This window comes from Rhinolophus hipposideros (genome assembly GCF_964194185.1).
Source record: "Rhinolophus hipposideros genome assembly, chromosome: 7".
In the NCBI taxonomy this organism is placed as follows: Eukaryota; Metazoa; Chordata; class Mammalia; order Chiroptera; family Rhinolophidae; genus Rhinolophus; species Rhinolophus hipposideros.
Window position 1 is genome coordinate 5,171,959 of NC_138053.1, and position 72,089 is coordinate 5,244,047.

Consider the following 72,089-nt stretch of genomic DNA (forward strand, 5'->3'; position numbering starts at 1 on the left):
CCTCCAAGATCTCATAAAGTGGAGGTCTTGCAGAGCCGAGATGAGGAAATTATTGTCCTATTGGGGAAAAGAGTTCTTCAGAGTGAGAAGGAGGAGGGCAGATACCTGTTCACTGACCAACGACACGACAGGATTTTATGGCTGCAACTGCAGGAGAGGGATTTGGTGCCTTCTCACTTGAAACCTTACAGATGACAGTCATCAATGCAGATCGGTCACAAATGCCTGGGTTAAGGAATCCCCAAGCATCCATCACGCTTTTCCATAGCAATACCTGATGTTGAAGACTTTGTCACTTTCTGTTTTTAGCATTTTCATCCTGTGCTGATTTCATCCATGTTGGTTTCAAAGCAAAAAGAATTTTGCTTTGAACTTTTTAGTGTATGTGGTACCCTGAGACCAATAGCCAAAGGTCAATGTCAGCTGTCTTACTATGAAGCTCTGGATGCAAGAATGCACCCGGGATTCTTCATTTGGGATAATGGCTGCTAATTCTCTACATAGCTACATAACTGCTCTGTGTGTGTGTCTTAGTCAAATGTGGTAGGATAGATTTGATTGGCTTCCACTAAGAAAAAAAAAAACAGATTGCAAAAGGATGCTGAATGGTAGAGGCAGGAGTGTGCCTGCTCTTCTGAGTCCTTGGGAAGCATTCACTATGAATGGATGAGCACATAATTGTTTATCCACACTGTGGTACTTCTGCAAGTGAAGGAGGCATTACTAATAATTAAGCTGAGATTCTAGGCATAAATCTGGACCATCTCAATTTACTGTCTATCTGTGGGGAACTTGTACTTCCACATGGCCGGTCTTGGGCAAAAGTGTGAAGTAGGTTTGCTTCCATGATTCTCTTGTCTCTTGCTCTTTTCCCTCTACCACGTACTCTGAAAGCCATCATTCTGAAGCTTCATGAGAACACTTTCTCACAGCTTATTTTATAATTGAGAAAGCTAAGCATTCCATAAATGGTGACTTTTGGTTACACATGGACACAGGATTACAACTTGTTTCCTCTTTCCAGAAGAGAATGCAGGCACTTTCCACAGTCATGACCTGACTGCTCACTGAGCCCTGCTCTGTTCAGCGATGCCTCTTTGCTTATCTGCCTTCCAACACTTGGTGCTCAGTGAGGTGACTGGTGGACATCAAATGAATTAGCAAACATCAGATGGTATGATATATGATAACATCACATTTTGGGGAATGACTCACATTTTCATAAAGGGTTTCATTAGACAGTCTCCACACACACAAAAAAATAGGTCTCAAATGTTGACATTTCATCTACTGGTAGCAGTTATCAAGACAAACTTTAGGTGTAGAAGACCGCCTTGGGGCATACATATGGGTAATTTCTGTTACTTTTGTGCAGAAAGGGAGAGCAAGAGAGACAGCCTAAGAGTGTATCTATGGTGGAGGGAAGGGAGAAAGAGAAGGTTACAGGAATAAAGAAAAATGAAGGGAAAGGAAGTGAGAAAAGAGGGGAAAGGAAGAAAATAAGAGAAGGGAATGGGGAGGGGCAAATGAGAGGAAAGGAGAAGAGAGGAGAGGAGAGGAAGGGAAGGGAGGGGAGAGAAAGGCAGCATCTTGGCATACCCAGTAGCCCTACACTTTTGATTCCCACTTGGTTCCACATTCTTTCCCTTGGGTTTACCTCATTATTCCTGGTTCAACTTATTTTGGTTTCTATCCGACATTCTTAGTACAGATCAGTCGAAGCAGACATGTTAGGGTTCGCTACAGTAGTTCATGATGTGGTTGATATGCTCTGGAGAAATAGGGTTGTTTGGAAGGGAGTACCCACTAAGACAACATGACAGTGCTCCAATTCCAGTTCTGCGTACCTGTTTGCTGTCAGCTCTGGAAGCTACCTGGCAGCTTCTGAATCTAATTACCTTGTTAACAGAGACCTGAGGTAGGTAGTTAATGACTTGCCATGTGCCCAGGCAAGGTCTCCTGACTCCCAGCCTAGCACTTTTCCACCTTACTTCACTGTCTCTTTAGTTAGAACCAGAATGTGGAAAAGGAACAAAGCAGACACTTTCTGCACCAGTACAAATTATCATGCACATTAAGTCCCATCATCAGAAAACAAAACTAAAGAAATCAAAAACCAAAACAGAACCCTTTGCAACCCAAGAGAAGGAAAAATAACAAGGTTTTCCTTGAGGACTTTCTATGTATTTGAGGTCCTCAACAAAACGAGCTTATGTCTGACTTTTACAATTCTGATATCTAAGGTACACCATGACATTTGCAGATACAATTATAATGTCAGGAAACCATTTTCTACCATGAATGGACTAACTGTTAAAATTGGTAATTTTGTGGGATTCTACTTTAAATAATTATTATGTTTCTTATTTAATAAGCCAGAAGTCCTTTGCAAATTAACTTCTTAATGCTTGTCTCTGATTTGTCCTTCCAAAGTAAGAATCCATAAAATTTAATTTCATGACCCAAATAGAAGAAGATATATTTCCTGTGATTTTTCTTTAATCCTGTCCCAAAGATAAATGATACAGAAGGTCAAAAAGCCTTAGAGTCATTGCTGGCTCTTCCCTCACTTTTGCCTTTACAAACTATTTGTCATTCAACTTTATTGTTCTCCCACCCCACCCCCACATCACCCTTACTTTAATGTTTTCCTTGCCCTCTCTCTGTTCCATGTCTTTTTATAATCCTCCCATTTCTCAGTGAGTAATGAAGTTCATTCTAGTTCTCCCTTTTGATGACTCCAAGTAGTCTTTCCTGCAATCTTCTGCCAAAATAACATTCCTACACCATTATTCACATTCTTTCATCACTTCTATTCTCAAAAATTATTGCATCTAGGAAGCAGTCCAAACTTATCGCTCTGGTATGCCACATCTTCATGATCCAACCTATGTTCCTTAAATTCTGAAAGGATGGTCCTTCCCACAAGGGCCATCTTCACAAAGAAATTGTGAAGCCCCTGGAAATCACCTTCAGCCTCTTCCTCTCCTTTTAGTGTCCTCTGACCACAGGTATTCCTGATTGCTCTTGTTTCTCCCATTACTCCTCTTCGACCGGTGCTACTCAAAGTATGGTCCAGGGTTTAGCAGCATCTTCATCACCTGGGGGGAGCTGGGTAGAGATGAAACGCCCGGCTCCTGTTCCTGACACACTAAATCGGAATGTCCAGGCCTAGGGAGCTGAACTTTAAGAAGCTTTCCAGGTAATTCTTATACATACTAATATTTGAAATACACTGTCCAAGATGATAACATCTCCCAACATTCTTTGGCAGTATTACATCTGCTGGAGTTAAATTATTAATGAATTAGTCAATCATTGTGTGGCAGAGCTGGGTCTAGAACCCAGTGTTCCTAACTGCCCTTACTTTGCTTAATCACCTTGACTATCTCATTGCCCTGCAAGTGCTGAGTTGGGAGAAGTGAAGCATGTGGTCTGTTCCTCATTTGAACCCTCAGAAATGATCACTATCCTACCAGCCACCGTGTGGTTCTGCCCAGTGGGCACTGACCTGGTGGCTCCATGACCCTCGCTCCACCATACTGTTTACCACCCATGGATCTACGACACTTTACTGCTGCCAAAAGACGCACGACGTGCCTTTGAGATGCAAGGGCAGAGACACCTGAGTGTGGAACCAGGGCCACACTGGCAAATTCAGACAACTCTGTGCAGACCTTGGTGCATGGACAAGTCGACACGTGGACATGTGTATATTACATGCTCCTTTTATATCCTGATTTCTACTCACTTCTAGCATTACACTGCCTACTCTGGATGCACTGTTGATTCCTACTTGGTTCCAGATTCTTTGCCTCGGATTTACGTCATTATTCCTGGTTCAACTTACTTTGGTTTCTGTCCAATATTCTTAGTACAGATCAGTCAAAGCCGACCTATCAGGGTTCCCTACACTATCCGGTAAATTCCTAGGACTCCATTTGTCTGGCTCTCATCCCTTATCTTCCACTAGCTCTAGTACATGGACAAGACAGTGACAGGCCTCAGTGTTATAACTAAGATGCAAGAAGAGTTCCATTTGTAGAGGACAACTCCCACCATGGCAACCGGCACCACATTTCACAGTCATTTCTCCCTTATCCCTATTTTGATGGCAGGGTCCTCCAATCCATTGACTCGGCCACGTTTCCATTCTACCTCATGTGTTTACTCCCTTTCTAGTCCAGCTTACATTCCACGCTCCATCCTTATCATCCTTCCCCTGCACATATCCTTATCTACTCCAACTCCTCCCTACCACCATCCTAACTGCCTCCAGCTCAGCTTTCAACCTCTCTCCTTTGCCCAGCCGACGAACATGGCTGGATAAAACCATACAAGAGCATTGACAGCGCTCCCTTTAAATTCATGAGTACAATTCTCAAGGTGAACCTCAGCACTGCCCAGGTGTCCTGTTATATTTGCAAAGTTTATTCTGTCACATCCTCTAACCTCTCATAACCCCTCATATCTTCCTCAGACTGGTCCAACATCATATTTCACGGAGAAAACAGAAGCCGTGGGAGAAGAACCCAAGCTTGCCACCATGTAATCTACTTGTCTAGCTCCATTTTACACACGTTCTCTGCCTCCCCTCTTTTCAGAGCCACTATTAGCAGTTTCTGAAGAAGCTGTAACAAGTCATATCTTTTAAAACATGCTCTCCCTAGCTCCTAGCTCCTTCATTGTCGTTCAGCCACCATCCCACATCTCTGCTCCCTTTTACAGCTACACTCAACAACAATGTCTGTATGTGCCATCTCACTTTGACTCACAGTCTCTCTTCAACTCACAACAATTAGGTTTTGTCTTTATCACCCATGGAAACTGCTCTTGCCAAAGTCAGCATCAGTTTTCACTCTGCCAGGTCCAGTCACCACTTCTCTTGGTTCATTTGACTCAAGGGTTTCAGCAACATGTAGCACAATTACTCACACCCTCTGTCTGAAATGACCTCTTCACTGGGGGCGGGGTCACTGTGCTCTCATGATTGTTCTCTAACCTCAACATGGCTTCTTGGTCCTTTAAGTTTCTGCTTTGCTACCATCCTCCCCACAAAGGCTTTGGTTTCCTGGAAGCTGTCCCGAGCCTCATGGGAATAACACCCCCATATCACCCGTTGGCTTCATTGCTTTTATTAAGTATCTTAATTAAGATATAATTGACATTATAACATTATCCTAGTTTTAGATGTAAAACATAAGGATTCAATATTTGTATATATTGTGATGGGATTACCAGAATAAGTCTAAGTAACATCCATCCCCATACATGGTTACAATTTTTTTTCTTGTGATGAGAACTTTTAAGATCTTTTAAGATGTACTCTCTTAGCAACTTTCAAATATAAAATACAGTATTATTTACTATAGTCACATTATTAATTAATTTACCAATGGCTGTACATTATATCTCCATGACTTATTTATTTTAGAATTGATATTTGTACCTTTCGATCTCCTTCACCCATTTCCCCAACCCTCCATCCCCGATTTTTGGCAACCACCAATCTGTGGCAACTTAGTCTGAATCTATGAGTTTGGGTCTTATTTCACCTAGCATAATGCCTCAGGGTTCACCCATGTTGCCTCAAATGGCAAGAGCAGGACAGGAAGGATGCTGGGTAAGAGCACAGCTGCCAAAGCCGTACTGCCTTTACTCTGCCTCTTACCTTGAGTTTTTAGGGTCTTTCTGAGTTGGGTATCGTTGCATGGCTCTCAGATCTTATGGCTCACTCACTCACTTGACTACGGTCTCTGCTCAAAGGTTATCTTCTCAGTAACCTTGCCTGGTCACCTTAACGAGGTCAGCACCCTTACTTCTCCATGCCTCTCTCAGTCTATTTCATTATTGTCTTCATAGCACCTCTACTATCTTCTCATGTACAGCTGGCTCACCTCTCCCTGAGAATGGAAGCTCTCTGAGGGCAGGGACACTGGTTTGTTCCCAGGTGTATCTCTGGTGCCCATAATGGTGCCTGGCTTATAATGCTTTCTCAAAGAATAAATTAATGAATGACCAAATATGTGTGGCGGTTGTAGCTGTGGCAGCATTCAGGTGTGGATATTTGTATGGTCCCATCTGCCTTCACGTCGAGGTATACAGAATTCAGAATGCCTTCCCTATGTCTCTCCTCTCCTTCCACAGCCCCAAGGCCTGGCACAAAGGAACAGACTGGGAGCTCAATCAATATTAATTGTATGAGTAACGAATGCATGGATTTCAGAGAGTCCATTGGCAGTGACTCCCTGTTGCTTTTATGCATGATATCAAGATTTGACAAGTGCCATATCAACATAGATGTTCTGATCAATAAAAAAATATTTTCACAGGGAAAATAAGGCAAGCTACTTGACATCAGAATGGCCTCACACACGGAGGAGGCAGGACTGTAATTTTGTTTTATTTTATTTTATTTCATTTTATTTTTAAATTCAAGTTTATTGGGGTGACAATTGTTAGTAATTTTAAAGATGATCTTTTCTGTTGTGACCTTCCCCCACACCAGCTTGCCCGGCTGTAGATTTGCAGATCCTGCCTCAATTTGATTAGCGACAGATGCTATTATCTGAGGAAATCTAAATTGCCTCTTCCTGTGCTAATGAACTACTGTACCAAGTGCGTGGGGATTTGAGAACAAGATAGATTTATTAATGAGTGCCTAATTAAAGGGACAGTTACAGAGTTCTGGGGGGTTGGTGGCAGTGAGGGGAATGTTTCTATTTCTTATAAAGATTGACACTTTTTATGACAAAATGAAAATGTTTTACATCTAGTTTAAAATTTTTAATGTCACAATTTAGAAAATGAATGTAGAGTTAAGTTTAATTAATTGCAATAGAACGTGACACACTCCTTCTTGTTGCGGGGGGTCTGTGGGCCTTTCTGTCACAACTCTCCTCCAGGCTCCCCCACAACCAGTGCTGTTGCTGTGTTGTTGTTGTTCTTTTCTTTCTTTGTTTCCTCCCCCCAACCCCCAACACTGCCCTGAGCACCCAATTCTGAAATAAATGACTTCCATACTAAAAGGGAAATCTGCATCTGAAGCTTGGGAAAGCACTTGGCCCGCGGTGGACACAACGCTGCGTTAATGACTCCCTGCCCTGCCCCTCTGTACACAGTGCCGACTACCCATCCGGAAGTACAGTGAAAAGGGATTCCGTGATTGATCCTTAATCCCTCCCTGCCGCCATTATGCTCCTTAGTGAGAATGCAGAGCAGGCTGGAAATAGCTGTGTTTAGACTTTGAAAGACAGCAGGGCTTGTTGCTGACGTTCGGAAATGGGTCAGTAGCTTGGCTTGCTCTTCCAAGCCAGTCTAATCATTAAATATCTTGACAGAATGATTGATTTCACTGGATGCAGAGGTCCTTATTGAGCAGCAGGCAGGAATATGGAAGCCTCCATGCAACAGAAAGGAAGAGGGAAGGATGGGTGCTCTGGAAATGGGTTGGTGTAAGTAGCAGAGTCAGTACTGAACTCAGCACAGGTTCCATACTGCCAGCTCTCTTGACACCATATCTTGATTTTCTAGCAACTCTGGGAGTCTCTCTTCCTGTTACTGACAGACAGTGTCCCTGAGGGGCGCACCAAGGTGACCATTGTCGGCCCATGACGACAAAGTGGAAGGAGAGCTGCTTTTCTAACCATGTGAGAGAGAAACTGAAGCCAGGAGAGTCTTGATTCCACTGAGGTCAAGAAGTTGCTACAGTGACACAAAGAAGGTGTATAATAGAAAAGTTTATTAGTGTGGAGCTGTGGGCTACAACAGAGAAACAACTGAAGTGAGGCTGGGAAAGAAGAAAAAGAGATTTCTTCATGAAGACTATTTACTTTTAAAAGTTATTTTGAAAATTATCTTTGGTATCACAGTTACCTTCTATTGTAAATAAAGGGGGTTTTGCATTCTCTTTGCACCTCCTACATCCATGTGAAGGATGAAGAGACTGGATCAGGGAAGACTCTATTTCTTTATTTTTGTTAACCAAGGATACTGTTTAAAATGATTGGTTCACTTGCAGAGGCCCTGCAGTTCAATGTCCCTAGAAACATTTCCTTATTCTTTGAAGGCTCACATAAGGATTTCTCAGAGAATGTTGTGACTTGGATTACAATTTTTGTAACAGACCCAGAGAACAGAAGAGACATGTTTTCTAGCCATATGGATGAGAATAATTGTATCCATTTATATAATGAATAGTAGTCTATTCCATGAGATTTCCCCAGTCAGTCCACTAAGTGTCCTTTTATTAAACAAATAGATGTATGCAGGGAAATCATCAGCTCCTTCATGTAGAACCTGGTAGAAGTTAAAATTGGTCTCCCCTTGGTAAGAAATCATGGCTGCCTTCTGGTGCTGCTATACTAGAGAAGGTACACAGCCTAGAAATTCCATCAGCTGGGCTTGCCAGTAGCAAATACATCAGAATTCTGGGTTTGAAGAGGAGGGAGAAACACACAGGTCTGGCTCATCCTAGTGGGGAACTGCTGCAAAACTCTACTGCTGGTTGCAACAACTGTGTATAATGTCAGGTGGGGGCACTATACTAGACTAACAGGGGCGATCACTGAACAAATTATATAAATGTTTAAGTACTGCTCTGTACACTTGAAATTAATATAAAGTAATACTGAATGTCAACTGTAACTGAAAAAAATATATGTGTGTATATATATATTTAAAGAACGTGTTCATGCATACACACACACACACACACACACACACACACACACAAAACTCTACTACTGGAAAGAAGGAGTCAGACTGGAGGCTAGCTTCTTGATGAACTAGGGTAGGGACCCAAGTCTGGGTAGGTGAGAGCACCTGGCTTGCAGGTTCCAAAGTGGGGTCAAGGGAGAGTTAAAAAGTAGTATCTGAAGGTGAACCTGAAATTGAGATGCAATCAGACTAAATCAACCAATGAGCTGGTTAGGGAGGAAAAGCATTATATGGAAGGCACTGACAAAGCCATCAGAAGATACGAAGAGAGGCCATGAAAGCCCTGTTTGATGGAGAGGAAGTAGAAATTGAAAACAGTCCTGCAAGTGCCTGCACTAAGAAGTAATTGTTATGTGTTCTCCAAACCTTTGCTTATCCAACTTGTACATATTTGTGTGTGTAGTGGTGGGAGTTGTGTGTTTATTTCCATTTAGCCGGGTTGCAGGCTCTTCCAAGGTATAATGTATCAAGTGTTATGTCATAGTGATTTTTTTTTTTTTAAAGACCAGTGTGGTGTGCTTTCTCACAAATGGTAATCTTGTATTTAAATATGGCATTTTGTTCTAATTAAAAAAAAAAAAAACCTCACTTGTGAAAAAAAAAAAAGAAGTAATTGTTATTACCCCTTTCATGTTAAGTACCTACGATGTGCACCCCTTAAGAACCATTTCTGATGCTTATAACAACTGTGCCAGAAAGTTATCATCCCAGTCTCTCATAGTGAGGAATTGAGACTGAGAAATATCTAGGTAACTTGCCCAGGACCTTAGAGCTCAGAATATTGTAGCTGGAATTTGAACCAAATCTATTTAATTCCAAAACTCAGTCGTTGTTCTTTGTCACACTTTCTCTCCTTCACATTGAAGTCTGTGGCTTTTCCCACAGTTAAGAGTTTTGAAAAAGCAGAGTAATCATCCACAGAGGAAACTGGCGTGTAAGAATGCGGTGAGCACACACAAGGCCTCCTGCAGCTTGGGGTCTCCCCTGGGCTTCTAGACTCTATCCAGCTGTTCTCAGCCAGGTTCTTATGGGCTCATGGGCAAGGTGTGCCATCCTAGTGGTTTTCAAATCTTTGATACGAGTTTGGGTGGTGCTGGGGCAGCCAGAGACTGATGGTTCTCACTCCTAGCTCCAGAGGCAGAAGCCCCATGGGTCTTGATATGCCATCATATTGTGGATTCGAGGAGTCTGGTTCCCACTGTGGAGTGACATGCTGAGTGATGAGAAATTGAGCTCATCTGGAGGACAATTCCCTGCCACAGTGGGCAACAGAGTCTGTGCTGTGCTTTGAGTCAGACCCTTTGCTTGAGGGTGATGAGGTGTGATGGTGACAGTGACAATAGGATTTCTTCCCACAGATTTGTAAATTTCAATGTGGCCATTGTGGAGCCCTATTGTCAGAGGAGATGGAATCCATCAGACATCCCTTTGAGAACAACTGATGCGGGGCTGCTGTCTGTGTGGAAGAGGTCAGGGCACAACCAAAAGTGCTTTGGGGACTTGAGATGGTTTTGGATGGCTTCTTCAGAAACTGGATTTCCAGAAATCCTTCACGCCTACAAATCCCTACATGGCAGGTGGGGACATATGGCATCTGGAGGACAATTCCCTGCCACACTGGGCAACAGAGTCTGTGCTGTGCTTTGAGTCAGACCCTTTGCTTGAGGGTGATGAGGTGTGATGGTGACAGTGACAATAGGATTTCTTCTCACAGATTTGTAAATTTCAATGTGGCCATGGTGTTTTCACTAAGCTGCTGAATATGGTTAAGAAATGTAAATCTCTCACCATATACTTGAGGTCCTGGTGAGAAGTCAAATCTTAGAAGCAAAGTCTACTAGGACGAGAGACCTCTATCTCCTATTTTTGCCAAAGGGAAGCCCAGACAAGTAAAGGACATTCCTAAGAGGACATAGCAATGAATGGAGGACCTGGGTTGGAATTCAATTTCTGAACTCCCTGAATATCAGTGATTTTTTTTCTTCTGCAGAAGAGATAAGCTTCCCTATATCATACCACATCCCGTCAAGAGCTCTGTAAATTCACCAAGTGAGGAAAGTGAAACACAGGTATGGGGCCCCATGTTTGGGTCTCACAATCAGTCACTTTTATCCAGGATCCTAGATTCTACTTTCTTTGTTTCAGATGGCATGGTTGCTTCTCAAGTTAGGTATCCCAAAAAAGGAGGTTTTTCTCATTTTACTTTTTAATGTAAGCTAAGCATAGGGCCCTCTTAAATGTCAGGCCACGTTTGGGGTTCCCATGCCTGAAGAGGGGACTCACATGGATTGACCCTGCCTCCTCTTGACCAGTTTTCACTTTCTGAACAGATGCCTTCCTTGCCATTAAAGGATGCATTGCCAGGATAATAAGAAACAAAAAGTAACATTACTCGTTTACAACTGCCCTCTCTGGTCAGACTGCACCTGAATCAGCTAAGTACGAGGATGTGAAAGAATAAATTCTAACTGAAATTCAAAGGGGAAGGGAATTAAACAACTTCCCACCAACCCCTCTGGCACACATGATACTATTTAAATCACAGACTGAAAGATAGAAAATCCTAAAAAGAGAAAATGGGCAGAAATGGGTACATATGTTTCTTCTGCCCTGGCACGGAGAAGAGGTACACCTTAATAACTAATTTGAAATGCCTTTGTCATGGAGGAAGAAGAGAGAAGTGCAGCCAGGACCCCCAAACCTCACCTCACTGGACAGCTACCCCCACTGTTTCTTCTTAAGGTTGTCTATTTCAGGGAGAAGATGTGATCAGCAGTTGTTCAGGAACTGTGTCCCTCACGTACAGAATTGTGAGTCACTTCTGACTCAGGTCACTTCTGCTCCGACAGAGTGTCCCCGTATGGACTGGACTCTACCCAGCCCATTGCTGAGAGACAAGAATATAGATGAGCAGGAGATAAGGCAGAACAGACGGGCTGGTGAAGAGGATAGTCTCTTCCTGATCCAAAGTTCTGGGTTTTTCTTTCGTAAAGCCAGATTGGCTGAAATTTTAGTGGTTTGGGTGGAGGGAAATTGTAATGGTTGTAGAAGTAAGTTGATGGCTTGACTCGGATCATTAAAAAGAAATCTTGTTGCAGATCTTCAGCCTAACCATTTTGACAGAATTGATTAGGCATTTAGACAGCATCTATTTATTGAACCATTGAGCTGACTAGAGATATGGCTGGTCCTTACACTCGTAGAGATTTATAGCCTCGCTGGGAGACAGATAAGAGACAAATATTACACTTAAAACTCGACACATTATGATGAGTGCTACAATAGAAAAATGCTATGGTTCTGTAAGAGCAAACACACCTGAAGCCTACCTCCACTGGGCAGGACCTGTGCGGGGCTTTCTGCCTCATGTTTTTTCACTATTCCCCAAATGACTTGGTTGGTTATTCAACCCAAGTTTTGAGTCCTAAAAGGATTTTGGTTTCTCAGAGTGTACACCCCTGAGATGAGATCATTCTAAGCCTATATTAGAGTCATAACTGAAGGGCTGGAAATTTGCCTAGCTAAGGTAAGGGCCTTAGCGTTGTAGGGCCTAAATTCTTCCCAGAGCAGAAGACTGTAGTCAAGTTTACTGACATTAAATTGAGACACCTGTATTAGTTCTTCAGAGAAACAGAACCAGTATGATGTATGTGAATATATAATTATATATGTAATATAAAATCAATACTATATTAATATAATAATAAAGTATCTACAATAGCAATAATATAATATTGATGAATAATAGAGTATATATACAGAGGGTGCTACCAAACGCAGACACATTTTAAGAAGGGGAAACTGTATTAAAATTGTAATACTCAATATATACTGATAACAAAAGATGAATGCAAGTCATATTTGACTTCTGCAATTCTAAGAAGTGCTCACCGTGGTTACCATCAGCGTCCAGACGCTTCTGATAACAGCAAACTACTGCTTAAGCAACATTGACCAAAGTGTCCCCTTCTATACTTTTTTTGGCACCCCTGTATATATAAAGGGGGGGGGGGTTGTAGATTGATTGGTTGATTTTAAGGAATTGACCTACTATTATGGAGTCTGGTAAGTCCCAAATCTGCAAATGGGCTGGCAGGCTGCAGACACAGGGAGCAGCTGATGTTGCAGCTCATGTCCAAAGGCAATCTGCTTCAGAATTTCCTCTTCTTTGGGGGAGGTCAGTCTTTGTCCTATTAAGGACTTCAAGTGATTGGAAGAGGCCCACCCACGTTAGGGAGGGCAATCTGCTTTTCAAAGTCCACTGAGTTCAATGTCAATCTCATCCAATAACACCCTCACAGAAACATAGAGAATAATGTTTGACCACATATCTGGGCACCATAGACCAGCCAAGTTGACAGATAAAGTTAACAATCACAACATCCTTTAAATAAGCTTACATGTTGTGTGAAGAGGGAGAAGTCAAGGGGCTCTGTCATATTTGGAGTAGACTTGTTAGAGGAGACAGGAGTGGAGCAGAACCTGAGTAGGAGAGGAAGAGCTGAGAGGGAAATAATGAATGCAGAATGTCGAGAAGGAGACAGCTCCACAAACTTGTTTTCCAGTATTTCCTAAATCAAGAACACTTAGCATTGTGACTAATAGGTGACGATCATTGCTCTGACTCACCATGAGCCATAACCCTGGGGCAAGCATGGGAATGGGGGTGTGTGTCCTTGGAATGCTCCTTACTGGATAACTCCAGTCTCAGAAACCTTTCAAAGCTCTTTGTGGGTAGAATAATAAATAGTGAGAAGCACTATTCATGGCTCAGCACTTTTATACCTACCAGTACTTTGTGGAATATCATAGCCCTGCTCAGAATATATTTTAATTTTCTGTTTGCCTACCTCATAACACACATCAATGGGTTAATCCCTCAAGGGCAAGAACCTCACCTTTTGTATCCCTGTGTCTTTGAAGACCAGCACGATGTTCTATGTTTGTTATGTGATGGCACTGGCATGTTCCCTAAAGAAGAAAAGAGAGACCAAAAGGCAGGTGATAACCCATCATACCCCACACTAAGTCCTATGTGAAAACTGGATGATTCCCCATTTCTTCAAGTTCAGTGCTGAAAGCCTCCCTCATGTTCCTCCCCTCCTCAGCCCAGCACCCACCAGCTACAATAGTCCTGCATATGCATAGATTAATACAGAATTTACAACCACTCTGTGGATCCCTTTCTTTTCCTAGCCCTGTGGCAGCAGGGGAATTCTCCTTTATTCGATGCTATAAAACACAGTAACCTTGTGTTTCAGCTTTGTCAACTGAAGGGACTCTTGCAAATGGGTATAATTCCACAGACCTACACAATAGTCCTAATTGCACAGGTTTGCAGTGTAAGCAGGGGTCGTTTGATTACTAGCTGTTTTGTACCATGAAAGTGCACATTAATTATTTAAGAGATGGACTTATAATTATCGTAAGCCTTAAGTAATTACCTATAATTTTGGCAAGGGTTAGAAAAACTGATAGTGTAGCAAATTCAGGTTTTAGTCATTAGTAAGATCATAATTACATTTAAATTGCAAAATGAAAATTATGCAATTTATCTCCCCAATAATGCATAAACATTACACTGATTGTAGATGTTAATGGACTATAAAAACCCGAGCAGCAATGGGCAGTCAGGGGCAATTTCAGTCCCTTGCTATTATTTTATATTTTAACTGCTTCTTCCATACTATTGCTCTGGCCACTTCTCCTTGGGTTAGCAGTGGGACTGTAGTTTTTCTTGCAACATCAAAGCAATGAGTTCTTTGAAGGAGAGGAATAAAGTGAGACCAGAGCAATAGAGCATGATAAATCCTCGATAACAGTAGAGTATTTGCACCAGAGCAAATGAAAGAAGGAACCTACATAGGGACTATAATATAGTCTCAAAATACTTTCCTACTTGAAATTTCATTTGAATGAGATAATCATACCTATTTCACAGATGAGGAAACTAAGGCACAGAAAGGGGATGAGACTTTCTTGCAGTTGTAATGCTGGGACTAGAACCCAGCATCCTGTCTGATGCCTTGTAGGAGTCTGTCTTCACTTCACCATGCTGTAAGCAGGGTTGAGACCCACTCAAGGAGTATGTACGGCATCATATGGGGTGGTTTTGCCAGGCAAACACAGCCATGCTGTATTTAGGTATGAAATGATGACATTTTCACAGGAGACCAGCAGTCTAAAGCATTTTCTCCTCTGGGTGGCCAATGTACTTGCAAAATGCACTCAAATGGCCTCTCCTCTGTGAAGCCCTTCCTGGGGCAGAATTCCTCACCCCTTTTATGTTCCCATATTGGCCTGGTAAATGTGTCCATTGTGATTCACATTCATAAACAACAAACTGTAATATATTGCAACGTCTCCCTAGTGGACTGAGAACCCTTGTGTTCTTGTACATATATCTGTGGCAGTCAGTGAAAGCTGAGGAAATGTTTATTAACTGAGTCAATCAATTGGTCAATCATTTATTACTTGTCCACTCTCCTTATCTTATGTTAGATGCAGAGAAGATTAAAAAAAATGGTAATAATATCTATCTGCTCAAGACACTGTAATCCAGCACAGCAAAACAAACAGCAGATGAAAGACAAAATGATAATACAAACGAATTTATCATCACTGAGCAAACTACACTGGTGCTCCAAGTGTTTACTGAGGTAAGTCACGGATATTTGCTCCACTGGAACGTGGCAGCAGTTGCCCAGACACCTATCTGACTTACTTAATCAGGTTCAGTTTTACCTAGATGCAAGAAGATAAATATTTCCTATTGTCGTCATCTAATTACAGGTGATGCCAGCAGTAAATATTGATTGAGCACCTAATCCGTGCCAGGCTCCATGCTGAGAAATAGGCCACTGAAAAGGACAAACTCCAGCCTGTGCATTAGTGGGGAAGACAGACTTGGGCAGTGCAAATAGAAAGCAAAGCCGAATACACGCTCTTAATCGATAAGAGCTACCGGAGGGAAGGAAGGGAGGACTGAGGTGGGGCAGAAGAGGGTGAAAGTGCCCCCAGTGGTTGGGTCAGAGGGAACACTGAGGAGAGACTGGGGTTTTGAGGAATATCCTGAAAGATAAGAAAGATTTCAATACTCAGGGAAGAGGGGTTGGAATAGGCCATTCCAAGCATAGCTAACAACATGAGTGAAAGCATGGGGTATGTTTAATTTGCACTATTCTTCTTTCCGGCTATGGAATCTTGAGATCTCTTAGGGGAGCAGCTTCTACAGATTGATGGTTTTTGTGAGTTTTCCTGTCCTAGGTTGATCCTATCTCATGATTGTGGCCCCAAATTCAGTGAGGAATACTATTAGGATGGCCCCCCAGTGACGTTATCTCGTGAGCTCTTAGTGGCTCACAATGAAATGTTGCAGAAATGGTGTGCTCGCATACTTATTTCGAGCAGAAACTGAGAAGAGGGGCTGTCTGTGTACCACAGCCTTGCTGTGGGTAAAGTCCTCTTCCAGGGGCTTGGAACTTGTGCTTAGAACAGTGTTGTTAGATAGACTTTGCTTGATTAGGAAACTTAACTATTTCCAGAACTCTGCTCCCTTTGTATGGAGGAATCTGATGGACATACAACTCAAGAAAAAGCTAAATGAGTATTGCTTCTCATGTGCCACTCCAGTGCTGGGTATTATGGGAAACAGCAAACCAATGATCGCATGATCTCTGCCCTTAGGACGCTTTACCATTAATGAAGGACAAGAGGTAAGGTCAGGTGAGCACATATAAAGCTTTATTATAGGGGAAATATAACTGCCATAAAGAAGTAGTGAGTGCAGCAGAGCAGAAGACAGTGTGATCACTTCCTCTGTGAATATTGGCTACCATTTTAAATTAAGGCTTTGGCATTTAAGCTTGATCTTGAAAGAAAGGTAGGATTTTGTGAGTTTGAGATGAGGGAATCAATTCTCAGAGAAAACAGCACCTACAGAGGCAGGCAAATAGGTTGGAAAAGCACATATCATATGTGTTAAATTAAAATTACTTTGGTTGCCTGTGACTGATAAATCAACATGCCATACCTTTGGTAAAAATAGAAATGAACAGTTAAGCTCAGAAAATTGTATAACAGACAAAGGTATAACCAGTTGTAATGATGAATGGGCCAAGTGGCTTGAAAATCATCAGAACTCATTGTTACCAGGCATCTGATTCTCTCAGCTTGTCACTTTCATTCTCCTAGACTGTCTTTGCCTTCCTGCTGGGAAGCATGATACCAGCTCTCCTGTTAGCATACCTCCCTGATGCTGGTTCAAGTTCTGAAATCCTGAAATCCACAAGTGCCCAGTTCAGGTTGAGTATCAACTACCAACTACTGTGAGCAGAAGTGGGAGGAATCGTATAAGAACATAGATCTTCTAAGAATATGAATGTCACTTCTAGAACCACATTTTGGACTTTGGAAGGAGAATTTGTGAGGCAAAAAAATGGTGATGGGGATAAAATAGGAAGCATAAAATAAGAGGGGTGGGGACCAATAAAATAATGGAGGCCTCAAAGCACAAGTCATGGAAGCCGTGGTCTTCCATATGGGGTCAGATTGTGGAGCAAGTTGAATGCTCGCCTGTGAAGTATGATCTTTGTGCTTGAGACAATATTTAGCACTCATCAGTTTGAGTAGATATTTTTCATCATATTATTTTACATAGCTTTTCACCAGCTCTCCACTAACTTAAGCCACTATGGATTAGATTAAAGGAGACCTATTAGATAGAAATAAAGGTTGAGATTTTATCACAAAGACCAAGCAGATAAACTGGGTAGATAGAGATAATAATATAAAGTATTCACTTTAAAAGCATTTTACTTACCAGATAGTGTCTGGTTTTAATTGTGAGTGCACGTGTGTGGAAGCTGAGCTGGTAGGTGTTAGTGTTTAATGGCTCTGCTCCCCTGAAATATATCCTGCTGGTCTCCTGACTCCACCAGGCTGGCTCATCAGACCCATCTTGGTGGATTGCATCTTCCAAGCCTGTATATTAACTCAGCTGACAGCCAAGTTCTAGTTCTCTTTTAATAAAATACACCTGCTGTGGAAAGTGTGAAAAATGTCGACTCCACAGAGACTTTAATTGTCGTCTTCCTTCAGAGAATGAACACAAGTTCTTCTCCTTCCCAAGGACATTATACTTCCTCTAGCATCAGAGCTGGAGAAGACTGTGTGGAATTTCCTGACATGTTGCCATCTAAGCTGCCTTATGTAAAAAAGCAGCATTATGTGAACCATCTCCCAGTGACTAAGGGTTTCTACGCTTTGTCCTGTTCTCCTTCTGTGAGCTGGACGTGTTTACTAGGGGACAAAAAAACCCTGGTTCTTAAACTGAGGAGTAGAGTAGCTTCACTTCTTGTGTGGAATGGAGTTTCCCACATAGCGGGGAACAGGTAGCAAGCCCAGCCCTGAAAAGCTGACTTGTCAAGAAATGATGACAGGTGGGTCAAGTCACAGTTTGATAGCAACACATGAGCTAGAAAGAGTGTCCATTATCTTTGCCAAAGGCCTCAAACAACTGTTGGCTTTTGATGTCCTGGCTGGAGATGGAACAGTTCCCCTTCCAGTCGCAACGGAGGCTGTGTGTTATTCTTGGGCAGAGATCAGGTGTGGAATTGTTGGTAACGAGCCCTACAGGAGATCTTTGAGTGATTGCTGCCTATGTGTATATCCATGGGACATGAGATACACTGAATGCCGGCATCTGGGGTCACAACTGTACAGCTGCTGACCAGGTAGGATTAGATTTTGTCTGCGCATATCTGAGAAGCCTCATGTGTGAGGCACACTGGAAATGGTGCCTCCATCAGAGTCAGTGGGGAGGAGGATTGATCACTGAGTGGCAGGCAGAAGTCACAGAGACTGAGCCAGTATCTGAATTTTGCCCCAGAGGTTGAGACATGGTGTTCAAAGGTGATCATAGGCTCAGGTGTGGTTGAGCAGACAGACACCGGGATCAGCAGCATCTGAACCACCTTCAATGAGAGGGAGCATGATGTGCTTGAGAGATCAGGTGGAGTTCATCTAAACTGGGCAAGTTCTCTCTATTCACAGCCAGATGCAGTAAGCTTCCAGGAATTGACCTGGGTTGAGCACTGCAAAGTCTCCAATAGCTAAGTAGGATTGGAGATTGTGTTTTGGTGGGTTGACATTCTGGGAAGGGCTCAGAGACCAGAAAAAGACTGGGGCATGAGACAGGGTAACTGGGGGAAATAGAGCAGGATTCAAGCAGAGGTGAATGCTTTGGCCTGCTGATTCCAGACAGGCCAGGTGAGTAGGAAGAGCTCTGACTTCCAGGCTATACAAGTGACAGGGCTTACCCATCCTAGGTCTAGGTCCACGTGCTTTTGTTCCAAGTGCCACTGGACACTGAGGCCAAGGCTGCTGAGGGCATTCCAGCTTGTCAGACCTGGACCTAGCTTGGCTCCCCTCTGGTGTCCCTCAGCAAACCAGGCAGTAAGGGTATGGGGACAGAGGCCCAGAGAGGAGTTTCCAGGCTCTCGGCCTCCCATAGAAAGGTGCTGGCTCGGTTATTAGATGGCCATCAGCTGCAATCACATGACCATCCTCTGTGGCTGGGTGGCCATCAACTGTAACCAGTTAGCCATTAGCCACTAATATAACTGCCATAGCTACGCTAGGGGGTTGGCTGGCAGAGAAGCGGATGACAGATTGTGGCTAGCAAGTGAGATTAGCAAGTGTGGATGGCGGATTGCAGAGCGTGTGGATCCTACTTCCTGTGTCTCACGTGGCTGCCAGACAGACTGGGGTGCAGGAAGACCCCTTGTTGGGATACTGGCGGATGTTTGCTTTTGTGTCTCCACCATTCGCCATCGAGAATATAGTGGTATACCTATGGCTCCGTTGGTGTTCCTTTTTGGCCTCACCATGTCCTGTGTTCTTGTGCAGGGAGTGGGAGTTGAGACCCTGCATTACAGGGGGTTAGAGAACAGCAACACCGGGAAGGAACTCTGGGCCTAACCTTGTCCTGGAACATTTTCTAATTATATCCAGAAGGCTGGTAACAGCAAAGGAAAACTCTCCTGACTCTGATTACTAGAGTTTCCCTTGAAAGGATCCTTATCTGTCATGGTGCTATCGAAGTATTCTTAATGACCTAAAATGTCACCTCCAAGTCCAAGATAATTTATAATTATTTATTATTATTATTATTCCTTTCTACAGAGTTGAGGTCTATAGTAATCAAAATAACGTGTTTTATTTTATTATAAATGTAATACATACTCATCATAGAACATATAGAAAAAATAAGCAGTATCTTATTAGGGTGACTACTGTCTCCAAAGGACAAATAGCTAAAACTGGTGAATGAAATAGGACTTTAACAATCTTCGAGTAATTTTTCCCTGGGATTTTGGTGCTCTGTTTGGCCATTTGCTTGTGGGTGTGCAGAGGTAATCTTTCCATTAACAAACGCAAACAGGCAGGCAAGGGCATGGAGGATACAAGACAGGAGACAACCAAAAAACCTCTTTTTGATTTTTACATGCATTTCAATACGTCCATTTGAGCGTAGGCTTGTCTGCAGTATTTGAAAAGTCACTTCAAAGAAAATAATAAAATCTTGGTGCAAGAGAAATTGAGATGCTTTCCAATTTCCCAACTTCAATAAAATGCTCCCTGGCGTGTCTCTGAAAGTCACTCTGGACAGGAAATTGACAGCAATGGTTCATTTCCAAGGTAATGAAGAAGGGGGCAGTGAGGGTGGCCTTGTGCTCGGCCAGTACAGCACAGGGACGGGGGAGCTGGTCTCGCAGCAGTGGGTGCCCAGATTCCAAAGCTCTCCATTCAGAAAGGTCTGAGCAGGGAGGGTGTAGCTCCTACAGCTTCTGGCTGCATGGTACTGACTAACAGAGTGCTGCCAAAATCACAGACCCAGTAGAGCCATTCAAGTGGAGACAATGGGGGTTTATTGTGTCTGCAGGCATTTAATGGATCCAGATTATCCACATGACTCGTGACTTGGTATAGAGAAGAGCACAAGGTCAGCCAGGAGACACATCTCCCAGCTTCTGCCTCTGGCATCCTCAGACTCCTCCCATGAGCCCATTGTCCTGAATATCTAATTCATCCTCCCCAGATCTCTGAGCCCTTCCGTCATTCTTTGGCTCTTAATATCTACCTCACACTTACATTGCTTTCATAATAGTCTGGATTTTACAGGTGTCGGGATATTTGCCCAGCCTGCCTCTTTCCTGGGAGACACTTTTGCCTGCATGTCTCCATTCAAACTGGGACCCTTCCAAGAAGGTGAATAAAGAACAGCAGTCAGAGTTTAATCCTGCTTTGTTGGGTGTATGGAAAAATTCTGTTGAAACTAGGACAAGAGGGCAGTCAACTTGACCAGGTTCAGGGCTGAGAGCTCTGCCCATTAGGGAAAAAAGGATAAAGAGAAACGTTCATCGGATAGATCACAGTCAGTAAGTGGCAGATGAGTCTCACTCAAGTGTCACAATCCTCGTTTTCTACATGCAGGTTGAGAGGTTGGTCCGAGGTTTCCCAAGCTGGAAGTTGCCAACCTGGGATGAGGCCCCAGGCACTGACTTTCATTTCTCGTTACAAAAGAGAGACCTGAGGTCCATCACGTAGAAAAGGTTGTTCCCCAGAGGGAGCAGAGAAGAAGGTGGAATGTGTGCTTCGAAGCCAGGATCTAACAATTGTCCACCGCAATGCATCATCTATAGCCACACTTCTTCCCCTACATATATTTCTCCAAATACCTTCACTTAGCGTAATTCAATATTCTGAGTACAACTGAAAACACTCCCACCTCTTTACCAAAAAGGAGCAAATTAAACTCCTATCAATCAAGCCACCAGCTCCACGTCCAGAATCTCTGTTTGATATTTACTTTGCCTCACTTCTGTGTGAGCCCGTCTGGATATTTTGCAGTCTATGAAGTAGACAGTTAATTAAACTAACGCCCACCCTGCCTACATACCATGTGAGGCAAAAAGAAGGGGAAAGAAAGGGAAAATTAATTAAAGTACAAAAGTGTATATTTCACATTGGCCACACACCTCATTTATATCCACCTGCCCCTCTCTAGTTCCACTGTATGTCTGTATGTGTCTACATTTACTGTCCAAAGTGAGCTCTTGAGCTTCCCCTAACACATACACAATCTTCCCATCTCTGTGGCTTAGTTCAGAAACTAAGGACACCCCTGACCCCGTCACGCTATATATCAAATCTGTCAACGAGTCTCATTGGTTTTATTTTCCAGCTACATCCCAAATTCAACACTCCACAGCCCTCCTTGTTTATAATGCTGATGCAAGCACCTCGGCTCTTGTAGGGGTTGTGGCCATGGCCTCCTAACTCACCTGTGCTCCTTCTCTTGCCCTGCTACAGTTCATTCTCAGCACAGCAGCCACAGGGAACCTGTTACAAGGCTGTCAGGTCAACACATGCCATCCTGCCCTGACCACCATATGGCTTCCAGCACTTGGCAGCTAGAAAGCACACCCTCATCATGCCTGCAGGGTACCCACGTTTGGTGCTTGCAACTCCCTGAGCATGACCCTATCCCTCCCACTCACTCTACTCGTTACCCCGGCCTCTTCACTACACCTCCAATACGGCTAGCTTGTCCCCACCACAGGATGTGTGCCCCTCTACTTGGGAACATCTATATGACTTGCTCCCTCGCAAGGGCTTCATGTTCTGTTTTTTGCAAATGTCACCTTCTCCGGAGACTAGCTCTGACCACATGGTTTAAATCCTTTTCCAATACCTAGTTCTCTTTCTCTGCCTTTATTTTCCCCTGTATGCCTTATAACCTTCTAGAGTAATATATATTTATTTTATTTATGTGGTTTATTGTCTGCATAAACTCCAGGAAGAAAGAGAACTTTGGTCTGTTTTATTCATGGCTTTGTTCTTTATGCCCAGACAGTGCTTAGCACATAGGAGGTGCTCAATAAATATTTCTGGAATGAGTGAATGAATGAATGAATGAATGCTTGAACTGCTCATGGAGCCATCGCGGGGGTTCCACCAATCTGTAATGCTTTCTTCTTCCCGCACCTATTCCACTTTCCCGCTCCTTTTCCCAACACTTAAGTCAATGGGGTTTAGGGCTCTCAGGCAGGTTAGGTCTACCCAAATATGCATCCTAAAGGCTCAAGCCCTGGTCTACCTGCCTGTGCAGGGTTGCTGTCATCTCCCACTCACCTTTATCACGGGTCAGAGTGGTATGACTGTCCCCAGTATCCCGAGTTCCATCTGCAATTTTCCTACTCTTTATTGTGTAATAGCAGCCCAATTTCTCCTTGATACTTCAGTCAATCATCCCAGCCAATAAAGTAATGAATAGCAGGAAATATCCAGGGGCCTGTCTCAGCTTCCAATTCTACTTTCTCTTTCCTAATGGGTCCAGGAAGTAAAATATGTAGAAGTGGCCATTAAGTATGTTAATGACAGACGCCCTTCTCACTTTCCTCTTATTGGTGTTGGACCACTGGAATCCAGCTATGGGGGAAACAACACCATATTCTGGACCCTGGTGCATAGCCTTCCGAATTTTGAAGGTATTGTCTTCCAGCTGGCACTGTAATTGAGCCATCAGTAAGCCATTCTGCCAATCTGTGAAGTCAGATGCTTCTGGGTGATAGGATTCATGATAAGAGTGGATTGCATGGGCATCAGCTCATTGCCTTTCTTCTCTGCCTGGGGAGTACATTCTTTGGTCCGAAGCAATGTTGTATGAGACAGTGAATAATGTATTCAGTAACTTGACAGATGACAGTGCTGGCAGAGGCCTGACAGGCCAGGAAGCAGAAGCGAAATCAAACCCAGAATAATGGTCTACTCCAACTGGAAAAATTGCAGAGCCCTCCATTACAGGAAGGGCCCAGGGTAATTAACCTGCCACCAGGTAGCAGATGAACTCCCAGCTATGTGTTATTATATCAGTGCTCCCTCATGTCCAAGGTTGGTTACTGATGTCAGTAGACTGGTCAGTCTAGAGGGACAGCAGCTTATCGGAGTGTCTTGGTGACAGGAAGTCCATATTGCTGAGCCTGTTCTTAGCCTCCATCCTCAGGACCATGGTTGCCATTTTGTTCACAAAGTCCTTTTGTCAGACTTGGGTATTTGCAGAGGAAGGTGAATGAGATTGAAGAAAGGGTCAGTCTGTCTACCTGCTTATTAAGTGCAGCCTTAGTAGTGGGAGCCTTTTGGGAGGCATTTACATTGGATACACATATCTCGATACTCTGGCCCAGTGTACAATTTCTGTCCTACATCTTTCTTCCCCAATCTTCCTTGTCATAAATATTGTGGTCTTGCTCTGTCCAAGTCCATGTCCATTGTAGCTACCTGGCCTGCTATCCTGGAATTCTTCTGCAGCGTTTATGTTGTGTGTATTAGCAGCAGCCTGGCTAATACAGCGACTGTGATTCTAGCTGATCATGGGCAGTAACATATAATAATGAGATGCTTTTGCCATCACTTATAATGATTTGGAGGAGCAGGAGCTCCAAGGAATGCTAGAAATGCCAAAGGGGGAGGGGGAAGGCCACAAAGAAACTCAAGTCTGGGTAGCATGAATTTTGATAGTCCCACCAGAGTGCTGCTTATACATGAGCAGATGCTGTCCTCATGTTCCTTGCCACTGCTCAAGAGTCACGTTCTGTTGTGGGGGATCTGACCCCTGCTTCTTGGCTCTACCTGACTATATATCATGGGAGAGAAGCAATTTCCCAAAAGGAAATCAAGATGCTAATATCAGAGGTGAAAGGGACGGTAAACAGCCATAAATGCGCACTATGCCCACTGTGTGGGACTCCTTGGTCTACAGATCTTCGAGGTGTTCAGGGGTCTTTCAGTGGGATGGTTATGGCGGTCGGGAGGGGGTGGAGTGACCATTACTCATGAACTTATGTAGACATTTGGTGCATAATAAATATTAGATGCTTGCTACCTCTCTCTTCATCCCAGTCATCTCCCTGTTCACAGTCTGAGCTGCTGATCCTATTGTTTGATAACCACTCACAAGCAGCTCAGATGTGACCTGTGCCCCACTGACCTGGGCTCTGCCTTTTTAAGGACCAGCCTGACTGCAGGCATGCACGCCAGACCACACAGCCCATCTGGGCCCTGGAAGGTATGACTGCAGTTGTCCCAGGCTGCTGGCTCCAGCCTCTGCCTCTGCTTAGGTTTGCTATCGGCTTTCCAGACATGGAATCATATAAAAGTCTGCCCCAAAGGAAAGAGAAAAAAAGCTCATAAGCGCCTGTGCTCAGCTTCGTGGCAGGTTTTCATTAGGTCTTAATGAAGCTTGGGCCTGCAGTCCCGAGGCGCTTTTTAATTTCCACTTGATCTGGCTCGGCCAGCTCCTTATCCCTGAGGACCCCCAGGAGAGGCAAGTGATTCCTAGGCTCAGGTGTTATCCAGAACTAAAGCTGGGGCTGGGAACAAGGAAGGAAAGGGGAAGGAACTGGGAAGAGACTTTCTATTGTTTCCAAGAGCAGCAGCAGGGGGTCTCTGAGACATTTTTCCTGTGTGCTGGTCTGCTGAAACTCCAAATTTCTTGAGAAAGGCCCAGAGAGAGAACACAGGTTGTGACGTCAGGGAGTCTGGGCTGCAGTTGAAGCTCTGGCAACTTGCATATTTCCTGTGCAAGCCTCAGTTTCTTCTTCCGTGGGATACAGTAAAGAATCGCATCTGAATAAGTATGGATGTGCACATGTATGCATATTCATCATCTATGCAAATACTTAAGCATTCTGCAAAGCATTTTATCTCATTATTGTATTTAATAGCCACATCTAGCTTTGGGGCTTAAATATTATTAAACCTATTTTATTGATAAGAAAACTGAGGATCATAGAAGGAGCCAGATAATAGACGGTTAGCTGGACTCAGAATCCTGTCTGTCTGATTCGAAAGCATGTGATTGACAGTCGTACTCTGCTGCCTCTGTGTTACATTGTGAATACCGTGTCTGGGCCAGAGCGGCCACTCCACAGTCACTGCTACTCTGTTTGAACATATGCTTCGTTTCCATGCATATGAGTCTAGCTGACTCTGCACGTGGGCCTGGCTGCCATGAGCAATATTTCAGCAGTGCTTGTCACTGAGAGCATTTTCATATGCTAATAAGAATTAATAATTCATGTTCAGTAATCTGTCCGCTGTTTTCTCATTCCCGTTTCTTGCTGGGGGACAAAGTGGACAAGAGAGGATGCTTCCCTGGAGGGAAGGCGAGGCCATCTGCATGGATGTCCATGGAGGGCTGGGAGGGCCTGAGTGTCTGTTGCTGAAGGCAGGGATGATGATTGAGGGGTATTAGGAGGCAATGCCAGCCTCTCCTTTGGGGAGCCCTTCATGCCCTGTGCTGACAGCTGGGAGCTGCGGGGAGTTGATCTCTCTGCACAAGGGATGTACTCTGCTGCTGAGCATTTTGATATCCTCTGACTTCCCACAATCATTGTTTTAAATCAGGTGCCCTGTGATTTTCTGGACTCTGTCGAGCCGGAATAAACCCTCTTTGGGAAGCCGGCCTAGCAGGACACAAGGGCTTTTCCTATTTAGGCTAATGTCTGTGTTACCCTCGAGCTTGGAGGAATTTTCCAAGCCACTAGTTTGTACTTTGCCAGGAGACAAGAGTGATGAGTGGTATTATTTTAGGCTTTCTAAATTGGAGCACCGCTTTTGGGCACTAGATGTTCTCAATTTCTTATTTCCTTCAACTCAAAGATCTGGCAGGTGCTGTTGTGTTATTTTAAAGGGCGGTTGGGTTTTTCAGAGAAGTACTTCTGTCCTCTCTCCTCAACCTGCCAAATGATAACTTTTGGTTCTGCAATTTAATTCAACAAATATTTATCATGTGCCTATTAGATGTCAGACTCTGAGGTAAGTGTTACTGAGGGTATAAAGATTGATGGTTCGCTTATTCATTCCTGCACCATCTGATCATTCATTCAGCAAGCATTTTTGAGCACCAGCTGGTGACCAGTTGCTCCAGACAGGTGCTGGAGCCCGAGTCAATCAGGACTGTATTCTGCTTCAAGGAACAGAAAACAATAATGCCTTGAATATGTGAGGGGTTTCTTTTTCTTATATATCAAAGCCTGGAGTCAGGTAATTACTGGTATTAGTTAATAGGCTCTGTGACTTTTCAGATATTTCTGCTAGTTGCTACGGGACTCCCTAAAAGGAGCCCCCTCCTGTCGATCTCACCATGGCTGCTGCAGCTCCAGCCATAACTTCCACTTCACAGCATGAAGAAGGAAAGGTTGAGTTAGAATACTTTTACCAAGAAAACATAAATTCACCCAATCCCTCCTTAAATCTCATTGGTCAAGACCAAGGCACTGGTGCAAGGGAGTCTGGGCAGGGGATGGGGCTATCACCAGTAGCTCCCATCGGTCATGCTCCTTCTCGGGCTTCTATGAGGAAGGAAGAAAGGACGATGATATTAGATAAGCAAACAGTACGTGCAAAAATAGTAAATGAAAGAGTCAGTGTATATGTGTTCAGGGAACATATCACCTAGCGGCAGTGGCAGAGGGAAGCGGGTGTGTAGGACAGGGATTGGTAGAAGGAAAGGCCACAGTCACAAAGCACCTCACATGCATGCGTTCATTTAATTCTCAGTATAAACCTGTGACATAGACTAAACAGACATCTTTAGTCCCATTTTATAGATGTCCTCATCTATTACACTGAAGCATGAAGAGGTTAAATGATGGCATTCTAGGGGCCACGTGGTCAATACATATTAATCCAGAAAACAAAACCTAGGTCTGCTTGAAACCGAGCCTCAACACTGAAACCAGTCCCTGGTAGTTTTTTTCTTTTTTTCCTCTTTTTTTTTGCCTTTCAGGAGATAGTAGTAGGCGTCCTCACAATGACCCAGACACGACCAACCAAGCCAGACCAGACTGGGTCGAGAGGCTTGCGCAGGCCCAGAAGGCCAACAAGTGAACTACTAACCCTGCCGAGTGGCCGGAACCTTTGTGCACAGGCCCGGTCCTCACAGACAGTATTCAGAGGCAGGATACCTAGTCATTTGGGCTTGGCCAGGCACCTAGATCTCACCCAGTCAGACCCTGCCGACTTGGAATTCCTTTATACTTTCTCTCCTTTCCCAGTCCTTAGGAAACTTAGTTTCAAGATTAACTAATTAATCTTAGTTTCAATGAACTCTAATTCAAAGCTTCTGCATTGCAGTTAATAAATAAGTATAGTTTCTCCTTACCATTATCCTTTAAATTAGTTCTAAGTCTTAATTCTGGGAGGCTGATGTGAGCTTTGTCTCTGGTCACCTCCTTTGGCTGCCCTGACCAATAAATCTCTCTCTCTCTCTCCAAAAAACTGTTGCCTCTCAGACTTTGACTGTTCTGTGCACAATGGCATTGAACCATAACATGCTGACACGCCAATGTTCGCACCCTATTGTAAGTATCTCGAGATGGACATGTGTGGCTTCCGTAATCTTATCTCCTTGTATCGTAAGTCAGCAAGTGGCCAAGCCACCTACATCATGGCCTTTGGCAACTGTGGAAATCCACCTATTTACCTCTCTACCCACCAACCCACTGTTCCACTCACCCAGCCATGCACCTTCCCATTCCTCACCCACACACACGTTCCAAAAATACCACTGATGTGAAGTAGGCATGTGATAAATGTTAAAGTGAACATTTAATAAATGAGCGGTTAATTAATCCTAAAAGTCAGATATTTTAAAAAGGAGCACCAACTATACAGTTATAAGGTAGTTTTAATATTTATTTATTTATTTATTATTTATTTATTATTTATTTATTTATTTATTTCATATTCATTTGGATGTACTGCAGAAATCCCAAGTTGCTGGCTCTGCTGCCATAGACATTTCTACCCAGATGAGGATGTTGCCAAAGTCCTGACTGCTATTTACCTTTCAGAAATGAGAGGCCTCAGATTGATTTGCCCAAGAAAGCCAGCCAGATGGGAAATCTTACTCCTAAACGCCTACGTACATCAGGTCCATCGTTCACTGTGCCAATGTCTCCGGCAAGTCCCCTGCTTTCAGCTTTCAGATTTCTCACTGGAGCAAAATGACCTATCTCGCGATGCACGTGAACTACTAAGAATACAGGCTACAAGTATTGAAATCTGAGGTTAGCACTTTCCTTACCATATCTCATTTAATTTTTACAATTTATCCCGTGAATGTTATTATCTCCATATGACAAATGAGGGCCTTGAAGCTCAGAGAAGGTAAGAACTTGCCCAGGGTCCCACACTAATATAAATGACAGAGTTATGATTGGAACCCAGGCTTGTCCAATCCCAAACCTGTGCTCTTAAGCACTAGGCAAACTGCTTCTATAGAAATCTTAGTTTCTCCTCACTGGAGATTCAGCACTGTCCAGTGGACCTCTTGGTGATGGTGACACATTATGTGCCTGTGCTGTCCAATGGGGTAGCCAGTAGCCACTTGAAATGTGACTGGTGCAGCTAAGGAACTGGATTTCTAATTTTATTGAATTTTAATTAATTTAATTTAAATAGCCACATGAGAACATTGGACAGCACAGGTCTAGAACATTAGCAACAATTGGAGAAATTGGGGCCAAATAAAATGAGTGATTTCCCAAAGGTGGCAGACTCTAAGTGTTCCTGGCTTACACACAAAGGGACAAGGGTTGACGATGAAAAGTCAATGGGAATTTTTGACCCCGAATTTACTAATTTGAAATAAATCTGTACATTCAGTTTTCTGTTTGTTGGTTTGGGTTGGGAAATCAGAAACTACTCCAGATATTTTAGGCAGGGTAAGATTCAACTAAGTAAATTAATCAGAAACCCAGCCACCCCCATCCCCACCCATAGAAATGCCAATAAATTTGGTATCGACACTATGACTCCAAGTTTTGTGAATATGATGAGAATACCAAAGAAGCAAAGTTTTAGGGGTTTAATAAAAAAGGTCGTCTGTCTTGGGGTTACCATTCTCCATGTCACATTATAGGGAAGCAGTACTGTTCACCCAATTAATGACTATTTAGCAATAACTGGCAACAAGACAAAGTAAGCTTAAGAAAACAGATGTGAAGTAGAGGGTACCAGAGAACATTTAGAAGGGATTAAAAAGATAATTTTAGGTATACAAAGCAATGTCACAGTTAGACATTTACACCCCTCACAAAGTGATAACCCCACCAGTCTACTACCCATCTGAGATCATATACAGCTGTTACACTACCCTTGACTATACATACCCTTGAGTATGCTGTACTCCTTATCCCATGACTATATACAGAGGGTGCCAAAGAAAGTATACACATTTTAAGAAAGGAAAACTGTATTCAAATTGTAATAATATATACCAATAACAAAAGATGAACACAAGTCATGTTTGACTTCTGCAATTACAAGAGGTGCTCAAAGTTTTTATCATCAGCATCCAGACACTTCTGATTACAGCGAACTGCTTCTTGAGCAATATTGACCACTTGTATACATTTTTTGGCATATATATATATATATATATATGTGTATATATATATATATATATATATATATATATATATATATATACACACACACACAAATTATGTAATTATAGTTTACATTCAATACTGTTCTATTTCACTTCAGGTGTAGAGCAGAGGTCAGGCATCTACACCGTCTATGATGTGACCCCCCTGACAAGTCCAGTGCCCATCTGGCACCTTACATGGTCTTTACAACACTGTTGATGATGTTCCCCATACTGTATTTTACATCCCCATGACTATATTGCGACTACCAATTTGTACTTTCTAATCCTTCACCGTCTTTCCCCACCCCCACCACTCTCCCATCTAACAACTATAGTTTTTTCCTATATCTCTGAGTCTATTTCTGTTTACTTTGCTCATTTATTCTGTTCTTTAGATTCCACATATAATTGATATCCTATGGTATTTGTCTTTCTAGAAAAGACATTTAGTCATGGGGTTTTTTGACAAATCAAGAGGCCTTGCTGTTGTTGTTCAGGTGAGTCAGTAGGTAAAGACGACTGGGGGCAGTCAGACCAGCATGTCCCACAGAACGTCCAGGTGTCGCCTGGGCAGAGCTGAAGGTACAGGCATGCTGGGTACTGGGAGGAGGCGGCACACACTTCCCTGACTTCCTGTTTAGCCGAACTTACCCACTACGCTGAGAAGTTAATAAAGTTTACCCAGGCATTTTCCTATCTCAGCCATCCTAGTTGCTTTCTCCTGTATGAGTTCCTTAGGGACTCTGAGTTGACTGTCTTAATAAAGTTTTCATTGCTCCATTTCTAGGAAACCCAAGGTTGGTATTGCCCTGGGAGAAGAGTAAAAAGTATCCTCCATGCTCCTTCCCTGCCAGGGAAGAGGACACTAATTCAACCAGATCAGGGCTTAACCTTAGTTATTCATTTAACATTAATTACTTCCTTGGAGGCCCCATCTTCACCTACAGCCATAGGGGTGGGTTAGAACTTCAGCACATAAATTTTGGACGATCAGAAACATTCAGTCCCTAACAATAAACTTCTCACGTATTCTAAGAGAGAAAGAGGTCAAAGCATCATTCACCATCTTTCCCATAAAAGATTCTCAGAGCCCCAAAAAGGGGCAATCAGATGGCATAAATGAGATGGTCACATAAAAGTTCTCTTTCCTCCCTTCAAGAGCACATCTAGTTACAAGCATCATGCATGTCCTATAGAAGGTACTCACAAATGTTTGTTAAACAAATATGTAGCATTCAGCCCCTAACATTGTGGGACTGTCAGAGCACAAAGGAAGCAGTGAATACTCTAAGAGCTGCATGGTGGTGTGACACAGAGCCTGGAGATACTTGAGAGTCAGCAGAGAGGCGTTTCAAATTGGGCACTTCATAAAGGTTTACCCAGAGGAGATGTTCTCCATACCCACCTGCACTCTGCAAGTTTGAGAAGGGGTCAATCGTTTTCTGACTAATTGAGGTGGGATGTATAAGCCAGGTTGTCATCTCTAGTACACGTTGATTTCATAATTGCATCGGTGATTGAGAAAATGGGTCCTCTGTCATTACTTATTAGCTTCAAATAAAATGTAAAAAACACAAACTATTCTTTTCTAGGATCAAAACCTGACCTCAACTTTCTCCTCCCAAATTGTTAAAGGCTAATGGAAGATTAAGGTAGTGGGAGGGAATGAGGAAACATGGAATCATCTGGAAGGATTTAGCTGTAGGAAGCAGCTGCGGGGTCATAGTGAGAAACTGCATTGAATTGCTGTTCCAACATTTTCATGACCCCGGTCAAGGAATTAAACTTCTATGAGACTCATTTTGTAAAAGCTAATATTGCCTTCCCCACCGGGTTGTGTTAAGGATCAAATCAGATAATTTTTCTACAGTACTTAGCATCATGCCTGGAACTTAATAAGCAACCTATCTGAATAGTTCTATCTGAATATGTAATAACACAAATCATTTGACATACATTTCAGAACATGACCGTAGAGGTGATATAAATTGGGATGCTGAGAGGGCAATTTGCTCGTTAGATGATCAGTAGGAACATTTGTTCCCAAATGAATTATTTTGAAATAAATCAGTACGTTTCAATCTATCTAAGTGATATGGTTAGATACAGGTTTGCTGTTGTGATTTTAGGCAGAGACTCGGAAACCACTCTAGATTTTGTTGTCAGGAAGGGATTCGATGCAGGAAATTAGGTGCTGACTAGGAAAACCTTGCTTTCCTCCTGTGTCTCTTCCTAACCCTCATACGCTACCACACTCACGATACTTTTGACACCAGATATGTGGGATCCCCCCACCACCAAATGATTCTTTGAGACTGCAGCTGGGTGCCCTACGATTTAATTCAATTCTGACACTGTCTACCTGGAGTTGGCATCAGATCCCACAGGTTAAGGGTCCAGTCCACAACACGAGCCCCCCCCCCCACTTCAGATGTCAATTGCAAGTCCTTGTTGTCACCTGTTCTTCTGACCATTGGGCTACAAAGCACAGGTTCCTACTACCTACTCCTTCAGTTTGATTAATTTTCTAGAGTGGCTCACAGAACTCATGGAAACAGATACCTATATTTTCAAGTTTATTAAAGGATAAATTATGCAGATAAACAGACAGAAAAAGAGGTACATAGGGCGAGGTCTGGAAGAAGCCTGAGTGCAGGAGCTTCTGTCCCTGTGGAGGTGAGGTGCGCCACCCTCCTGGTGGATGTATTCGGCAACCTAGGAGCTCTCTGAATCCCATACTATTGAGATTTTTGTGGAGACTTCATCACATAGGCATAATCAATTATTAACTCAATTTCTAGCCCCTTTCCCATCTCTGGAGAATGGGGATGGGGCTGAAAACACCAAGCTTCTAATCATGGCTTTGTCTTTCTGGTGACCAGCCACCACTGAGGAGCCAATCAGGAGCCCACCCAGCGTCATATCATTAGAACAAAAATGTGCTAGTGCTGTTACCACAGAAATTTACAAGGGTTTTAGGAACTCTGTGCCAGAAACAGGGATGAAGACCAAATATATGTTTCGTATTATAAATCACAATCACTGGTGCTCCATAGACATTTTGGCAAAGTTGGGGTGCAAACGTCAGGGGAAATCATCAATGATCCCAGGAAATCTGGCAGTTGCAGGAGTTACTGGAAACTGCCACCAAAAGCAGGTGATTCGCAGGAGAATGCTTGAAAGCGTCATAGCATCGCACAGCCTTCTGCTGAAACCCAGGCACCTGCCTCCCCATGTCCAAGGATTATAATTGTTCCTGCTTCTCTCCCACCTTCTACATCCAATGTGAGGTCCTGTCATTGGTAGAATCTAAGTAAGAGTCCTGCACAATGTAGTTCTCAGGCTCCTAGAAATGGCAGTACAGGGAGAACAGAGAAGGGGGTTGCTGCCAAGTACCAAGAGATACAGTGAGTGGGTCCTTATTATTTGCACATTCTGTGTTTGCAAATTCACCCACTCACTTACTAACATTTATTTGTAATCCCCAAATGAATAGTCATTGTACTTCTGTGGCTATTCACAGGCATATGCAGAGTAGTGAAAAATTTGAATTGCCCATCATGCATGTTTCCAGCTGAGATCAAACAAGAAGACACTCTGCTTTCTTGTTTCAGCTCTCATGCCTCGAATAAGTGTCCTTTTCAGGGTCTATTTAGTACCAAACGTGTGTGTGTGCGCGCGCGCGCTTTAATGTTGGTGATTTTGCTATTTAAAATGGCCCCAAGCACAAGGGCTGATATGCTATCTCGTTGTCCTCAGTGCAAGGAGGCTGTGCTTTGTTCTATATGCTTGGCTCAAACATGAGTTAGAACGCTGTTCTGTGCTGATGAATCAACAACACATACCAACGAAGGGGTCTTTAAACATAAACACACATCAGACAGGTTATGCATTGATCAGTGGATGGACATGTGACCAGAGGCTTGAAGGAACCTAACTCTGCAGAAACCTAACTCTACCCTAGAAGCAGTTACTCAGTTCTTGCTAATTCAGTGCTTGCTGTGACTTTGTACCCTATACCTCCAATAATGAGAATCACCTGTAATGTTTAGTGTCTGATCAGAGATGCTACAAATGTATCTTTGATGCATTTCTGAGCCTGTGGTCCTCTTCTCTCTGGTGGGGAGGGCAAGAGGCTCATTGAGGAGATCCAGTTAAGAAGAGAAGTGGTTCAGAATGCTTTGCCATACTTAAGGTCACCCTGAATTCACATGCAGGAACTGGCGTTGAAATTGAGACTCCGGAATTTCCAGCAGGGTTTCTCTAAGTCTGTGCATTTTCTCTTGTAGATTCTTTTTTTTTATTTTCCTTTTCTGACAGTTTATAACTCAGACCATTTGGTTTAGTGTGGAATTTCAGGTTTACACATAGCTACACCTCTAAGGGGAAAAGGATGATTGCAATACAATATCCATTTTACAGAATGTATAACTGAGACCCAGAGAGGATAGTTGTTCTTGCCAAATATCATTCATTCATTCACTCGCTCAGTAAATACTAAGTAAGGGCCGACCATATGTCAATCCCTTTGCAGTGTTTGGAGATACAGTGGAGAACAGGACAGAATCAATCCCTGCATTCATGAAGCTACATAACTAGTTATCAAAGATCCCATGTGATTAAAGCATGACAAAGTAATCTGAAGGAAAAGAACAACAGGTTGTGTGGATGTAAAACAGGGGACACCATCTGGTCTCAAAGAGGCTGGTAGAGGTAGTGGGCTCATTCTGGAGGGAATGGCATCCTGGGGAAGAAACAGTTAAGCTGAGACTAGATGAATTGGCATTTTCATGAAGAAAAGAGGCCGGGGAGGCTTTAAAGAGCCTTCCAGGCAGAGAGAACATGTAAAGGCTCCTGGAGCAGCGAGAACTAAGTGCATCTGACTAACAGAGAGAAGGCTGGTATGGCTGCCTGCGCATGATGGGAATAAAGAAATAAGGACCTGCCAGACTCTGCAGACTCTGGAGGCCATATTAAGGAATGTTGCCATTGATTCTCCAAGTAATGGGAGGTCATTAAAAACCTTCAAGAAGGAAGTGACACAATCTGATTTGTGTTTGTAAAAGCTCTCCCTGGCTGCAGCCTGGAGAATGATGATGGAGGCTAGAGGACATAAATATGGACCAGTAGGTAGGCCATTGCAATGGACCAGTGGATAGAAGATCATGGCTTGGGTCAGGGTGAAGGGAGGTAAGATGGACATAAATGGACATCTTCCAAATGTAACAGATACATGGGAGAGGACTTAAGGGGAAAATAAAGAGGCAAAGGGGAATGGACACCAAAGAAGTTAGGAGCACATCTTTAGTCTTCTGCCTGCAAACCCAATGCCTAGGAGTAAGTGGTTGAGAGCAGGATTCAAGGTGCAAGACAGATGGGCAGACCCTGACATATTAATCATGCGACTGTCACATCCCTGTGGCCTAGCCTGTCACTGTCATAGCTGCTGCCATGGAAACTGGTAGACAGAGGACTGTGCTCTAGGGACAGCAGAGGGAGAAGACCAGCCAGAGAGATGGCCAGGAGCAGAACAGACCTGGTTGGAGGGTGCAGATGCCAGTCAACCTCCCTCCTGAGTAGTAGAATATCGTTGCAAGTCACCTTGTAATGGACCAACAAAATGTCCACTCCCAGGCCACTGTGAACAAGGTGATGCTCTCCTGAAAAGAGAAGCAGAGATGCAGGGAGGACCTGCAGCTCCTACACTTCCCAGGAGCAGTGTCCTCCCCCTTTCCCCATGCTCGGATGCCTCAGTTTATAAAACTAAACTGTAGAGAGTATTTCCTTTGCTCCTACGAAAATCACTGTAGAAGTCATTGTCATCATCATTTTGAATCAAGTCAAGGGTACCAAGCACAATCTCATTCTTGGAAAGTTAACCAAAGTACATCCGTGCCTTTATTTAGCACTCACACATTTCTAGGATCCCGTCTATTTAATCTTCCCAGTGATGCAAGGAATGGCATTTTGCAGATAAGAACCCTGAACTCAAGGAGGTTTTTATCAACTGCCTCAAAGTCATATAAAAAATTAATCGGCAGAGCCAACTTTACACAAGGTCTCCTAAATTACGCGAGTTGCATGGCTGACACTCCTCTGGCTCCAAACAGCTTGAGTCTCACCTTTACACCTATGGCAACATCTAGGTGGGGCGGGTCCTGAGCTGAGGGCAGCTCTGGGGAGCTGCGTGAGTGCTGGACAGTGTCCTCATTTTATTTTAACTGAAGTGAAAGACCTCCCCCCACCCTCATGCCTTACATAAGGTAACACACACCCTGTGGGAAAATACAAGGTATTTTCTGAGTGCCATCACACAGGAAAAGGGTTCTCTGAGGTATTAATGTATTCTGTCCAACTGGAGCTCTAATGAGCCCTGCAGGGGAGAGTATGTGCTGCTCCCAGCTCAGCAGTTCCCTCTCGTGGGGTCATGGATGCTTTGGCCCTTCAGCAGCCTCTGAGGTCCCAGACGAGCCCCGGCTGCTTCTCAGAGACGGGCGAGCAGAACTTCTGGGCTGAACACTCATGTGTCCATGCAGGTGAAGAGACACGGCAAGGGGTTATAGTCACTTCTCCATTATTCTGATGGAGGTGAATAAGTACCTTCAAGAACAATTATTTCAGGCAGTGGCTCCTTGAAAAACAATGCTCCAGTCTTGCCCTTTGCAGGTCCAGCCCGTGGTCTGATATAGCTGTACAGGCCCCAGAGCAGCCATGCTCACGCAGGATCCCTGGGACTGCAGAGCCTTCCTCACTTCCCCTGTCTGCTCCGTCTCGCTGGGTCTGGACTGCAGACTGCATTTCCTAAACTTCGTCTGGGGTTAGCCAGTACAGGAGCTGGTGGGAAACGGAGGCAGTGATTGGCAGAAGCCAGAGTACTGCTTTTCTTGCCCCTCCCCCTCAGCCGCAACTCGAGCTTCATGTGGGCTGTGTCTCCCTCAAGGCTTTCCTCTCCTCTCTCTTGCCTCCTCCTCTCTCTCCACCCCCCCTTCTCTCCCTTTCTCTCTTTCTCTTCCCTTCTCTCCCCCTCATCTCATCTCCTCATGTCTTTGGGGAACCTTGGAGTTTGACCTATGGGACCAACAAAGCATTGCCATTTCATAAGAGATTTGATGGGTTATTTTACAAGTGAGCACATACCTAATTTTGCAAGATAACCTTAGAAATCATACTGCTACTCCACACTGTCCCTTTGTGTGTGTGTGTGTGTGGGGGGGGTGTTGCTGGCCTAGGCTGGGCCTTCACAGGCGTACTACTTCACAGAGGTCAATCACTAATGTATCACTTCGGGCTTTTGGCTGGGTGGCCCATTTCCTAAACTCAGGACACCGGATATTCCAGTGTAACACTTGGCTGTGAAATGACCACAGATTTTGAACACTTGGCTTGTCCTTAGGGCCTTGAAATTCCTGTGGATTTGAGATTTGACCCCTAAGTATTCTCAGGGAGTGGGAGGTGGGGGGTGTTTTTGTTGTTATTTGCTTGTCAGTTTATTTGCCTTTTAGGACCCGACACTTGTAGACCTCTGCCCAAAGTTATTCTCTGATAACTCAGACTATGCTGTGAGGTCCACCTTTAACATAGGTGCTCAACAGAGAGCTATTCGTAAAGATGACACATGTTGGTGTCAAAAGGAACAAAAGGAAATCCTTGTGCTTATCCAAAACCTGCAGGAAAAAACGATATAGAATTTACCCCTGAAAAATCTCCAGTTTTGTTTTGTGTTGTTTTAATACTTTTTAAAAAATATTTTATTGGGGAACAGTATGTTTCTCCAAGGTCCATCAGCTCCAAGTCATTGTCCTTCAATCCAGCTGTGGAGGGTGCAGCTCAGCTCCATGTCCAGTCGCCGTTTTCTATCTTTAGTTGCGGGGGGCGCAGCCCACCCTCCCAGGCGGGAATTGAACCGGCAACCTTGTTGCTGAGAGCTCACGCTGTAACCAACTGAGCCCTCCAGCACCCCAAATCCTGAGTTTTGAAGTGTGGGTTTCATAGCTAATGTGGGATTCTGGGTAATACTTTCTCACTTGCTGTGGTCCTACTGCGCATCAGTCAGCATTCTGGGTGCTGGAAATCTAGACATTTATGAGGCTCATTTGTTCCTCAGGCATCTCACTATGGAGAAGGGGAGTGAAAGCAGCAAATACATAATTATTAAAATAAATGTGAAATATGCTTTGGCCAAATCATTAACTCAAACTTAAGATGTCTGGGAAGGCTTCATCAGAAGGAGTGAAGTGTGAGGCAGATCTGGTTCATGGGAGGTACTTGCCCGTGTTTGTCGACTGAATGCACGAGCAGATGAATGCCGTACAAAGTTGATTTGTCACCACCTAGAACAGTAGAAGTCAACCCAAGGAAACAAACAGCATATTCAAATGCATCAGAAGAGAACATGTCTTTTCTAAACCAGAACAGCAGCATGTCCTTTTGTAATCATTTTCCTGGCTGTCTCTGAATTGGAATTTGCAATCCTGGAATTTACCGGCTACAGAGTAAATAATATGACAGGTATGGAGAGAGAATGCCTCCCTCCTGGCCCACGTCCCAGGACGTGGAGGGCCTCCTGGGTGTGCACTGGAAGGAAGAGAGGGAAGGCCTTTGTAGGTGAGCCATGGCTGGCTAAGTCTGAGCTGGGGGTTACATAATTGGTAAACCCGTCTCCTGGCTTCTGGGTGGCCCTTGCAGGGCACTCATCAGGCCCAGCTGCTGCCCTGCAAGCCTGTCAACATGCGGGAAGATAAGGACCGGGCAGGGCCAGGCCTTTGCTGTTACAAATAGCAGGGAAGAGAAATCCCAATGCCTTCAGGGCATTGCATTCACCCCCAAGAGTGCCTGCTCACTCATGATCCATTCACTGAGTCAGCAGACATCTAGGAAACACTCGTGTGCCTCCTGAAGTCTGGGCCCTGGGTGGAAATGGTTTGGGTCTACGCACTAACAAAGACCCCATTCTCAGGGGAAGCCAGGGGAGAAAATTGGCGGTCATGGTAGAATGTGCTAAGAACTGCAGTGTGTACAAGGTCTATGAGCACAGACTGCCCAGGCTGGGAGCACTGGAAGTGGGGAGGTGCTACGGAAGGTAAAACATTCTCTTGTTATGTTCACAATTAGGAATGAAGTGTGTGTGTGTGTGTGTGTGTGTGTGTGTGTGTGTGTGTGTGTGTGTGTGTTTTCTGCCAACAAGAGACAGAATGAAAAAAAATCTAGGTAATCTATGACTATTGACCTTGAGCCATGCTAGGCCTTCATCTAAATCTGGAGATACGAAAGATGTAAAAAATAATAATATGGGCATTTCTTGTGGGGATGCTGTGAGAGGAGGCGACGAAAGGTTAATTCTGAAAATACGCTGCAGAAGAATTTGACATTTGATGCATGTGGGAGTGCAGTGTGCATGGTGTGTGTGTGCTTCTGTTCTACGATATACCAACTTTACTTCAGCAGAAGCCTAGGGATCTGAAACAAGCAGCTGATTTTAAAATAAAGGTTATGAAAAATGGTAAGACCCTGGAGTCATTTTACATGAATTTCCAAAGCCAAGAGATTGTCAGCTGGGGCCACGGGTCAGAGCCAGGCTTCCAGGGACAAGCTTGCTTATTTTTTTCCAAGTAAAACTGGGAGATGTTTTTTTTTGTTGTTTGTTTGTTTGTTTTTTTACTGTTTCCTGAGCCAAAGTGGTTCAAGTCATTGGTGAGATCACAATTGCCCATCAAGTCCTAGTGGCCAGCTGCAAAAATATGAAAAATAGATTAAAGACAGCTCTTTTGGCTGTGTTTATAGAGTGCCAAAGAACTCAGCCCAGTTTCCTTGCCAACTAAATCAAACAGTTCTCCAGGCTTCTACGGACTAAATATTTCTGTTGTCTTAAATTGAATATGTTGAAACCCTATATCCCATTGTGATCGTATGTGGAGGGGGCCCTTTGGAAGGTAATTATGAAGTCATCAGGGTGGAGCCCCATGAGGGGATTACTATTCTTACATGAAGAGACCAGAGAGCTTGCTCTCTTTTTCTCCCTCACCCCCAACCCTGTGTGCATGCACCAAGGAAATAAAAAGTCATATGAGCACACAGCAAGAAGGCAACTTTCTGCAAACCAGGAAGAGAGCCTTCACTGGGCAATGAATCTGCAGCACTTTGACCTTGAACTTCCCAGCCTCCATAACTGAGAAATAAATATCTGTGGTCAAGGCCGCCTAACCTATGGCCCTTTTGTTACAGCAGCCCACGCTGACTAAGACACAAGCTAACTTATTTAAATGTTTTAAAGCATGCCCCAAACTCAAAATTATCAGCTTGCTCCCTTAATCAGCTCTTTCTTAGTTGGTAGAATTGCCCACTTGCCCGCCTAGAGAACACTGAGTTTCATGCGGCCTTCCGTCATCAGACACACTCAGTGACCAAGTCCAGAAGTCCACTCATTGACCCTCCAAGACATCCATCCTCTCTTCCACGAACTGTTACTGCCGCTTCCTACCAGATTCATTCTAGCTTTAGTCTTTCTCGTCCAAGCCATTTTTCTACACCTTTTTATCATAGTGATCCTTTAAAAACAATCCTAAAGACTGTTCCCTCTTTGTCTATGATAAACAGTCAAAGATCCTCAAAACAGCATATAAGACCCTTTCCAGTTTGACCATAGCCCACCTTTCTCATCTCTGCCCTCTCCCTTCCCGCCCTTGCATTCTTTGCTGTGATTTAAAGAACTTGTTTCTTCCTCCTTCTCTCCCTACACCTGCTTCCATGTCTCTGGTCCTTGGCATACATTGTTCCCCATGCTTAAAAAGCCTTCTCAATCCTTTACCTGAAGTGCCCCACACTCAAGGTTAGGACAAGGTCAAAACAAGTGACGCATCTATGACGCACCTGCAAGCTACTCCCTGTCAGGGTCCTGTAAGTGAGAACAAGCGCTCCCTTCGTTTTGTTCCCTAGATCCTCAGTTTTCTCACCCTTGTCCCAGCTCCATCTGCCTCCTCACTTCTCAGTCCAGACTAATGCTGCCTCCCACGAAGCCCTTCTTTTGCTCTCCAAAGCAAGACAGTAGTGTTCTTTTTTCACTTTCCTGAGCTATGGAAAGTAATTTCCTCACATTCATTATATGCTGTGCACAAGTCTGTCCCAATATATATTCAATTCAATCCATCGGACATCTATTGAGAATTTGCCGCGTTGTATGAATAGACAAATAGCGCTGTAGCCATTTTGCCATTCCTTACAAAACCTCCCAAGACAGCTTCTTGAATTGAGTGCAGAGCGAATGCTGATCAATATATCACATCTACTCTGGGGTACACTTATGAATCCATTGGCATCGAACTTGGTGTCTGTATCTGTGACAGCAGACGGTTCTAGAGGAAGATCCTAAAACATAGACAAGCCAATTTTGTGAATCCCTTAAAACTCATTCTTTCATTACAGAGTTAAATGATATAATAAAGACAACTATTTGAGAGGCAATTTATAAAGTCAGAGACAATCTCCCTTTTTGACATACAAATTATTGATTATGTCAAATACCCCAAAACATCAATGATAGGCGAGTAGGGATCTATTTGAAATCCATCCAGCTTTAGTTTCTGTACATGTAAACAGTCGATAGTTCCATGATGTGGGAAGAGGGGGTTAATATTCCTGTACGGAAATCCACAGCTATGGCACTGAGGAAATAGTCTGGGGAAAGATAAAGAATCATTCTAAGAGGAGCAGCCAAGAGGGAACTGCTGATGGTTGAGAGCACACCCTTGGAGGCCTACTAATATGTCATGTGGAAATTAGAGAGCACAATGTTTTCATGAACAGTATCCATCAATTGTGAAGAGATGAAGGCAGCTCTCTATATCATTTCTGGTTTATGAGTTTGAAAGGATTTCTCATGGTTGAAGAAAATGGGTCAGAAATTAGAAACAAGCTCATTTAATGAATATATCTTATTTCAACCAATTTTGTGAGTTATTTGGAAAATAATTGGTTTGCCATTTGTGTTAGGTCTTTTTACACTGAAAATGATAGAAACCAAAAGGGGTTCATATATTGTTGTTGTTGTTTGTTTTGTTTTGTTTTAGAATAACTAGAAAAACAGAGTATATGGCTTCAGGCAAGCTTACATCCAAATGGCTAAAATGATGACATCAGAAACATGTTTACTTTTCTGCTTTGCTTTTCTGTGTTGTGTTCATCTGCAAACAGGCAAAGATGGCCACCAGAAGATCTAGGTTTTCATTTTATCAGCTTAGAAACTTGTAAGAAAAGAGCTTCTTTTTCAGCCTGAAAAAATATTCTTTAGCATTTCTTTAAATTCAGGTCTGCTGACAATGAATTATCTCTAATTTTGTTTATCTGAAATGTCTCTATTTTGCTTTTATGTTTGAAGAATATGTTTGCTGGGTATAGAATTCTAGGTAGACAGTTCCATCATTTCCTGATCTCCATTGTTCCAAAAGAGTAGTCATTTACAAGTAGAATCACTGTTCCTTTATATGTAATATCTCATTTCTCTCTGACTGTTTTGAAGATATTTTCTTTATCATTGGTTTCCAGCTGTGTAACTAGGATGACCTACTTATGTTTTTCATCCTAGTTATCCTGCTGAAGATTCTCTGAGTTTCTTGGATGTATAAGATAATGGTTTCACCAAATTGTGGGAAGTCAACAACTACTTCTTCATATATTTTTCTGGCTTTTTTTTCCCTCTCATTCAGCGCCTCCATTTACACATATTGAAATATTTGATATTGTCCCACATGTTTCTGAGAATCTCAATTTTTTTCCCAACCTTTTGTTCTCTTTCAAGTTCACAGTGACTTTTTTAAATTGTATCTAATGTTCTATTAAGCCCATCAATAGTTTTTCATTTCAAATGCTGTATTTTAAAGTTCTAGAATTTAATTTCAGTTCTTTTTTATAGTTCTAATTTCTCTATTAGTATCCCTCTTCTGTTCACAAATTATAGCCATCTTTTTCTTTGTGTTTTTGATTATACATTTAATTACTGCTTAAATCTCCTTGTTTGTTAATGATAACTTTGAGTTACTTATGATATTAGTCTATTAACTGATTTTTCTCTTGATATGGATCACATTGCCATGTCCGTTCTTTCCATTATTTCTGGATTGTGTACTAGACGTGGATGCTGTGGAAACTCTGGATTTTATCATCTTCCTTGGAAGAGTTGGTTTTTGCTCTAAAGAGTGATCTAATTACTGGCTAATTATTCTGAACTCGTGTTTGTCTCATTTTATCCTTTGTTCGGATGGGTCTGTTTCAGTTTTTCTTTTAGTCTCAGAATGAATTCTTAGTCCTAGGAAATAGTCTTTACATGTAAGGCATGGCCCTTCTTAGAAATCAGCAGAAAGCCCAAGGTGTTTACCAACACTGTAACTTGGTGAAATTCAAACTCTGAGCTCATTCTCTTCTCTGGTAGGTCACAGCTGAAATCTCTATTCAAGTTTTGCAACTTTCCAGTTGTTGTTCTCTGATGGATATCTTGGCATGTCCCCCCATATACATAATTCAGGTGTCAGTGAAAGAGTTAAGAGGAGTTTATATGCAGATTTGGGACTTCTCTTTCTGTGGATCCCTCCTTCTAAACATTTTTCTCTCCCTAAAATTTCAGCTACTCTGGAAGCCCCAAATTAATCCCTGTGAATCCATTCCAATTTCTGCCTGCATTTCATTGTTCTCTAGTGCCATCAGAAAGGTTGTTCTTTGTTTTACTTTGTTTTGTTTGTCCCAGTTTATCATTGTTATCTTCATGAAGTTTAATCAGATATAAAGTACTTCACTATTACTGGAATTGGAATTTCCTTTTATTCTGTCTTTAATCTATTTACACAATGAAAGACTTCCACACTATAATTTGAATCTGTCAATGGTGGTATGAGCAGCCCATGAAGAAATGAGGGAGTGAAATATTTGGAGACACCATCTATAGATGGTTGGAAAAACCATCTTCCTGGCAGGAAGGTAATTTGAGTAGAAAATAACGGGGGAGAGAACAAAGATTTCCTCTTGGTGTAGTGGACAAAGGGTACATGGTATGTTAGCAGTTTTTCTCTCAGCAAAATGATTCTGCATAACTTTGGAGTAAACAGTGAGAGCGGATAAGGTTTAAGTTTGATGAACTTGTGTATATTTGTGGGTTTTTTTTTTATTTATTGGGGTGACATTTGTTAGTAAAATTACATAGGTTTCAGGTGTACAATTCTGTATTACATCATCTATAAATCCCATTGTGTGTTCACCACACAGAATCAGTTCTCCTTCCATCACCATATATTTGATCCCCTTTACCCTCATCTTCCTGTTTGTTTTGTTTTTGAGCAACTTTGATGTAAAGAAAATTAGGGGTTTAGGATAACAAAGTCAAACTTAGTTTAATGATCTGATTTTTTCTGTGAACATTTTCATAGTTTTTGTTTCCTATCTTTTCTATTCAAAATAGTAATTTTGAGGTTTGTACATACATATCAGTGAAGGTAAAAAAAAAAAAAGTAAAGGAAGGAAGGAAGGAAGGAGAAGAAAGAAAGAAAGAACAAAAGAAAGAAAGAAAGAAAGAAAGAAAGAAAGAAACAAACAAACAAACAAACAAACAAACAAAACAAAACAAAACAAAACTATGCTTTGGCTCAAGGATATAGAAGTTTATTTCTTATCCACATAATAGTCTAGTCAAATTCCAGGGCAGCTGGGAAAAGGAAAATTCCATATCATCACTGAGGCTTCCAGGCTGACAATTCTCTTATCTTCATCATGTGCTTTCCAGTGTCACATTGGGTATTGCCATGGCAGGTAGCATGAAGGGATGTAAAGCACGGGAGCTATTTTGTTTGTTTGTTTGTTTGTTTTGTTTCATTTTTATGAAAAGAAATAGCACCTGACATCAAGTTACCATGTGATTTAAGCTGTATGTCATGGCCTGGGTTCTCCCAGAAGTTTACTTTGAGGTATGATTTGAGTATTTGTGGTTTGCTTGAAAGATGATCCCAGAAAGAACTGGTAAAGAAGTAGAGATGTGAGACAGGGAAGAGAAAGAAGCTAATGTGGGTACATTAATGGATGTTGAATCTGACCAACTCACAGTGGTTACCTTTAGAAGGTCGTGTGGAACATCCTCCTTAAAGGCTTAGGAAGCTGGTGTACTTCCTCTCCAGTTCCCATTTGCCGTTGCCTGAAGGCTCTTCCCAGGGGCGTTAACTCCTCTGCACTCTGGCCTTCCATGTGCACAGGCCCACAGAAAGCTCTTGAGTGGAGAACCGCTGAGAGTGCCACACAACACAGTTGGCAGGTACCAAAATGGTGAGTGTTGGGGAGATCTAGGCATCTAAAGCATCTGCTACTCTGCCAACCAGGAAGTGGCTAAAATGACCTGACACATTTGGATATGCACAGCAACTGAAACATTAAAACATTATGAAAGAGATCATGCTTAAGCAGGTCCAACAGGGAAGTAATTTGTATGAGCAGGAGGCCCAGATTCTTACTTGATCTATTCCTGACATTCCTTCTCCTCAATCCACATCTATGGCCTCAGAGATGGCTGGTTCACTACAAAGGAAATAGCCTGGGACCGGTTTACAAATGTTCTGCACAGTGTGGAGTCACCACTCTGAAATGAGCTGCTGTGTTGTTACAGAAGTATTCTTGAAAGATACGGATAAAGGCAAACCCTTCCCGAAGGCAAAGCTTTGGACAGTCATTTGATTTTCCACTTTTGAGTGTGAAATCAGCAATTTGGATCTACCATGATTCATGTGCAGTGGCTGAGTGTCTGGCTGGATGGTCAGGAATGAGAAAGCACAAAATTGGAAGAGTGGCAATAAAAGATCTGGGGAAGAGGTATTAGATGAACACATTGTGTCACCATACTTATATTCCACATTAATGCTAAGCAAAGGTCACCACTGCCAAGGAGAGGGTCAATAATTGCACGGACAGGATGACACATTCTGTAGATGTCAGCCAGCCTCTGGCTCAGGCATCCCGTGCTTTTTTAATGGGCTCATGTACAAAGTTGCCACAAGGGCAAGGATAAAGGCTATGAACTAGCTCACCAATAGGGTCTGAGGGCCTAAGTTTCCAACAGCATTCCTGTTTTAGTGCCTTTCTCCATGGGAATCAGCCAGCTGCTTGGTGATAGACTGACCACACTAGTCCCCTTCCAAGATGGAGAGAGCAGTGATTTTTCTTACTAGGATAGATACGTACTTGCCTTCATTTCTTTCAATGCTTCTGCCAGCACAAAACCCCATGGACTTACTGAATGCCTTACTCTCAGTATATCATATCAACATTGCTTCTCATAAAGCAACCTATGTTTCACAGTAAAATAAGTGTGACAATGGACTCATGCCCATGGAATTCTTGTCTTACCATGTATCACATTACACAGAAACAGCTGGTCAGATTGATGGGTAAATGGCTTACTTAAGAGTTGATTATAATGTCAGTTGGGAGAAAACACTCTGAAAATCTGATGTTGTATATTCTTTCAATAAGTGACCAATGTATGATGCTCTTTCTTATTAAAATACACAATAACCAACTCGCAGATATCTTGCTTTCCATTCCTGCCATTTTAGGTTTAATTCCCACAGGAGGAATGCTTTCAACTGAGCGAACAGTTAGAGTTTCATTAAATAGGAAGTTTAGTTTACTACTTAGTCATTTGGGGGCTGTTTATGCTGTTAAACAAACAGGCAAAGACGGTCACTATTCTCATGGCTGAGGTGGTATATCTGGATTATTTTGGTAAACTAGGTTAACTGTTGCTATGTATTGGTGACATTCAGATCATGCATCAAACTTGGGATTCTCTGGAGCAGTCATTTCTTGGTTCCATGTTGAATAGAAAACTACACCAATCAAATAAAGGCAGGGCCACTCAACATTTGGTCCCTTCAGGAATAAAGGTCAAGAACCTTGACCAGCTTGGGACTTGACTGGAAACAAAGAAAGCATGGAATGGTAGTGGAAGAGAAAAGTTATAAATATAAAAAATGATCAGCCATAGAATGTAACTGTTTTTCTGCGTGGATTCTGAATAATACATGCAAGAAGAAGGAAATACTGACTTTGATAAACTTCCAGGAGTCTCTACCACACTGCAGCAGGGAGAGTTGGTCTTACATAATTAATGATCATGGTGGAAGTGAATTTGAGCATGGTTCATTCCAAAGTCAGAATCACTTGGCTTTAAACATGTTTTGACTCCTACCGTGGACCTAGACATGTATGATGTTCTGGAATTCCTTTCCAATAGTAAGAAGACAAGCCTGGACACCTGGCTCCAGTGAAGCTAGAAATGTGCCTACTCTTACATTCTGCTCCCTGCTTAGTACCTGTGTCTCCCCTGAAACCAGATTATAAACTTGTACTACTGTGTTTCCCCGAAAATAAGACCTAACCAGAAAATAAGCCCTAGCATGATTTCTCAGGATGACATCTCCTGAACATAAGCCCTAATGCGTCTTTTGGAGCAAGCCTTAATATAAGACCCAGTCTTATTTTCGGGGAAACAGAATAAAAGTCTAAGTCTCTCAAAACGGTAGAGAACATGGCCTATACAGCATACATGCCCCCTTCCGTTCTCTCAGGACAACAACAACCAAAAAGTTACAAATTTAGATTTTACTCTTTTCCAACTAGAATGCAGATAGCTTGAAAATTAAGTGCCAGTGGAGGGAGAGAGCAAAGTCAGGCAGCAGATAATAAAGCAGAATAGATGCCGACTGTCAATAATCTGAAAAACATGATGTACTGAGCTGATGTGCAGTGGAAAATGGAATTGTTTTCTGATCAGGGCCGGCCACTGATCCATCAAACCCATGTCCCTGGATGTTTTGGGGTGGCGGTGTTGTTTGTTTGCTTGCTTGTTTGTTTTTGCAGGGGAGCCAATTATCGTCTCTCTGTAAGAGGACCCCACTTAATATGAACAAAAGACAACACTAAGGCATGGTGTGCTGGAGCCTCTGAAAGCTGCAGCTGGATGGGAGTCATAGCTACGTCTCTGGGCCTGAAATGGCAAATGGTGGCCTTTTCTTTCACTCCCTCTGAATGACCACCTTGAAGGCAAATCAACAGGAGTGACAGGGGAAGAGAGAGCCATGTGGCTGAGCTGTCTGCCAGCCAGAAGGGGGAATTCAATAGCTCTGTCCTCTGAAATGAGCCCCGAGTCAGCCTTTTTGAGAGCTAGTGACATTTCTGTCTATTAGTGAATGGAAACACACTCCTTTCATTCCTGAGTGGAGCGGTGGCGTTCTGTCTGCAGTGTCCTTGCTCTCCCGGCCTGATTGTTTGCTGAGAAAAAAACAATTAAAGCTTCCATTCAATTATGGCCTGTTTGGGTCTGAAGAGCTGTTTAAAACCAGAGAGCCTTATCATATTAATGAGCACTGCTGCCAAGATTAATACCTGAGAAAGGGATTCCCTGGAGAATTGAGGAGCAGAGCTAAGAATATTAGGATGTTATGATCTTCACATGACAGAAAACTACTGATAAAATGGCACATTACCCCCAGAGATAGGGACTTCTGTGTTAAATAGGCATGAAAATGAACATACATATTTCATACAACCTGATAAAAAATATAAACTTAGACGGAATGTGCAAACACTCATAACTCTAATTATCTGCCTAATATCCTCTTTGCAGGCGGTCCAATGCTGGCTTTCTCTGGATGTTAGGAGTCAGAACCAGGAAGCTGGTAATAAGAGAGGCAGAGAGGGTCGCCACCTCAGAGTGGTTGAGGACTGTTTATGTCAAATCCCGGGAGAAACCAAGGACAAACCCAAATTTAAGAGCCAGAGGCAGGGTTGAAGACAGGATTACAACTCTAGGAGCTTGGAGTGGAGCTGGCAGCGATAGAGTTTTGGGGAGGGTAGGTCAGCAGAAAGAAACGCCCGGTCCACGCAATAGCCACAAAGGGCTTCACAGCTTTGGGGACTCAGCTTAATCACATGGCAGGACAGGTGATGCATGGACTCATCTGGTTCAAAGGGCCAGGGCTGGGATGCGTTTGCAGATTAATATGCACTTAGTTCTGTTTGTTTGTCTGTTTTATTTTGTTTTGTTTTTAAATACAATTATAGTAGCTCAAAACAGAATGTGGTCAATACTCCCAAGTGTGGAATGATTGTGGAAAATGCAAGTTGATTCATACAATATTTCAATTTTAGATATTTTTAGAGAAACACATATTTGCCAGTAGTTACTCTCATGCCAAGAACAAAAATTATGAAAATATGAAAGTGCTACTGGGTCTGCTTGAAGGGCTTCAGGTCATCGACGATTTGTTTATTACAACCAGTGGAGTTCCTTGGCCTTTATTTAGATTGGATTAGTTAGTTAAATGCCTTTCACCTTTGAGTAAAGATCTTGAGTGAATAATGACCCCAGGCCTCTTGCGCCTCTGAACCCATTTCCCAGGCAATGGGAAAGCCAACTGAGGAAATTCTAAAGACCAAGTTTACTGTGTTTAGTGGATTATGAATCGGGAATGGGAGTCACAATCATAATAGAAAGCTTCCCCCTTAAAGGGATTCTTAAGAATCAAGGCATTATGGTATCAGTGGAGAGAGGAAAAACCGGACCTAAAGTCACTTGGTCACTGGTCACTTACTAGCTGTGTAGCTTTGGGCAAATTTGTTAACCTCATGAACACAAGCATTACCCACAGGAAGGATGCAATAACTATTCTGAAGGGCAGTTAGGAGAATTAAAGGAGATTTAAGAAGGTATGTCATGCAAAGAACTCAGCATAATGTCCAGAATGCGGTAAATTCATATTAAATGGCAGTTGTTGTGGCTTAATTAGTTACCTTGAAACCTGGTGGCAGGGGATAAGAAAGCAATTATATCTTTATGATTCTCGCTGAGTTGAAGGGCCCTAGAAAGAACAGTTGGGAAAGTTTCAGATTCCTCTAAGAACTGGCTTCAGCAAGCCCACATTTTGGAATTAGCATCCCTTCTCTGCCCAAGTCAGAAACACTGGGATCTATTCTGAGCCCCACAAGCTGTGGGTGAGGCGATGGGGAAGGCAGGACAGGGGTGGCATGAAAAACAGGCTCAGAGCAGCAGTAACAAGCCAAGCCTTGTGGGCGGTGGGTCAGGGGTGTCCGGGTCTCTGACACTTTGCCTTTGAGAAGCCAGAGGCCTGTAACAGGAGGACATCATGCTGGAGGCCCATGTAGCAGCTTTTATTGCAAGGGAAGTCTACCTCTGCTGACATCTGTTTGAACTTTGCTGCTGCATGGTGACAAAAGGAAGGAAGGGCATGGTGGACTTGAGCCCAGGTGGCTGGTGATACTAGTGGGGGCTGGGCCTGTACCACCTTCATCCCAGTGGCTTCAGGGAAGGAGGTGGAGCCTTGTAGAGCCCAATTTTGTTGGAGAGAGAGAGAAGCAATCCCTCAGAGAGAGGAGCTGGATGAAATGCTAGCAACTCAGAGATGGTAACTGGGCTGGCCAGAGAGAAAAGCCTGCCTCCTCACTGTTCCTCAGCAGGACATTCACCAGGAATTTGACATTTAGGAGGTCAAATTGATCAGAGTGGGCACATGTGGTGATTGCAGTCTCCACCCACTCCCCTCTCAGAGCAAATGGAGGGCCATTCCTGTGTGGAGGAAGCTTACAGGCACCAGGGAGGGGTGCACAGCGAGGGGTGCAGGCACCTGCAGGTCAGGTCATGAGAGGAACTGAGATGGAGTCTCAGAAGCATGGATGGAATTTAGGGGCACTGGGTACCTTTTTATTTTGAATCCTAAACTCGGGTTACTTTTACTTACAAATGTACTTCAAATCTGTACATAGAGAGATATGCCCAAGGCAAACTTGTGTGCACTGGTATCTCAGCTAATATTTGTGTTCTAGAAAGAGAAGCTTCAGTTTTTGACAGGGACAAAAAAGGGTAAAACTTGTTTACTACAACTTAATCAGGCATTTCCATTCTGTTGCACGTTATATTTGGGACTTAGCATGGATTCTATTTACTGAGTCAAATGCTATGCTGACATTTTGGTGCATTATGAATTTTCTAGGACATGTTCAGCTTTACATAGTCTGTCTGTTAAACACATTCGTTTTTTAAAGAGCTTCACTGATATATAATTAGCACACAATAAAGTACACATATGTAAATGTAAAATTCCATGTTTTGGGTGCTGGTAGAACTAGATCCAGCACCTCCAAAAGTTTTCTTGTGTCCCTCAATAATCCAAACGTCACCTCCCTACCCTCACCCCCTTCTCAGGCAACTGCTTTATCTGCTTTCTGTCACGATGGATTAGCTTGCATTTTTCTAGAGTTTTATATAAATGGAATCATACAGTGTGTACTCTTGTTTCATCTACGATCATTCACTAAGCAGAGTTGCTTTGAAAGCCGCCTATGATGTTGCTTATATCCGTAGCTCATGCCTCTTTATTACTGAGTAGTATTTCATTATAAGGATATACCACATTCTGTTTATGCATTCACCTGTGTATAGGCATTTGGGTTGTTTCTAAAGTTGAGCTGTTACAAACACAGCTACAAATTCATGTTTAAGTCTTTGACTGGACATGTACTTTTATTTTAATTACCTTGGAGTGGAGTGACTGGTAATTAGAGCTGATTGATATATACTGATTCTGAGATGGATTTTTATTGATGGAACTTAATGAGACAGTTATGATGTAAAAACAGACAATGTGACTCTGTGTACATGTTTGTAACCCGTCATAAATCTTTGTGGCTGAACTACCCAGGGGTAGGGAAACATAATCTGTGAACACTTTTGGTTTCAGTGACTAGATTTGGATTCAGTCATTCAGCATAAGTTTAGAAAATATAAATACTGCTCCTGGGAAGGTAAAAATACCAGATACCCTGCTCCGTTAGCTTAAAATAGGCTACATTACCCAGGAACAGATAGCTAAGCACCAAAGCACGCCTACTCCTTCTGCTGGTGCTTTCAGCTTTCCATCCTAGCTCTTAAGAGTTAAGGAACATGACAACAGGAATGCATCCACATTTTGTGTAGCTGCCAGAAAGAGGACACTTCATACAAGTGCTACCAGTATAAGTCAATGGAGACCTAATCTCAGTATCTTGATTCTTTTCCATAGTTCATTCTTTCTAATCAGTTATGGCCCTTATCGAATAGAACTCCTCTGAGACTCCTGGAGTCGAACAAGTCCATAAATCAAACGCAATAGAATTCTGTTATTGTTTTCTTTCTTTTCCCCCTCATATCTGCACATCTCCATTGGCTTGGGAAAAAAGGTGAAATATGCAATGTCTAGGTTAGTGCAAAACACTTGTCTGGGAACGTTTCTAGCCAATATTATAGAGAAGAATTGAGACCAGAGAAATCTGCCCCATCCAATGCAATCTGTTATCTCATTAATCTTAGAATTTCTCAGGGATATTTTATCAACAAGACCTTTGGCTGCACCATAAAGACAGGCATCAGAGGCCAGTTATATAAACTGGATGTAAAAGATACGGAACATAGGATTTCCAAATCTGATACAGTCTATCTTCTCTTATTAACATCCCTATTTCTGGCTAAGACCTATTGGCTTACAAAAACAAAAACGTGTTTTTAAGCAAATTAATTGTATAAACATAAGCCCCAGGAGAATGATTAAACTACTTAAGAGACAAACAACTCTTCAAGCTTTGCAGAAATATTCCTTCTTTTTAAAAAAGTCATGCTTATCAGGGATGTCTTATCTATTCATTAAAGCAGGTCCCCTAAGGATCTTTGTTAGACAACGTTTTGTTGACCTAATTCTAATTACTCTGTGCATTTGAAAAAAAAATACATTTATTTTGAAATGTTCTGTAATCCATAATCCCACAATAATGATTTTATTGAGTTGGTTTTGACCTTATAGCCTCAACGTTTATTGAGAAATGCTATAAGAAATAGCTTTATTATTTACTGTCAGGGTTTTGCTCAGAGCAACATCTACTTATTTCTCATTGCCATAGAGATGATAAATTTATTCTAGAATTAACCGATGGCAAAAATCTAGTTCCCCTGAGGGATTTATATCAAGTTGACCTTGTGTACAGTTATGTACCCAGCATGTTTCTACCATGGTGTTTTCTTCACTCTTCTTAAGGAAATAATTTGGCAATTCAAATCTGATGCACTCATGCCACTATCTTCTAATGGTACGTGTTATAGACTGAATGTTTGTAACCCCCCACAATTCACATCCGAAGCCCTAACCCCACAGCTGTCTGTCTTTGGTGAACTTCTCTCTCTCTCTCTCTCTCTCTCTCTCTCTCTCTCTCTCTCTCTCTCTCTCTCTCTCTCTCTCTCTTCTCTCTCTCTCTCTCATCCTCTCCCTGCCCCTCCCCCTCCTCCTCTCCCCCTTCCTCTCTCTCCCTCCCTCTCCCTCTCCCCTTCCCTCTCCCTTTCCTGCATGAAGAGGTCATGTGAGCACACAGAAAGATGGTGGCTGCTTACAAGCTAAGAGAACAGGCCTCAGAATGAAACTTATCTTGCTGGCACCTTGATACCCTAATCTTGGACTTCCCAACCTTCAAAACTATGAGAAATAAATCTCTTATTTAAGCCACTCAGTCTGTGGTATTTTGTCATGGCAACTCCAGCAGACTAATACACTACAGTATCTTAAATCTATTCCATGATGGACAGTAACAAGTTAAGTATCAGAATATGAGGATTTTATTTTTAGTTCAATTATTATCTTACTGTATAACTGTAAACCCACTTTGCCTACTCATTCGCCTTAGTGATTTATAGGGTATCAAATCAGACAATACATTTAATGAGCTTTATTTCTTTCAAATATATAGATTCTTCAGGGTTGGAAGAGAGCTGAATAATCATCCAGTAAAAACATTTCATTTCATAAATAAGAAAACTCAAGTCCACGTTGCTAATCGGTCACAGGACCAAGATCAAGGCTGATGTCCCTGGACGCTCAATCTTGTTGATTTTTTCTTGATGCCAACGTGTAGTACCAGTTCCAAGTTCTTGATGGTCTACAACTAGCTGGTTAGAATACAGCTATATTCAACATCATTTTGTTATCCAGTATAACTTGTCTTACGTAGAAAGCTAACCACAATGGAATTTAACTGTGATTTAGATTTTAAAAAGACACAGAAAGTCAGACAGACCTAAGTTTAAATTTGTCACTGCCCCATAATAACAGTGTGACCAGGACAGGTGACTAACTTTTGAGAAGTTCGGTTTCTTGTCTGTAATAGAGAGGAAGCAATACCTGTGTCATGAGCTGCTTGCGGGAATTTAATGGATCCATCCCAGGAAGCTCCCAGGAGAGTGTCTGCCGTACTCAATAGATGTAGGCTCTTGGACCACGTACCTTCTTTTCCCTTATAATCAACTACTAGATGGGGGTAAACTTTTACTTGAGTTTCAAGTTAGTAACCTTCCTTGTCATCCCTGGGGCTTTCAAGGGTGTTGCCTGACTGGTCTTGAAAGAAGTAATAGAAGCACAAAATCCAAGATGGACTTGCCAATGCCTGCAGCAGATGAGAGTGGGCAGTAGGGAATACCTGCAGAGAGCAGGAAGGAGGGGGATTAAAAGGCAGATTGACAGGCATTTGTATGACGTGAAATTATATGCAGGACGGTAGCTTACATGGAGAAAGCATAGGAGCAAGAAAAGAAATATCCCTAACAGATGGGGCTCTGGATGTGACTTATGAGGGAGAGCAAACTGAGGGTTATTTGATAAACTGGCTGCATGGTGCCTTGGAACTTTGATTAGGAGTTTTCATAAACGCATGTGGTTCAGACATACAGTGAAACAGAAGTTAAAAGGAAAATACAAGAATCTCCGCAGCAGTTTTATTACTTTACAAAAATTCAAGTTGTGCAAAATTTAAAATTCTCAGATTTGAGCTAAAGCAAATAAATCTGTTATCTTGAGGTGAGCCACAGTTTCCCAGGAGAGAATGTAACTGTTGAATTCTATTTTTCATTTGCTAGAATGATATTTTATTTTTTAATTTAAATTTTAATCAAAACCCTAGATGCATATGTAAAAAAAAAAAATCAAATAGCTCAAATGTCCTTTAACAAAAAAGAAACAGTCTTCTCCTTCTGATCCCCATTCTTAACCAGAGGCCACAACTTTTAACACCTCCTGTTTTTGCTTTTCTTTGAGATAATATGATTTTAACAATATTTTGTAATTTACCAATTGTAAAGCATATATACAGACTTGCTAATATAAAAAAGGCAAAATAGCAGTCACTTTCTCTATCTCCCTTCTTCCCTCCAGGGTCACTGTATTTATTCCACATAGAATACAACAGGAACTCCTTCAATGCTATTTTTTGATATTTATCATTTGTATTTTTTCTCATTGTTATGCCTATAATTTTAAGTAACACATGAAAACCTCTGTTCTTGCATCAACCATAGCAGGCGCCTGACTTCATACCATCAAAGCTGAGCCTGTCCATCCCTCCCCCATTCGCCAACCTTCATAAGCTCTTTTATTTAATCAAGATTAAAAACACAATCATAGTGTCCCATAACCAAACTAAAGACTTCTTTACTTTTTCTATAGATTAATTCTAAAACCTGAAAACAAAACAAAACCATTTGCCTTACTGTGACTATGCACAATTTTCAGTTTTCAAAGCCAGATAGTATACTAGGATTACATTTCCATCTTGGGAATCACAGCACTCAAAAGAAACATTTCCTGACATGTTGATTACATAGGTTGCTTTCTCCTTTTTTTTTGAATACTCTATCAATGGTTGAGAAGCACTCCTATTTCATTTTGCTTCACATTTGGATTTTGAGTTTCTTCCCCCAACTTGGAGTTTCTTCCTTCCTTCCCTTCTTTCCTCTGTCCTATTGATAAAACAATAATATGTCTTTATCACATCCTCAGAATTATCCAGTCTATCAATGATTCCATCTATGAGAGTAACAAGTTTCTTAACTGAAAATACACCCTGGATGCCCCAAAATTCGTTTTTTAATCTCAGCCCATCTGCTTCCTGGCTGACATCTTGGAACTTCTCTTGTTTCTATTCAACAACGACAATTGTATATTGGAATGTTAAATGGCATATCTGTTCTGAGGACAAATACATGTTCAATTAAGTGTTTTGTGTCTGCTCCTTTTCTCACTGCCAACCTCTATTCCTCGAGGCCTTTAGTCTAGAGTCTGCCCTGAGTCACTCTCAGAAGACCAGCTTATCTACTGCTATGTCCCTTTTTTCGCATATTCTGGGCTGAAGCTTTTTCTGTTTTAACCATGAATGTACTTTTATCTGATTTTCATCTTTTTGCAATGTGTTGAGATATATCAACCACTAATGACAACATGTGACTCACGCCCCATCCCTCAGTTTGTGGGCATTCTTTTTTATTTTAATTGGATTTCCCTGGTGTCTCACAGGCAGAGTTGGCGGGGATCATTCCATTTCCCTGTCAGGGAGAAAACAAAAGCCAAGCCAGTAATGGGTGCTGAATACAGGTGAACAAGGTTGGCAGGTGAGGAGCTGGTTGGGTCCTGCTTATTTCATTGATTCTGAACTCTTGCTGTGTCTAGTCACTTGTTCATAGAGCAGATGGAACATAAAGTAAATAAAAGTTGGGGACTCCCTCTTGTTCCGACTGTTGTTATATCATTCTATCTTCGGAGTTAACATTGCAATGATGATGGAAAACTGGTGATTAATAAAAACCATGCTTGCCTCCTGAAAGTACAGTTAAACATTTGTATTAATTTAAACAGTCACTCAGAGACACTTGAAAAAGAGGGCAATTTTCTTGCTTTGCATTGCAATGAGTAGAGCAAGTGTTTATAAACTTTCTCAACAACAAATATAAATGTGTATGAAGATCATCGTTTTGTATGATGGGGAAGGATGGGGCGGCAGTTTAGCTAGGGCTGCTTTGCTGTGCAGAATCCTGAGAATCAGCGTGGAGATTCACCTGTGCTAGAGACACCATGAGAACCGTGAAGATGTACACGGCGAGAAATGCAGATATCTCGGGTGGCAGTCATGTGGTCTCTTAGATGGGCATGTTGGAAAATACAAAACAGTTAAGACAGAGTTGTCATTTCCAAGTTCCTGGAGTCACTGACTGTTTTCTTCTTTTGTACCTCCCTGCCCCTGATGTGCCTAGTATCCTATGTTGAGTACACAAGGAGAGAGCACCTTACAATGTACAGAATTCAGGCCTTAGACTCTAGAACTTTCTTAGCTGCCTTCATTAGCTGTTTCATCTGGGGCAACTTATATAAATTCTCTGTACCACACACAGGTCCCTCATCTGAAACAGATGAGGATAAAATAATGAGGGATGAGGGTAAATGATGGCCATTAAAAATGGCAACTAACACTCAAGTGTTTTGTTAGAGTGGGGGAAAAAAGAAAAAGTGTGGTCTATATCTAAAAAGTCACTCAGAAAAGATCTGACAGCTCAATTTTTAAGTTTCCTAAAGTGAACTTCTCATGACCTCTGGCCTGCCTTTCTCTGCCAGGCACATGTGATGCCTGGGGCAGGGTTGGCTTTAGGTACTGGATTTGAACTTGCTCTCTAGAGGTCTCTTCTAGAGGCCTTATCTTGGGAAGGTCTTTGTTTAGTTGTGTCTTCAAGACAATGGAGTCCCATAGCTCTGACCTCTTGGTAGCTCTCCCTCACGTGGCTGTGAATAGCATGAGATGGGTGGGGTGTGTGCGGGGCAAAAGCACTCACTGGCAGAATTGTACCCTAGTCCATAGCCCAGGCCCAATGACCCTCTTCTAGGATGCCCAAATCCTCCTCCCTCTCAGCATACACAGCTTTTTGTTCTTGTCATTTGTTATAAGCTCGTTATGGAAGGGTCTTTGCACAAGTATGATCCAGGACACTAATATCTAACACTTATGAAGCCCTTTATTCAACATTTTTAGGCAATTTAAAAAACAAATTCTAGGTTGAACATGACTAACATTGTGATGACTTTGGGTGAGTCATTCAATTCATTTGTGCTTTGGTTGCCTCGCCTGTAAAATGGGGATATCAGTCATGCTGCTTACCTGAGTTAATGCATGTGAAGTGCTCAGAATGGCATCTGGCACTCACAGATACTCAGAACCGTGAGCTGCCTTTACTAAAATCAAACCTTTTCTTACAGAACTAGGTTTCCAACCCTGATGGTTAGGATTACTGGGTGATTCCCTGTAGTCACAGAAAGTTACACCTCAGTCAGGAGGGAACTGACTTGTGTTGTCCATATACTATGTGACAGGCGGTATCGAGACACTTGCGGGTGCCATCCTGTTTCCTTCTCACAAGAGTTAAGGATGATTTTTCTGATGAGGAGCTCAGGTTTTCAGAGTTAACCAAACCTTCCAGACCTCAGTTTATAGAACCAGAAGCACAGCAGGGTAAGCAACCATCCAAGGTCATGAGACCTATGTTTTTGGTTTTGCTGGTCAGACCAATTTCCTAGGTCACATTTTGGAAACTTAATCTATGGAAACAGTTTGAAGAGAGGGGAGGCCTTTTGGTTGGTGGAATGTGAGGGAATATTTCCCATTTTCACCATTAAATGACATCCCCTTTCACAGGCTTCTGCAATCTAGGATAGATGGTCTGTCTTTCCTACAGGACTTAGGCAAGGTCTCCAGCCTAAGTGAAAATCAGAAGTTTATGTGCACAAATCTATGAGACAGAGAGAGAGAGAGAGAGAGAGAGAGAAAGAGAGAGAGAGAGAGAGAAGTGAATCATTAAAGAAGTGGTTCAGCTAAATAAAGGATCTCATTATGTGTGCTATTTTTATTCCTCAAATGTCTGCCTTCCTCTCCCCCCTTGAGGTTCCCACTGAAATCTGACAATCAGGGTTGAACTTCACTGTCAGCTTCCATTAGGCAAATCAAGCAGGAAAAAAGGGAGTGTGAGTCTGGCCTTGGCAGGGAGCTGATTCAGCAGCGATAATCTGCTTGAGCTGGTGGGGGCCACTACCAAAGGGTTTAATTAGTCAGCAGAGGTGCTGTCTCTGCCCCTGCCCCACTTCCCCTTCCCTTCACCAACTGGCCTCTGAGATGAGTCTCTCCCTTCTCTGCCTCTGATTCCTGGGAACCTGCTGGAACAACATACCCAGGGCCAGCCGCTAGCACATCTGCCCTGTCAAGGTCATTTCCTCCAAGGCAGACTGATGCACTGGCACCTGCTGTCTGCCTTCTTCCATCTCCTGCCTCACCCACTGTGGGCAAGAATTGACCCCCTCTTGTGGAAATGAGGCTGCAGTGGGGGGATTTTTTCCCAAAGGACTGAAAAGTACCCATCTGCCTCCCTGATAGGGTCTCCATCTTGCCTCCTTCATTAGGCCTGCAGTCATTCATTCAAAAACAAACTCACCACATCCACCGTGTGTGAAACATTCTGGCTGGTTGTGGGGAGGACTCAGAGATGAGGTCTCTTCCCCCAGTGAGTGTAGGATCCAGAAGGAGCTGTTGGATACAAACAGGAGAGAACAGAAAGTAGGTGGTTGTGGTCTAGAAAAACTAACTGGGGCAAATGGACCACAGACAGCTGAAGCACAGATAGAAAATAATATGTGCAATAAGGTTAAGAGCTTTGGGAGCTCTGGGAATTTGGAGAAGGATGACCCACTTGTAGAAAAGAACACTTCCAGAAGTGTCTTTGGAACTAGGTTTTAAAGGTTGAGTAAGATATCCTCAGGTAGAGAGGGGAAGCAGCTGGGCAGGGCTCCGTCTGACATCACCTCAGAGCACCTCACACTCCCTCTTGGAGGTCACTCAAGTTTTCTAGCTGTTTCCCTGAGCTCTTCCCCACCTCCTAGGCTCAGCCACCCCTGCCTCTTCAACTGCTTCGGTGTCACAGCTGGACACTGTCATGGTGCCACTTCCTCTCTCCCCATCCTCACCAACACCAGGTCACACAAGGACTCCCACCGTGGAGGCTGAGCTGATGTCATTTCCACATGCTCCTTGCAGTGCCTCCACACCAGTACTCACCTGGGCGTGGGGATGGTCCTCTCCATCGCTGTGCTGCACATCTCTTTGCCCTGCTCACTCAGTTTCTTGTGACACCCTGAGTTTCCTAGAGCTTCACAGTCACCATCTTTAGGGTTTGGGGTCAATTCCCTTAAGATGAGATTCAAAGAGGATAAACGTGATGCCAGCCTGGAAATGCTTCTGCCCTGCTACCAAGTAGCCACAGGTTGGGTTTGTGTCTCCCACCTAGTATCTTTATTACATGGTCCATGGGAGGAGCCTGGGGACAGTGATCTTATCCCCAGTTGGTTTGAGAATCTCAGTCTTGGGCGATTATAATCCCACCGACTCTTATCACTCTCTGGCCACAAAGGTTATAAAATATTCAGGTAATCAGTGCCTTTGGTGGATAGCGGCTTGGTCAGGCACAAGCACTTCTCTTGACATTCCCTACTCAGGGCTTCTATCTCTGTATTTAATTGAATCTCACTAAGCTGAGGGGTGACTAGGATTCATCAGGGACCCAGTCAGAGGCTGGATTCTCTCACTTCTCATATGCCTTCTGGAAAACACACACACACACACACACACACACACACACCAAGGTTGCTGCTTTTTCCTCACGGCAATGTTCAACTTTTCAAAGGCAACAATCATTTCTTTCTAATTCTGTCTCATCAGTTCCAGGCCACACATTCCAATTTCTGCTGAGTGAAGTCACGAATCACTGTACACAGGCAAAAAGGTGAGGAGGTAACCCTCCTGCCATGCTGCTGCTTATTCTCTGGGAAGGAGAAGCCTGCAAGGTTCAATGTCTTCCTCCAAACAACTGGGAATACTAGCCTAGCTCTGCAGGTCTTATGGTATGTCCTTGAGCGTTAAATGAGATGAGATTTGATCAAGTTCAAATCACTTAAAGCTCTAACAAACATGAGGTATCAGTGTTATTCTTAAAAACTCGGCACTGTTTGGGGTGGAAATGTTTATTCCAGAGAATAATATTTCAGGGGACCTGGACAGAGGCTCCAAAAGGAGTTTGACCTCAAATTAATACTGTCACTAACAATGCAGAGGAAAGAGCAGAGTCCTGGATAGAATCCCAACTATGCTCCCAGATAGCTGCTAGCCTCGATTTCCCTGTCTGTCACCTGGGGATAAGTGGCTCATCGCACAGTGTGCTCACAAGGGGCTTCAAGAAAAATGATATGTGAACACGCCTGGCATAGAGTAATTGAGCAGCTGCCAGGCTTCCTTGGAAAACGAGCTCGGTTTCCAGCAACCCAATGATGAAGCGGAGGGAGAGAACAAAACCCCAAATAAATCCCTGCCTGGATTGCCCAAATAATCGCTGAACTGAGGGCACTAATCAGAAAAGCCCGGCTCTGCTGTGGTCTTTCATTGCAAATAAAACTCTGAGACACAGGGATATCATTATCTCATGTAGCTCATCAAAGTAAATTCAGCATTTGTAGGTAAATAGAATAGATCACAATGCGTGTCCCTTGGAGAAAGATGCCCCAGCAGCACAGACAATAAAGAAAAAGTGGTGGAAGTGGGTCACGCATCTGTAAAGGCTGCCCCGGCAGTCTGCCCCTGTGCAGAGTGGGACATTTCCATTTGCTTTCTCTGCACGAATCCAGATTTCTTTGCCCTGGGCAAGTATGCAGAGGGAGGCAGAGAGGTGGGATGGGCCTCTACACAGCAGTGTACTAGCAAGAGCCAGGGACATTTTTACCCTGCTATCCTGTCATCTGCTCTGGCTACACAAAATGAGTGTGAATTATGGGGGCCCACTGAGCCTTTGATTTCCCTCAGCTGCTATCCCAGCAGCCACTTCCCTGGAAATTAAGTGCATGTTTCATCTGCTTGCAGAGGGACTGAGCGTTCCATGTTTGTCTGCCGCTTTGCCTCCAGCGGCCCATCACAGCTCCTCCTTACACCCCAATTCCAAAGTAGCAATTTCAAAGGACAGGAGTCCTTCCTCTGGGGGCCGGCTGGAAGCTGGCATCTGGAAGGCTTCCAAGGAGAGATGCTTCTTTGACAGGACTTAGGTGGAAGAAAGCAGTCAGGAAGAAGACTGTCCATTTCAGTTATGTGAGTCATTGTTTTTCCTTCTTCTCTCTTCCCCTCTCTCCTTCCTCTTTTCCCCTCTCCCTCCTATCTTTCTTTTTAGGTAGGGGAAGAAAAAGGCTCTTTTTTTTCTCTGTCAACACATTGAGCTTTGCAAAGCAGCTCTTTTGGAACTTAAATGTGTAGGCCTCCCCTGGTCATCTTGATGAAATGCACATCCTGATTCAGTGTGTCTGGGGTCTGACCTCCGATTCCCTAGTTCCTGAAAGCACTCAGTGGTACTGATGCTGCCTCAATCACACTTGAAGTGGCAGGAGTCTAATCACCGACATGTCGTCTTATTTCCCCTTTAAAACACCCAAGGTGGCTCCCTGTTGCCTATAGAATAAAGTCTAGACTCTAGAAATCATGCAAAGCCTTTCATTCATTCATTCATTCATTCATTCAGCAAATGCTGTGCCTCGCTCGTAAAGACGAGAGTGCTAATATGTATTCCTTTCCAGCCGTTTCACCTACCACTCCCCACCATGGACTTCACGTCCTACCCAACACGACCTCCCCAACATCATGTCTTTCTGCCTCTGGGCCTTGGCCTTGAGCTCTGCTCTCTTTTTCAAATTGCTCCTCTCCCTTCAAGAAGATCTTTAAATGTGGGCTCTGCCAAAAAAGTCTTCCCTGAGTCCTCCAAACATTTCTCTGAGTAGCTCATGGCATCATTCACAACATCCTGGCACAGCATTTGCCACTTTATAGGGTCATTTGGGAGCTTTGTGTCTATACCCTCCATTTCCTCCTGGGAATTTCTTAAGAGCAGGTCTAGCATGTTTCTTTCTTTTCATTTGCCCCTAGCACTGGGCCAAAAATAGATACTCAATAACTATCTGGTAAACAAATGAATAAACATTAGGAAATAATAACTGCTAACTAACTCTCTCCTTTTTGTCTTCCATGGAAAATACATATCTAAAGTGAAAAAAGCTCAGGTGATCTAAAATGTGTAGGTTTTCTTAAAGTTAATTTTATAAAATAAGCTTTATTTTTGAAAAATTCTAGATTTACAGAAATGTTCTATAGATGGTACTGGGTTCTCATATACTTCACACCTAGGTTTCCCTATAATTAACATCTTAGTGTGGTACATTTGTCACAATTAATGAACCAGTATTAGTGTATTATTATTGTTAACTAAATTCCATGCCTTGTCCAGATGTCCTTAGTTTTTACCTAATGTTCTTTTCTGTTTCAGTATCTCATTGTAATAATCAATCTCGATAGCCAGCAACTGATGACTTGATATCTTGAAATCTTGGGCCCAAATTCTTTATGTCTCCACCATCCCTGTGGTTTTTCAGGGGCACAGAAATTGTATCATGAACCTTCCAACCACAAACTCCAACATGTGTGCTTTTCTTTCTGCCCAGTAGGAGATGTCCAGCCTAACGACTTGCCACCATTACAGGAATAAAGACTCTTGCCTACACTTTCCTCTTGGTCCTCTTGCCTCCCGACTGACTTTGCTGCTTTCCTGTGTGGCCCTGCCTGACATGACATGGCCCCTCCTCTTGGGAATTGTAAGTAATAGACTCTTCTTTCAAGGCACTTGTCTCTATGCCTGTCATCTTATCATACCTGATTAAAACAAATCCTGGGCCCATTTCAAAACAATTGGCACAGTGAGCTGGGTGGTTCAATGACAGACAAGGATGACATGGCTGTACATGGCTCTTGGCTTACTAACTGAATTCACAGAGTGGCATGCACTGCCTGGAAAGGCATCTGAACTTTAGCAGCCACTGCCTTCTGCTGTGTCTGCTGCATTCCAACTTGGGTTGCCACCGTCATTTGTTGCAGTGCGTGAAGGGAGAAATCTCAGGACTCCTGCAAAGTTTAGGGTAGCTCTAGACTAAACAACTGTCCCTAGTGGGCACACCTCTTATGCTTAAGATGTGCCTAGAGTCTGGGTGAAGGACCCTGGAGACACCTAGGGTGACTGCCTAACTGACAAGGCAAAAGCTCCTCTCAAGGGAGCAAGAAAGGCTTCTTCACGGTGTCAGAGGTGAGTCTGAACCACAGACTGAGTAGCACCAGGAAGGCCAGGGCCTCCTACAGGACAGCTGGGCGTTGTATTGACTCTTTTTCAAAAATTATTTAGGTTAGTACATTGTCCCCACCCTCTTTATTGAGGTCATTTCACATATCTGTCATTTTGTTTGATTTTTTTTGTCACATTCAGCATTCTATCCTGGGAATCCCTGACCTCCTAAATGGTTCTTTTTATTTGCATTTATTAAGGTTGACTCTTTGTGTTGTAAAGTCCTGTAGGTTGAAACAAATGTATAATGAGTGTCACGTATCCACTATTACAGAATCATACAGATTATTTTGCCACACTAAAAAAATCCATGCGTTTCATCTATTCAGCCCTCCTTCCTTCCCCTAAGCCCCAGCAAACATTAATCTGTTTATAATTTCGATAGTTTTGTTTTTTCTGAACATCATATAAATGGAATCATAAAGTATGTAGCCCTCTCAGACTGGCTTCTTTCACCTAGCAATGCACATTTAACATGTATCCATGTCCAAAGGCAAGGGAAGTAAAAGCTAAAATAAACGAATGGGACTATATCAAAACTTCTGCACAGAAAAAGAAACCATCGACAAAATAAAGAGGCAACCAAGTGAATGAGAGAAGGTTTTTGCAAACAGTGCCTCCCATAAAAAACTAATATCCAAAATATACAAGGAACTCATGCAACTCAACGACAAAAAAACAAACAACCCAATTGAAAAATGGGCAGACGACCTGAAGAGACATTTCTCCAAAGAGGACATACAAATGGCAAATAGACATATAAAAATATCCTCAACATCACTAATCATCGGAGAAATGCAAATAAAAAATACAATCAGATATCACCTCACCCCAGTCAGAATGGCTATCATCAACAAGTGTTGGAGAGGCTGTGGAGAAAAAGGAACCCTCATACACTGTTGGTGGGAATGCAGACTGGTGCAGCCGCTATGGAAGGCAGTGTGGAGGTTCCTCAAAAAATTACAAATAGAATTACCATATCTCTCAGCAATCCCACTCCTGGCTATCTACCCAAAAAAATCAGAAAACATTTATCCATAAAGACACGAGTGCTCCAATGTTCATTGCAGCTTTATTTACAGTGGCCAAGACATGGAAACAACCAAAATGTCCTTCGATAGATGAATGGATAAAGAAGTTGTGGTATATATACACAATGGAATACTATTCGGCGGTAAGAAAAGATGAAATAGTACCATTCGTGACAACATGGATGGATCTTGAGATTATAATGCTAAGCAAAATAAGTCAGACAGAAAAAGCAGAGAACCATATGATTTCACTGATATGTGGTATATAAACCAAAAAAGAACAAAAGAACAAGACAAACAAATGAGAAACAAAAACTCATAGACACAGAGAATAGTTTAGTGGTTACCAGAGGGTAAGGGGGGAGGGGTATGGTAGATGAGGGTAAGGGGGATCAAATATATGGTGATAGAAGGAGAACTGACTCTGGGTGGTGAACACACAATGGGATTTATAGATGATGTAATACAGAATTGTACACCTGAAATCTATGTAACTTGACTAAATATTGTCACCCCAATAAACTTTAATTTAAGACAAAAGATGTATACATGTCTTTTTGTGGTTTGTTACCTTATTTCTTTTTAGTGCTGAAGAATATTTTATTGTACAGATGGACCAGAGTTTGCTTATCCATTCACCTATCGAAGGACATAATTGGTTACCTGTCGTTTCTAGAAATTATGAGTAAAGCTGCTATGAATATTTTCGTGCAGGTTATTGTTTGGACATAAGTTTTCAAGTTAATTGTCGATCAAATTTAATTTTAATCAATAAAGATTTAGTAGGGGGTAAATGTTTAAGCACTTTGCTCAAAGCTGCTTGAATGACCTAGAATTCTGGGTATGTAAAGAGAATTCCCAGTCACCCTCTTACTGCATTCCCCCAAAAGTAGAATAATAAATCTAATAGTTGTCTTAGGAAGAAGAAATAATGTGGGAGAACTTGATCTTGAATGCCCAGATAAACACAGTAATTTAACTTATTGATTACCTGGTTATTTTGAAAGTAGCTGTACAATAAGCAGATTTTGGGGGGTGGGATGGGATGGGGGTTGATTCCAGTCATCTATTCTTAAAACCAGTTGTTACTACCTACACAAACTGGTATGGAACTTGACAGCTGATATCATTCACTAGCCAGTGATAGGCTCTTCACTACCTATCTGATTTCCTTGGCAGCCAGGCTGGTTTCTCCACACCTGAGGAATGCATTCCTCCCTTCCATTCGTCAACCTGCGATCCCCACTGCAAGGGCCTTCTTTTCTTCCCTTACTGATCCAGATCTCACTAAAACCTTCAGGATTTGGTTCCATCCCTCCCTCTTTCATTAAATCATCTTAGATCGTTTTATTTTCAATATCCCCTTCACTTTTAATTACATACCATGCAGGTTAACCTTTAAGTTAAGTAATTGATGAATTAATTGAACATGTATTCAGAATCTACTATATTCTAGACTTTTTGCTTGATTTTAGGTGACATAAAGAGTTTGTGTAAATGGCCTTTATTCACTTTTATTTTTCACTTCTGAATCTTGCATTTTGATCTTTTGCAATGAAATGATATGATTTCCATGAATAGGAATGTAGTTTTCTCCTGCATGTTCAAAAATACCCATATGGGGATGAGTGCATTATAATAATGACTAACATTTATTGAGTGCTTCTAAATGTTAGCACTGTTCTAAATGCTTTACCTATATCTATATGTCTTGAGATTCTCTCAACATCCTTATTGTATAATAATCTCCATTTTACAAGCTAGGAGCCTGAGGCAGAGAAAGTTAAGCAGTTTGTCCCAAATTGCATAGCAATTAAGTGGTGTAACCAGGATTTGAGCTTAAGGAGCCTGACGCAGAGCAATTGATGGCTCCTATTGCCATCCCCAGCTGCATATACACAGACTGTCTTAACCACTATGCCCTAAAGTCTCTCTAGCAAAAAAAAAGTGCTCAAAGACTTGATGATTTTAATTTGTAATTCTTCATGGAATTAGTCATGTGCAAACCCCTTTGTGACTTGTACCCATAAACACAAAAAAATAACATGCTCAAGAGAATGAGAAGACAAGCCACAGATTGGGAAAAATTATTTGCAAAAGCCACATCTGATAAAGGACTGGTACCCAAATTTACAAAGAATCCTTAAAGTTCAACAATAAAGATACAACTTTATTTAAAAATGGACTAAAGACCTTGACACCTCACCAAAGAAAATATATAGAGGGCAAATAAGCCTATGAAAATGTGCTCCACATCATATTTCACAAGGGAGCAGCACATTAAAACAATGAGATACCACTACACATCTATTAGAATGGCCAAAATACAAAGCAATAACACCACTAAATGCTGGTGAGGATGTGGAACAATAGGAACTCCAATTCATTGCTGATGGGAGTGTAAAATGGAACAGCCAATTTGGAAGACAATTTGGCAGTTTTCTACAACATTAATGATGCAGGAATCATGCTCCTTGGTATTTACCCAAAGGAGTTGAAAACTTTGTCCAAATAAAAGCCTGCACATGGATATTTATAATTGCCAAAACTTGGAAGCAACTAAAATATCCTCCCATAGGTGAATGGATAAATAAACTATGGTACATCCAGACAATGGAATATTATTCTGCACTGAAAAGAAAGGAGTTACTACCATGTTTCCCCAAAAATAAGACCTAGCTGGACAATCGGCTCTGATGTGTCTTTTGAAGCAAAAGTTAATATAAGACCCGGTTTTATTTTACTATAACATAAGACATGGTATAATAATATAATATAATATAATATAATATAATATAATATAATATAATATAATAATATAATATAATAACAGGTCTTATATTAATTTTTGTTCCAAAAGATGCATTAGAACCAATTGTCCGGCTAGGTCTTATTTTCAGGGAAACAGAGTAAGCCATAAAAAGATAGGAAGTAGAAGTTCCTGTCAAAATGGTGGAGTAGTTAAATGCTGTACTTGCCTCCTCCCATGACCACATTAAAATTGAAACTATAGAACAATCAGCCTGGAGAATCATTCAAAGACAAGCTGAACAGAAGTAAGGATATAAAGAAGCCACTTTGAGACTGGTAGAAGGCTTAGAGACATGAAACCAGCTGGGCCCACACCACATGTGGTGGTGGAGAATCTGGAGGGATATTTCAGCTACAAAGATCCCCTCTGAAGAGCAGGGATCCCAGATCCACACCAGCCCACAGCACTAGTGCTGGGAAAAGAAGCTCCCATGGCATCTGGCTGTGAAAATCAGTGGGGATTCTGGCCGACTGGGTGAAATGGAAGGTGGCTGGAAACAAAGGTGTCCTCTAAAAGGACCCATACACAGACTCTCTTGCTTTCAGGCACTCACCCTGGGCTCTGGCAGAAGGACTGCAGCTCAGGAGGTGCCAGAGACATATGGGAAGAAATTGAATTGTGTGGCTTCAGAGGGAGGGTTGGAGGGAAAGTGCCATTGTCCATGTGTTACCCTCCTCTCATGTAGCCAGATGGATGCCATCTTTCCTGTGTTGAGCCCTTCCCCCACATAGCCAAATCTGAATTTTCATTGGCCTGGTGAGCTCCACCACTCACTCCACCCTTGGGATTCCACCCTACCACAATGCCAGAGGCTTTTTTTTTTTTTTTTCTGCTAGAAGGCAGTCAGTGTTTGTCTACACGACAGTCTTTCTTGAATAACTTTTGGGAGTCTGGATGCCCCAGGCAGGTAGTGGATGACCTCAGTGTTTTTTGAACCTTTTGCAGAGTGGTCCTAGGCTCAGACCTGGCATCAAATCTGAATCTGCATTAACCCAATGAACACAATTCTGCCTCATGCTAGTGACTCCCAGAGACCCTGCCCCACCCAACTCCTGTACCACCCAAGGCTCTTTCACTGACTGAGGCTTATGGACAGGTGGAAGGTCTTGGGGTGCCCTGACACTTTTTCTGATCTAGCCCAGGCCTGATACTGGTGACAACCAGCCTCAGGTCCCAGCATGTCCTCTCCCACACATCTCCAGGTCCAGTAGAGGTAGCAACCAACTAGGATTGTTTTGTGGCTCCTACCATGTAGCCTGGACAAGTCAGAAGCAGTGGCTGACCTTGACCTGCACAGGAGTCCCTCTCAAAAGGCCCCAGAGCCAGCACACCTGGTGGCCAGATTCAAGCCACAACAGAACACCACCTGATTAGCCCCACAAGCGGCACACCTAAAGGGTGGTCTTGGCAGACACCAGAGTCCACCAAGGCAAATCCCACTCTGAAACTTAGCCCCTGAACAGCAGCTCATGTGCTGTGGTTGTGACCAATCCTCACAGCCAGTAAAGAAGCCAGAGGGTCAATCCCACCTACTAATATACCAACAGCAATCACAGCTCAACTACAATAGAGGGACACACATGGCCAACAAAAGGGACATTCCTGGAGCATCCAACTCAACTGTGCTCCTGGGTCCCACAGGACACCTACTACATAAGGCCACCCAGCAAAGACTGGGAGACATAGCAGATCTGCATAATACATAGAAACAAATACACAGAGGCAGCCAAAATGAGGAAACAAAAAACGTGATCCAAATGAAAAAAAAGAGAAGAAAACTCCAGAAAAAGAATGAAACAAACTGGAAGCAAGTAATCTATAGATACACAGTTCAAAACACTGGTCATAAAAATGCTTAAGGAACATAGTGAGAACTTTAACAAAGAGATAGCAAGCATAAAGAAGTCATAGAAACCATGAAAAAGAAACAGTCAGAAGTGAAGAATACAATACTGAAATGAAGAACACACTAGAAGAAATCAACAGCAGATTAGAAGAAGCAAATAACTGAATCGGTGATTTAGAAGACAAGGAGCAGAAAGCACCAATTGGAATAACAAAAAGAAAAAAAGAATACAAAAAAATGAAGATAGATTATAGAACCTCTGGGACAACATCAAGTGTAACAACATTTGCATCATAGGGATAACAGGAGAAGAAAGGGAGGAAGGGCTCAAGAACCTATTTGAAGAAATAATGATGGAAAACTTCCCTAACCTGGCAAAGGAAATAGACATACAAGTCCAGAAAGTGCAGAGTTCCAAACAAGATAAATTCAAACAGGCCCACACTAAGACACATTATAATTAAAATGTCAAAGGTTAAAGATGAAGAGAGAATCTTAAAAGCAGCAAGTAGAAAGGCAGTTAGTTACTTATAAGGAAGCTGCCATAAGATTGTCAATTGATTTCTCAACAGAAACTTTGCAGGCCAGAAGGGATTGGCATGAAATATTATATAAAATGGGGAACTACAACCAAGATTACTCCACCCAGCAAAGTTATTAATCAAAGTACAGATAAAGAACTTCCCAGACAAGAAAAAGCTAAAGCAATTCATTACCACCAAACCAGTATTATAAGAAATTTCAAAGGGACTTCTTTAAGAGGAAGAAAGGGCTGAGGAAGAAACTTAATATGAATGATAAAAATGGCAATTACTACTTATCTATCAATAATCACTTAAATGTAAATGGATTAAATGCTCCAATCAAAAGACATAGGGAAGCTGAATGGATAAGAAAACAAGACCAACATATATGTTGTCTATAAGTGACCCAATTCATATCAAAAGATGCACACAGATGGAAAGTAAAGGGATGGAAAAAGATATTTCAAGCAAATGAAAAAAAAAAAAAGCCCATCTGATATAAGTAGCAATACTTATATTGGACAAAATAGATTTTAAAACAAAGGCTATAATAAGAGATATAGGACATTTCATAAGATAAAGGCATCAATCCAACACAAGAATATAATCCTTGTAAACATTTATGCACACAGCATAGGTGTACCTAAATACATAAAGCAAATATTAACTGACATAAAGGGAGAGATTGATAGTAACACAGTCATAGTAGAAGCTTTAACACCCCATTGACATCAAGGGACAGATCTTCCGGACAGTAAATCAAGAAGAAAACAGCAGTCTTCAATGACACATCAGACCAGATGGATTTAATTGATATTTTTAGAACGTCTCACCCCAAAGCAGCAGAATATTATTTTCAAGTATATGTAAACATTTTCTAAGATAGACCTCATGTTAGGCTATAAAACAAGTCTCAATAAATTTAAGAAGACTGAATTCATACCAAGCATCTTCTCTAACTACAATGGTATCAAACTAGAAAACAATTACAAGAAAAAAACTGAAAACCGCACACAAGCACATAGAATCTAAATAACATGCTATTAAACAATGAATGGGTTAACAGTGAGATCTAGAAAGAATTCAAAAGATACCTTGAGACAAATGAAAATGAAAACACAATGACCCCAAAACTATGGGACACAGAGAAAGCAGTCCTAAGAGAGAAATTCTCAGCAGTATAGGCCTACCTTAAGGAACAAGAAAAATTTCAAATAAACAATCTAACCCTACACCTAAAGGAACTAGAAAAAGAACATCAAACAAAGCCCAAAGTGAGTAGAAGGAAGGAAATAATAAATAGCACAGTGAAAATAAACAAAATAAAGGCTAAAATATGTAAAAGATCAATGAAACCAAAAGCTAGTTTTTTGAAAAGATAAACAAAATTGATAAACCTTTAGCAGACTCATCAAGAAAGATAGAAGATCCAAATAAATAAAATCAGAAATGAAAGAGAAATGACAGTGAACACCACAGAAATACAAAGGATTATAAGAAATACTTATAATGAAGTATTATATGCCCACAAATTGGACA